The sequence below is a fragment of the Heterodontus francisci genome, unplaced genomic scaffold, assembly GCF_036365525.1.
Source record: "Heterodontus francisci isolate sHetFra1 unplaced genomic scaffold, sHetFra1.hap1 HAP1_SCAFFOLD_75, whole genome shotgun sequence".
NCBI classification, from domain to species: Eukaryota; Metazoa; Chordata; class Chondrichthyes; order Heterodontiformes; family Heterodontidae; genus Heterodontus; species Heterodontus francisci.
Window position 1 is genome coordinate 5,548,881 of NW_027141820.1, and position 72,089 is coordinate 5,620,969.

The window sequence follows — 72,089 nt, forward strand, 5'->3', positions numbered from 1 at the left end:
TATAAGTGAGGAGAGGGCTTTCCCCTGATGGTTTAATATACACGGGACAAGTCACCAGGTGAACAGTATAAGTGAGGAGATTGTGTTCCCCTGATGGTTTAATACTGACGGGACATTTCCCCAGGTGCACAGTATAAGTGAAGAGAGTGTGTTCCCCTGATTGTTTAATACACACGGGACATGTTGACAGGTGAAGAGTATAAGTGAAGAGAGTGTGTTCCCCTCATTGTTTAATATACACGGGACATGTTAGCAGGTGAACAGTATCAGTGAGGAGAATGTGTTCCCCTGATGGTTTCATATACACGGGACATGTAAACAGGTGAACAGTATAAGTGAGGAGAGTGCGTTCCCCTGATTGTTAAATATACACGGGACATGTTACCAGCTGAACAGTATAAGCGAGGAGAGTGTGTTCCCCTGATGGTTTAATATACACGGGACATGTTGCCAGGTGAACAGTATAAGTGAGGAGAGTGTTTTCCCCATATGGTTTAATATACACGGGACAAGTCACCAGGTGAACAGTATAAGTGAGGAGATTGTGTTCCCCTGATGGTTTAATACTGACGGGACATTTCCCCAGGTGAACAGTATAAGTGAGGAGAGTGAGTTCCCCTGATGGTTTAATACAAACAGGACATGTCAACATTTGAACAGTATAAGTGAGGAGAGGGCTTTCCCCCGATGGTTTAATCTACACGGGACATGTTACCAGGTGAACAGTATAAGTGAGGAGAGTGTGTTCCCCTGATTGTTTAATACACACAGGACATGTCACCAGGTGAACAGTATAAGTGAGGAGAGTGTGTTCCCCTGATGTTATAATATACACGGGACATGTTACCAGCTGAAAAGTCTAAGTGAGGAGAGGGCTTTCCCATGAAGGTTTAATATACACGGGACATGTTACCAGGTGAGCAGTATAAGTGAGGAGAGTGTGTTCCCCTGATGGTAAAATATACACGGGACATGTTACCAGGTGAACAGTATAAGTGAGGAGAGTGTGTTTCCCTGATTGTTTAATATACACGGGACATGTTCGCAGGTGAACAGCATAAGTGAAGAGAATGTATTCCCCTAATGGTTTAATATACACGGGACATGTTACCAGGTGAACAGTATAAGTGAGGAGAGTGTGTTCCCCTGATGGTTTAATATACACAGGACATGTTACCAGGTGAACAGTATAAGTGAGGGGAATGTGTTCCCCTGATGGTTTAATATACACGGGACATGTTACCAAGTGAAAAGTATAAGTGAGGAGAGTGTGTTCCCCTGATTGTTAAATACTCACGGGACATGTTACCAGGTGAGCAGTATAAGTGAGGAGAGTGTGTTCCCCTGATGGTTTAACACGCACGGGACGTGTCACCAGGTGAAGAGTAGAAGTGAGGAGGAGTGTGTTCCCCTGATGGTCTAATATACACGGGACATGTTACCAGGTGAACAGTATATGTGAATAGAGTGTGTTCCCCTGATGGTTTAATATACATGGGACATGTTACCAGGTGAACAGTATAAGTGAAGAGAGCCTGTTCCCCTGATTGCTTAATATACGTGGGACATGTTACAAGGTGACGAGTATAAGTGAGGAGAGTGTGTTCCCCTCATTGTTTAATATACACGGGACATGTTAGCAGGTGAACAGTATCAGTGAGGAGAATGTGTTCCCCTGATGGTTTAATATACACAGGACATGTTTCCAGTTGAACAGTATAAGTGAGGAGAGTGTGTTCCCCTGATTGTTAAATATACACGGGACAAGTTACCAGGTGAACAGTATAAGTGAGGAGAGTGTGTTCCCCTGATTGTTTAATATACACGGGACATGTTACCAGGTGAACAGTATAGGTGAGGAGAGTGTTTTCCCCTGATGGTTTAATATACACGGGCCATGTTACCAGGTGAACAGTATAAGTGAGGAGAGTGTGTTCCCCTGATTGTTTAATACTCACGGGAATTGTAACCAGGAGAGCAGTATAAGTGAGGAGAGTGTGTTCCACTGATTGTTTAATACACACGGGACATGTTACCAGGTGAACAGTATATGTGAAGAGAGTGTGTTCCCCTGATGGTTTAATATACATGGGACATGTTGCCAGGTGAACAGTATAATTGAAAAGAGCGTGCTCCCCTGATTGTTTAATATACGTGGGACATGTTCCCAGGTGACGAGTATAAGTGTGGAGTGTGTGTTCCCCTCATTGTTTAATATACACGGGACATGTTAGCAGGTGAACAGTATCAGTGAGGAGAATGTATTCCCCTGATGGTTTAATATACACGTGACATGCAAACAGGTGAACAGTAAAAGTGAGGTGAGTGTGTTCCCCTGATTGTTAAATATACACGGGACATGTTACCAGGTGAACAGTATAAGTGAGGAGAGTATGTTCCCCTGATGGTTTAATATGCACGGGACATGTTACCAGGTGAACAGTATAATTGAGGAGAGTGTGTTCCCCTGATTGTTTAATACACACAGGACATGTCACCAGGTGAACAGTATAAGTGAGGAGTGTGTGTTCCCCTGATGTTATAATATACACGGGACATGTTACCAGCTGAACAGTCTAAGTGAGGAGAGGGCTTTCCCCTGAAGGTTTAATATACACGGGACATGTTACCAGGTGAACAGTATAAGTGAGGAGAGTGTGTTCCCCTGATGGTATAATATACAATGGACATGTTACCAGGTGAACAGTATAAGTGAGGAGAGTGTGTTTCCCTGATGGTTTAATATACACAGGACATGTTACCAGGTGAACAGTATAAGTGAGGGGAATGTGTTCCCCTGATGGTTTAATATACACGGGACATGTTACCAGGTGAAAAGTATAAGTGAGGAGAGTGTGTTCCCCTGATTGTTTAATACTCACGGGACATGTTACCAGGTGAGCAGTATAAGTGAGGAGAGTGTGTTCCCCTGATGGTTTAACACGCACGGGACGTGTCACCAGGTGAAGAGTAGAAGTGAGGAGGAGTGTGTTCCCCTGATGGTCTAATATACACGGGACATGTTACCAGGTGAACAGTATATGTGAAGAGAGTGTGTTCCCCTGAGGGTTTAATATACATGGGACATGTTACCAGGTGAACAGTATAAGTGAAGAGAGCCTGTTCCCCTGATTGCTTAATATACGTGGGACATGTTACAAGGTGACGAGTATAAGTGAGGAGAGTGTGTTCCCCTCATTGTTTAATATACACGGGACATGTTAGCAGGTGAACAGTATCAGTGAGGAGAATGTGTTCCCCTGATGGTTTAATATACACGGGACATGTTTCCAGTTGAACAGTATAAGTGAGGAGAGTGTGTTCCCCTGATTGTTAAATATACACGGGACAAGTTACCAGGTGAACAGTATAAGTGAGGAGAGTGTGTTCCCCTGATTTTTAATATACACGGGACATGTTACCAGGTGAACAGTATAAGTGAGGAGAGTGTTTTCCCCTGATGGTTTAATATACACGGGCCATGTTACCAGGTGAACAGTATAAGTGAGGAGAGTGTGTTCCCCTGATTGTTTAATACTCACGGGAATTGTTACCAGGAGAGCAGTATAAGTGAGGAGAGTGTGTTCCACTGATTGTTTAATACACACGGGACATGTTACCAGGTGAACAGTATATGTGAAGAGAGTGTGTTCCCCTGATGGTTTAATATACATGGGACATGTTGCCAGGTGAACAGTATAATTGGAAAGAGCGTGTTCCCCTGATTGTTTAATATACGTGGGACATGTTCCCAGGTGACGAGTATAAGTGTGGAGTGTGTGTTCCCCTCATTGTTTAATATACACAGGACATGTTAGCAGGTGAACAGTATCAGTGAGGAGAATGTGTTCCCCTGATGGTTTAATATACACGGGACATGTAAACAGGTGAACAGTAAAAGTGAGGTGAGTGTGTTCCCCTGATTGTTAAATATACACGGGACATGTTACCAGGTGAACAGTATAAGTGAGGAGAGTATGTTCCCCTGATGGTTTAATATACACGGGACATGTTGCCAGGTGAACAGTATAAGTGAGGGGAGTGTGTTCCCCTGATTGTTTAATATACGTGGGACATGTTCCCAGGTGACGAGTATAAGTGTGGAGTGTGTGTTCCCCTCATTGTTTAATATACACGGGACATGTTAGCAGGTGAACAGTATCAGTGAGGAGAATGTGTTCCCCTGATGGTTTAATATACACGGGACATGTAAACAGGTGAACAGTAAAAGTGAGGTGAGTGTGTCCCCCTGATTGTTAAATATACACGGGACATGTTACCAGGTGAACAGTATAGGTGAGGAGAGTATGTTCCCCTGATGGTTTAATATACACGGGACATGTTGCCAGGTGAACAGTATAAGAGAGGGGAGTGTGTTCCCCTTATGGTTTAATATACACGGGACTTATTACTAGGTGAACAGTATAAGTGAGGAGAGGGCTTTCCCCTGATGGTTTAATATACACGAGACACGTTACCAGGTGAAAGATATAAGTGAGGACAGTGAGTTCCCCTGATGGTTTAATACACACAGGACATGTTACCAGGTGAACAGTGTAAGTGAGGAGAGTGAGTTCCCCTGATGGTTTAATACAAACAGGACATGTAACCAGGTGAACAGTATAAGTGAGGCAGTGTGTTCCCCTGATGGATTAAAACACACGACATGTCAACAGGTGAACAGTCTAAGTGAGGAGAGAGTGTTCCCCTAATGGTTTAACACGCATAGGACATTTTACCAGGTGAACAGTATAAGTGAGGAGAGTGTGTTCCCCTGATGGTTTAATATACACAGGTCATGATACCAGGTGAACAGTAAAAGTGAGGAGAGTGAGTTCCCCTGATGGTTTAATATACACGGGACGTGTCACCAGGTGAACAGTATAAGTGAGGAGAGTGAGTTCCCCTGATGGTTTAATATACACGGGACATGTTACCAGGTGAACAGTATAAGTGAGGAGAGTATGTTCCCCTGATGGTGTCATACACACGGGACATGTTGCCAGGTGAAGGGTATAAGTGAAGAGAGTGTGTTCCCCTGATGGTTTAATATACATGGGACATGTTACCAGGTGAACAGTGTAAGTGAGGAGAGTGAGTTCCCCTGATGGTTTAATACAAACAGGACATGTTACCAGGTGAACAGTGAAAGTGAGGAGAGTGAGTTCCCCTGATGGTTTAATACAAACAGGACATGTTACCAGGTGAACAGTATAAGTGAGGAGAGTGTGTCCCCCTGATTGTTAAATACGGACGGGACATGTCACCAGGTGAACAGTATAAGTGAGGAGAGAGTGTTCCCCTAATGGTTTAACACACACGGGACATGTTACCAGCTGAACAGTATAAGTGAGGAGAGTGTGTTCCCCTGATGGTTTATTTTACACAGGACATGATACCAGGTGAACAGTATAAGTGAGGAGAGTGTGTTCCCCTGATGGTTTAATATACACGGGACATGTTACCAGGTGAACAGTATAAGTGAGGAGAGTGTGTTCCCCTGATGGTATAATATACACGGGACATGTTCCCAGGTGAACAGTATAAGAGAGTAGAGGGCTTACCCATGATGGTTTAATATACGCGGGACATGTTACCAGGTGAACAGTATAAGTGAGGAGAGTGTGTTCCCCAGATAGTTTAATATACACGGGACATGTTACCAGGTGAACAGTATAAGTGAGGAGAGTCCTTTCCCCTGATGGTTTAATATACACGGGACATGTTACCAGGAGAACAGTATAAGTGAGGAGAGTGTGTTCCCCTGATGGTATAATATACACGGGACATGTTCCCAGGTGAACAGTATAAGAGAGTTGAGGGCTTACCCATGATGGTTTAATATACACGGGACATGTTACCAGGTGAACAGTATAAGTGAGGAGAGTGTGTTCCACTGATGTTTCAAAATACACGGGACATGTTCCCAGGTGAACAGTATAAGTGAGGAGATTGTGTTCCCCTGATTGTTTAATATACACGGGACATCTAACCAGGTGAACAGTATAAGTGAGGAGAGTGTGTTCCCCTGATGGTTTAACACGCACGGGACGTTTCACCAGGTGAAGAGTAGTAGTGAGGAGAGTGTGTTCCCCTAATTGTTTAATACGCACGGGACATGTTACCAGGTGACGAGTACAAGTGAGGAGAATGTGTTCCACTGATTGTTAAATATACACGGGACATGTTGCCAGGTGAACAGTAAAAGTGAGGAGAGTGATTTTTCTCTGATGGTTTAATATGCAAGGGACTTATTACCAGGTGAACAGTATTAGTGAGGAGAGGGCTTTCCCCTGATGGTTTAATATACAAGGGACATGTTACCAGGTGAACAGTACAAGAGAGGAGAGTGTGTTCCCCTCATGGTTTATTGCACACAGGACAGGTTACCAGGTGAACAGTATAAGTGAGGACAGTGAGTTCCCCTGATGGTTTAATACAAACAGGACATGTCAACAGGTGAACAGTATAAGTGAGGTGACAGTGTTCCCCTGATTGTTTAATACACACGGGACATGTTACCAGGTGAACAGAAAAGGGAGGAGAGTGTCTTCCCCTAATGGTTTAATACTGACGGGACATGTCACCAGGTGAACAGTATATGTGAGGAGAGTGTGTTCCCCTGATTGTTTAATACACACGGGACATGTCACCAGTTGAACAGTATAAGTGAGGAGATTGTGTTCCCCTGATGGTTTAACACGTACAGGACATGTAACCAGGTGAACAGTATAAGTGAGGAGAGTGACTTCCCCTGATGGTTTAATATACACGGGACATGTTACCAGGTGAACAGTATAAGTGAGGACAGTGTGTTTCCCTGATGGTGTAATATACACAGGACATGTTACCAGGTGAAAAGTATAAGTGAGGAGAGTGTGTTCCCCTGATAGTTTAATACACACGGGACAGAAAACCAGGTGAACAGTATAAGTGAAGAGAGTGTGTTCCTCTGATTGTTTAATACACACGGGACATGTTGCCAGGTGAAGAGTATAAGTGAAGAGAGTGTGTTCCCCTGTTGGTTTAATATACATGGGACATGTTACCAGGTGAACAGTGTAAGTGAGGAGAGTGAGTTCCCCTGATGGTTTAATACAAACAGGACATGTTACCAGGTGAACAGTGTAAGTGAGGAGAGTGAGTTCCCCTGATGGTTTAATACAAACAGGACATGTTACCAGGTGAACAGTATAAGTGAGGAGAGAGTGTTCCCCTAATGGTTTGACACACACGGGACATGTTACCAGGTGAACAGTATAAGTGAGGAGAGTGTGTTCCCCTGATTGTTTATTACACACTTGACATGATACCAGGTGAACAGTATAAGTGAGGAGAGTGTGTTCCCCTGATTGTTTAATATACCCGGGAAATGTTACCCGATGAACAGTATAAGTGAGGAGAGTGAGTTCCCCTGATTGTTTAATAGACCCGGGACATGTCATCAGGTGAACAGTATAAGTGAGAAGAGTGTGTTCCCCTGATGGTTTAATATGCACGGGACATGTTACCAGGGGAACAGTATAAGAGAAGAGAGTCCTTTCCCCTGATGGTTTAATATATACGGGACATGTTTCCAGGGGAACAGTTTAAGTGAGGAGAGGGCTTACCCATGATGGTTTAATATACACGGGACATGTTCCCAGGTGAACAGTATAAGTGAGGAGAGTGTGTTCCCCTTATATTTTAATATACACGGGACATGTTACCAGGTGAACAGTATAAGTGAGGAGAGTGTGTTCCCCTGATGGTTTAAGATACACGGGACTTATTACCAGGTGAACAGTATAAGTGAGGAGAGGGCTTTCCCCTGATGGTTCAATACACACGGGACATGTTACCAGGTGAACAGTATAAGTGAGGAGAGTGTGTTCCACTGATTGTTAAATATACACTGGACATGTCACCAGGTGAACAGTATAAGTGAGGAGAGTGTGTTCCCCAATTGGTTTAACATGCACGGGACATGTTACCAGGTCAACAGTATAAGTGAGGAGAGTGTGTTCCCATGATGGTTTAACAGGCAAGGGACATGTTACCAGGTGAACAGTATAAGTGAGGAGAGTGTGTTCCCCTGATGGTATAATATACACGGGACATGTTCCCAGGTGAACAGTATAAGAGAGTAGAGGGCTTACCCATGATGGTTTAATATACGCGGGACATGTTACCAGGTGAACAGTATAAGTGAGGAGAGTGTGTTCCCCAGATAGTTTAATATACACGGGACATGTTACCAGGTGAACAGTATAAGTGAGGAGAGTCCTTTCCCCTGATGGTTTAATATACACGGGACATGTTACCAGGAGAACAGTATAAGTGAGGAGAGTGTGTTCCCCTGATGGTATAATATACACGGGACATGTTCCCAGGTGAACAGTATAAGAGAGTTGAGGGCTTACCCATGATGGTTTAATATACACGGGACATGTTACCAGGTGAACAGTATAAGTGAGGAGAGTGTGTTCCACTGATGTTTCAAAATACACGGGACATGTTCCCAGGTGAACAGTATAAGTGAGGAGATTGTGTTCCCCTGTTTGTTTAATATACACGGGACATCTAACCAGGTGAACAGTATAAGTGAGGAGAGTGTGTTCCCCTGATGGTTTAACACGCACGGGACGTTTCACCAGGTGAAGAGTAGTAGTGAGGAGAGTGTGTTCCCCTAATTGTTTAATACGCACGGGACATGTTACCAGGTGACGAGTACAAGTGAGGAGAATGTGTTCCACTGATTGTTAAATATACACGGGACATGTTGCCAGGTGAACAGTAAAAGTGAGGAGAGTGATTTTTCTCTGATGGTTTAATATGCAAGGGACTTATTACCAGGTGAACAGTATTAGTGAGGAGAGGGCTTTCCCCTGATGGTTTAATATACAAGGGACATGTTACCAGGTGAACAGTACAAGAGAGGAGAGTGTGTTCCCCTCATGGTTTATTGCACACAGGACAGGTTACCAGGTGAACAGTATAAGTGAGGACAGTGAGTTCCCCTGATGGTTTAATACAAACAGGACATGTCAACAGGTGAACAGTATAAGTGAGGTGACAGTGTTCCCCTGATTGTTTAATACACACGGGACATGTTACCAGGTGAACAGAAAAGGGAGGAGAGTGTCTTCCCCTAATGGTTTAATACTGACGGGACATGTCACCAGGTGAACAGTATATGTGAGGAGAGTGTGTTCCCCTGATTGTTTAATACACACGGGACATGTCACCAGTTGAACAGTATAAGTGAGGAGATTGTGTTCCCCTGATGGTTTAACACGCACAGGACATGTAACCAGGTGAACAGTATAAGTGAGGAGAGTGACTTCCCCTGATGGTTTAATATACACGAGACATGTTACCAGGTGAACAGTATAAGTGAGGACAGTGTGTTTCCCTGATGGTGTAATATACACAGGACATGTTACCAGGTGAAAAGTATAAGTGAGGAGAGTGTGTTCCCCTGATAGTTTAATACACACGGGACAGAAAACCAGGTGAACAGTATAAGTGAAGAGAGTGTGTTCCTCTGATTGTTTAATACACACGGGACATGTTGCCAGGTGAAGAGTATAAGTGAAGAGAGTGTGTTCCCTTGTTGGTTTAATATACATGGGACATGTTACCAGGTGAACAGTGTAAGTGAGGAGAGTGAGTTCCCCTGATGGTTTAATACAAACAGGACATGTTACCAGGTGAACAGTGTAAGTGAGGAGAGTGAGTTCCCCTGATGGTTTAATACAAACAGGACATGTTACCAGGTGAACAGTATAAGTGAGGAGAGAGTGTTCCCCTAATGGTTTGACACACACGGGACATGTTACCAGGTGAACAGTATAAGTGAGGAGAGTGTGTTCCCCTGATTGTTTATTACACACTTGACATGATACCAGGTGAACAGTATAAGTGAGGAGAGTGTGTTCCCCTGATTGTTTAATATACCCGGGAAATGTTACCCGATGAACAGTATAAGTGAGGAGAGTGAGTTCCCCTGATTGTTTAATAGACCCGGGACATGTCATCAGGTGAACAGTATAAGTGAGAAGAGTGTGTTCCCCTGATGGTTTAATATGCACGGGACATGTTACCAGGGGAACAGTATAAGAGAAGAGAGTCCTTTCCCCTGATGGTTTAATATATACGGGACATGTTTCCAGGGGAACAGTTTAAGTGAGGAGAGGGCTTACCCATGATGGTTTAATATACACGGGACATGTTCCCAGGTGAACAGTATAAGTGAGGAGAGTGTGTTCCCCTTATATTTTAATATACACGGGACATGTTACCAGGTGAACAGTATAAGTGAGGAGAGTGTGTTCCCCTGATGGTTTAAGATACACGGGACTTATTACCAGGTGAACAGTATAAGTGAGGAGAGGGCTTTCCCCTGATGGTTCAATACACACGGGACATGTTACCAGGTGAACAGTATAAGTGAGGAGAGTGTGTTCCACTGATTGTTAAATATACACTGGACATGTCACCAGGTGAACAGTATAAGTGAGGAGAGTGTGTTCCCCAATTGGTTTAACATGCACGGGACATGTTACCAGGTCAACAGTATAAGTGAGGAGAGTGTGTTCCCATGATGGTTTAACAGGCAAGGGACATGTTACCAGGTGAACAGTATAAGTGAGGAGAGTGTGTTCCCCTGATGGTTTAATACGCACTGGACATGTTACCAGGTGAACAGTATAAGTGAGGAGAGTGTGTTCCCCTGATGGTTTAATATACATGGGACATGTTACCAGGTAAACAGTATAAGTGAGGAGAGTGTGTTCCCCTGATGATTTAATACACACGGGACATGTCACCAGGTGAACAGTATAAGTGACGAGACTGTATTCCCCTGATGGGTCAATGTACACGGGACATGTTAGCTGGTGAACAGTATAAGTGAGGAGAGTGTGTTCCCCTGATTGTTTAGTACACACGGGACATGTTACCAGGTGAACAGTATAAGTGAGGAAAGTGTGTTCCTCTGATGGTTTAATGTACCCGGGACATGTTACCAGGTGAACAGTATAAGTGAGGAGAGCGTGTTCCCCTGATTGTTTAATATGCACGGGACATGTTACCAGGTGAAGAGTATAAGTGAGCAGAGTGAGTTCCCCTGATGGTTTAATACACACAGGACATGTCAACAGGTGAACAGTATAAGTGAGGAGAGTGTGTTTCCCTGATGGTTTAATATACACGGGACATGTTAGCAGATGAACAGCATAAGTGAGGAGAATGTGTTCCCCTGATGGTTTAATATACACGGGACATGTTACCAGGTGAAAAGTATAAGTGAGGAGAGTGTGTTCCCCTGATTGTTTAATACTCACGGGACATGTTACCAGGTGACCAGTATAAGTGAGGAGAGTGTGTTTCCCTGATGGTTTAACACGCACGGGACGTGTCACCAGGTGAGGAGTAGAAGTGAGGAGGAGTGTGTTCCCCTGATGGTCTAATATACACGGGACATGTTACCAGGTGAACAGTATATGTGAAGAGAGTGTGTTCCCCTGATGGTTTAAAATACATGGGACATGTTACCTGGTGAACAGTATAAGTGAAGAGAGCCTGTTCCCCTGATTGCTTAATATACGTGGGACATGTTACAAGGTGACGAGTATAAGTGAGGAGAGTGTGTTCCCCTCATTGTTTAATATACACGGGACATGTTAGCAGGTGAACAGTATCAGTGAGGAGAATGTGTTCCCCTGATGGTTTAATATACACGGGACATGTTTCCAGTTGAACAGAAAAAGTGAGGAGAGTGTGTTCCCCTGATTGTTAAATATAAACGGGATAAGTTACCAGGTGAACAGTGTAAGTGAGGAGAGTGTGTTCCCCTGATTGTTTAATATACACGGGACATGTTACCAGGTGAACAGTATAAGTGAGGAGAGTGTTTTCCCCTGATGGTTTAATATACACGGGCCATGTTACCAGGTGAACAGTATAAGTGAGGAGAGTGTGTTCCCCTGATTGTTTAATACTCACGGGACATGTTACCAGGTGACCAGTATAAGTGAGGAGAGTGTGTTTCCCTGATGGTTTAACACGCACGGGACGTGTCACCAGGTGAGGAGTAGAAGTGAGGAGGAGTGTGTTCCCCTGATGGTCTAATATACACGGGACATGTTACCAGGTGAACAGTATATGTGAAGAGAGTGTGTTCCCCTGATGGTTTAAAATACATGGGACATGTTACCTGGTGAACAGTATAAGTGAAGAGAGCCTGTTCCCCTGATTGCTTAATATACGTGGGACATGTTAAAAGGTGACGAGTATAAGTGAGGAGAGTGTGTTCCCCTCATTGTTTAATATACACGGGACATGTTAGCAGGTGAACAGTATCAGTGAGGAGAATGTGTTCCCCTGATGGTTTAATATACACGGGACATGTTTCCAGTTGAACAGAAAAAGTGAGGAGAGTGTGTTCCCCTGATTGTTAAATATAAACGGGATAAGTTACCAGGTGAACAGTGTAAGTGAGGAGAGTGTGTTCCCCTGATTGTTTAATATACACGGGACATGTTACCAGGTGAACAGTATAAGTGAGGAGAGTGTTTTCCCCTGATGGTTTAATATACACGGGCCATGTTACCAGGTGAACAGTATAAGTGAGGAGAGTGTGTTCCCCTGATTGTTTAATACTCACGGGAGATGTTACCAGGAGAGCAGTATAAGTGAGGAGAGTGTGTTCCACTGATTGTTTAATACACACGGGACATGTTACCAGGTGAACAGTATATGTGAAGAGAGTGTGTTCCCCTGATGGTTTAATATACATGGGACATGTTGCCAGGTGAACAGTATAATTGAAAAGAGCGTGTTCCCCTGATTGTTTAATATACGTGGGACATGTTCCCAAGGTGACGAGTATAAGTGTGGAGTGTGTGTTCCCCTCATTGTTTAATATACACGGGACATGTTAGCAGGTGAACAGTATCAGTGAGGAGAATGTGTTCCCCTGATTGTTTAATATACACGGGACATGTAAACAGGTGAACAGTAAAAGTGAGGTGAGTGTCTTCCCCTGATTGTTAAATATACACGGGACATGTTACCAGGTGAACAGTATAAGTGAGGAGAGTATGTTCCCCTGATGGTTTAATATGCACGGGACATGTTGCCAGGTGAACAGTATAAGTGAGGGGAGTGTGTTCCCCTTATGGTTTAATATACACGGGACTTATTACCAGGTGAACAGTATAAGTGAGGAGAGGGCTTTCCCCTGATGGTTTAATATACACGAGACACGTTACCAGGTGAAAGATATAAGTGAGGACAGTGAGTTCCCCTGATGGTTTAATACACATAGGACATGTTACCAGGTGAACAGTAGAAGTGAGGAGAGTGTGTTCCCCTGATTGTTAAATACGGACGGGACATGTCACCAGGTGAACAGTATAAGTGAGGGGAGTGTGTTCCCCTGATGGATTAAAACACACGACATGTCAACAGGTGAACAGTATAAGTGAGGAGAGTGTGTTCCCCTGATGGTTTAATATACACAGGTCATGATACCAGGTGAACAGTAAAAGTGAGGAGAGTGAGTTCCCCTGATGGTTTAATATACACGGGACGTGTCACCAGGTGAACATTATAAGTGAGGAGAGTGAGTTCCCCTGATGGTATAATATACACGTGACATGTTACCAGGTGAACAGTATAAGTGAAGAGAGTGTTTTCCCCTGATTGTTTAATACACACGGGACATGTTACCAGGTGAAGGGTATAAGTGAAGAGAGTGTGTTCCCCTGATGGTTTAATATACATGGGACATGTTACCAGGTGAACAGTGTAAGTGAGGAGAGTGAGTTCCCCTGATGGTTTAATACAAACAGGACATGTTACCAGGTGAACAGTGTAAGTGAGGAGAGTGAGTTCCCCTGATGGTTTAATACAAACAGGACATGTTACCAGGTGAACAGTATAAGTGAGGAGAGTGTGTTCCCCTGATTGTTAAATACGGACTGGACATGTCACCAGGTGAACAGTATAAGTGAGGAGAGTGTGTTCCCCGGATGGTTTAATATACACGGGACATGTTACCAGGTGAACAGTAGAAGTGAGGAGAGTGTGTTCCCCTGATGGTTTAATATACACGGGACTTATTACCAGGTGAACAGTATAAGTGAGGAGAGGGCTTTCCCCTGATGGTTTAATACACACGGGACATGTTACCAGGTGAACAGTATAAGTGAGGAGAGTGTGTTCCACTGATTGTTAAATATACACTGGACATGTCACCAGGTGAACAGTATAAGTGAGGAGAGTGTGTTCCCCAATTGGTTTAACATGCACGGGACATGTTACCAGGTCAACAGTATAAGTGAGGAGAGTGTGTTCCCATGATGGTTTAACAGGCAAGGGACATGTTACCAGGTGAACAGTATAAGTGAGGAGAGTGTGTTCCCCTGATGGTTTAATACGCACTGGACATGTTACCAGGTGAACAGTATAAGTGAGGAGAGTGTGTTCCCCTGATGGTTTAATATACATGGGACATGTTACCAGGTAAACAGTATAAGTGAGGAGAGTGTGTTCCCCTGATGATTTAATACACACGGGACATGTCACCAGGTGAACAGTATAAGTGACGAGACTGTATTCCCCTGATGGTTCAATGTACACGGGACATGTTAGCAGGTGAACAGTATAAGTGAGGAGAGTGTGTTCCCCTGATTGTTTAGTACACACGGGACATGTTACCAGGTGAACAGTATAAGTGAGGAAAGTGTGTTCCTCTGATGGTTTAATATACCCGGGACATGTTACCAGGTGAACAGTATAAGTGAGGAGAGCGTGTTCCCCTGATTGTTTAATATGCACGGGACATGTTACCAGGTGAAGAGTATAGGTGAGCAGAGTGAGTTCCCCTGATGGTTTAATACACACAGGACATGTCAACAGGTGAACAGTATAAGTGAGGAGAATGTGTTTCCCTGATGGTTTAATATACACGGGACATGTTAGCAGATGAACAGCATAAGAAAGGAGAATGTGTTCCCCTGATGGTTTAATATACACGGGACATGTTACCAGGTGAAAAGTATAAGTGAGGAGAGTGTGTTCCCCTGATTGTTTAATACTCACGGGACATGTTACCAGGTGACCAGTATAAGTGAGGAGAGTGTGTTTCCCTGATGGTTTAACACGCACGGGACGTGTCACCAGGTGAGGAGTAGAAGTGAGGAGGAGTGTGTTCCCCTGATGGTCTAATATACACGGGACATGTTACCAGGTGAACATATATGTGAAGAGAGTGTGTTCCCCTGATGGTTTAAAATACATGGGACATGTTACCTGGTGAACAGTATAAGTGAAGAGAGCCTGTTCCCCTGATTGCTTAATATACGTGGGACATGTTACAAGGTGACAAGTATAAGTGAGGAGAGTGTGTTCCCCTCATTGTTTAATATACACGGGACATGTTAGCAGGTGAACAGTATCAGTGAGGAGAATGTGTTCCCCTGATGGTTTAATATACACGGGACATGTTTCCAGTTGAACAGAAAAAGTGAGGAGAGTGTGTTCCCCTGATTGTTAAATATACACGGGACAAGTTACCAGGTGAACAGTATAAGTGAGGAGAGTGTGTTCCCCTGATTGTTTAATATACACGGGACTTGTTACCAGGTGAACAGTATAAGTGAGGAGAGTGTTTTCCCCTGATGGTTTAATATACACGGGCCATGTTACCAGGTGAAAAGTATAAGTGAGGAGAGTGTGTTCCCCTGATTGTTTAATACTCACGGGAGATGTTACCAGGAGAGCAGTATAAGTGAGGAGAGTGTGTTCCACTGATTGTTTAATACACACGGGACATGTTACCAGGTGAACAGTATATGTGAAGAGAGTGTGTTCCCCTGATGGTTTAATATACATGGGACATGTCACCAGGTGAACAGTATAATTGAAAAGAGCGTGTTCCCCTGATTGTTTAATATACGTGGGACATGTTCCCAAGGTGACGAGTATAAGTGTGGAGTGTGTGTTCCCCTCATTGTTTAATATACACGGGACATGTTAGCAGGTGAACAGTATCAGTGAGGAGAATGAGTTCCCCTGATGGTTTAATATACACGGGACATGTTAACAGGTGAACAGTAAAAGTGAGGTGAGTGTCTTCCCCTGATTGTTAAATATACACGGGACATGTTACCAGGTGAACAGTATAAGTGAGGAGAGTATGTTCCCCTGATGGTTTAATATACACGGGACATGTTGCCAGGTGAACAGTATAAGTGAGGGGAGTGTGTTCCCCTTATGGTTTAATATACACGGGACTTATTACCAGGTGAACAGTATAAGTGAGGAGAGGGCTTTCCCCTGATGGTTTAATATACACGAGACACGTTACCAGGTGAAAGATATAAGAGAGGACAGTGAGTTCCCCTGATGGTTTAATACACATAGGACATGTTACCAGGTGAACAGTGTAAGTGAGGAGAGTGTTTTCCCCTGATGGTTTAATATACACGGGCCATGTTACCAGGTGAAAAGTATAAGTGAGGAGAGTGTGTTCCCCTGATTGTTTAATACTCACGGGAGATGTTACCAGGAGAGCAGTATAAGTGAGGAGAGGGCTTTCCCCTGATGGTTTAATATACACGAGACACGTTACCAGGTGAAAGATATAAGAGAGGACAGTGAGTTCCCCTGATGGTTTAATACGCATAGGACATGTTACCAGGTGAACAGTGTAAGTGAGGAGAGTGAGTTCCCCTGATGGTTTAATACAAACAGGACATGTTACCAGGTGAACAGTAGAAGTGAGGAGAGTGTGTTCCACTGATTGTTAAATACGGACGGGACATGTCACCAGGTGAACAGTATAAGTGAGGGGAGTGTGTTCCCCTGATGGATTAAAACACACGACATGTCAACAGGTGAACAGTATAAGTGAGGAGAGTGTGTTCCCCTGATGGTTTAATATACACAGGTCATGATACCAGGTGAACAGTAAAAGATAGGAGAGTGAGTTCCCCTGATGGTTTAATATACACGGGACGTGTCACCAGGTGAACATTATAAGTGAGGAGAGTGAGTTCCCCTGATGGTATAATATACACGTGACATGTTACTAGGTGAACAGTATAAGTGAGGAGAGTGAGTTCCCCTGATGGTTTAATACAAACAGGACATGTTACCAGGTGAACAGTGTAAGTGAGGAGAGTGTGTTCCACTGATTGTTAAATACGGACGGGACATGTCACCAGGTGAACAGTATAAGTGAGGGGAAAGTGTTCCCCTGATGGATTAAAACACACGGCATGTCAACAGGTGAACAGTATAAGTGAGGAGAGTGTGTTCCCCTGATGGTTTAATATACACAGGTCATGATACCAGGTGAACAGTAAAAGTGAGGAGAGTGAGTTCCCCTGATTGTTTAATACACACGGGACATGTTGCCAGGTGAAGGGTATAAGTGAAGAGAGTGTGTTCCCCTGATGGTTTAATATGCATGGGACATGTTACCAGGTGAACAGTGTAAGTGAGGAGAGTGAGTTCCCCTGATGGTTTAATACAAACAGGACATGTTACCAGGTGAACAGTGTAAGTGAGGAGAGTGAGTTCCCCTGATGGTTTAATACAAACAGGACATGTTACCAGGTGAACAGTATAAGTGAGGAGAGTGTGTTCCCCTGATTGTTAAGTACGGACTGGACATGTCACCAGGTGAACAGTATAAGTGAGGAGAGAGTGTTCCCCTAATGGTTTAACACACACGGGACATGTTACCAGGTGAACAGTATAAGTGAGGAGAGTGTGTTCCCCTGATGGTTTATTTTACACAGGACATGATACCAGGTGGACAGTATAAGTGAGGAGAGTGTGTTCCCCTGATGGTTTAATATACACGGGACATGTTACCAGGTGAACAGTATCAGTGAGGAGAGTGTGTTCCCCTGATGGTATAATATACACGGGACATGTTCCCAGGTGAACAGTATAAGAGAGTAGAGGGCTTACCCATGATGGTTTAATATACACGGGACATGTTACCAGGTGAACAGTATAAGTGAGGAGAGTGTGTTCCCCAGATGGTTTAATATACACGGGACATGTTACCAGGTGAACAGTATAAGTGAGGAGAGTCCTTTCCCCTGATGGTTTAATATACACGGGACATGTTACCAGGAGAACAGTATAAGTGAGGAGAGTGTGTTCCCCTGATGGTATAATATACACGGGACATGTTCCCAGGTGAACAGTATAAGAGAGTAGAGGGCTTACCCATGATGGTTTAATATACACGGGACATGTTACCAGGTGAACAGTATAAGTGAGGAGAGTGTGTTCCACTGATGGTTTAAAATACACGGGACATGTTCCCAGGTGAACAGTATAAGTGAGGAGACTGTATTCCCCTGATGGTTCAATATAAACGGGAAATGTTAGCAGGTGAACAGTATAAGTGAGGAGAATGTGTTCTCCTGATGCTTTAATATACACGGGACATCTAACCAGGTGAACAGTGTAAGTGAGGAGAGTGTGTTCCCCTTATGTTTTAATACACACGGGACATGTTACCAGGTGAACAGTATAAGTGAGGAGAGTGTGTTCCCCTGATTGTTTAATATACACGGGACATTTCACCAAGTGAACAGTATAAGTGAGGAGAGTGTGTTCCCCTGATGTTTTAATACACACGGGACATTTCACCAGGTGAACAGTATAAGCGAGGAGAGTGTGTTCCCCTTATGTTTTAATACACACGGGACATGATACCAGGTGAACAGTATAAGTGAGGAGAGTTTGTTCCCCTGATTGTTTTTTATGCATGGGACATTTCACCAGGTGAACAGTATAAGTGAGGAGAGTGTGTTCCCCTGATGTTTTAATACACACGGGACATGTTACCAAGTGAACAGTATAAGTGAGGAGAGTGGGTTCCCCTGATGTTTTAATACACACGGGACATTTTGCCAGGTGAACAGTATAAGTGAGGAGAGTGTGTTCCCCAGATTGTTTAATACACATGGGACATGTTACCAGGTGAACAGTATAAGTGAGGAGAGGGTGTTCCCCTGATGTTTTAATACACACGGGACATGTTACCAGATGAACAGTATAAGTGAGGAGAGTGTGTTCCCCTAATGTTTTAATAGACACGGGACAAGTTACCAGGTGAACAGTATAAGTGAGGAGAGTGTGTTCCCCTGATGGTTTAATACACACGGGACATGTTACCAGGTGAACAGTGTAAGTGAGGAGAGTGTGTTCCCCTTATGTTTTAATACACACGGGACATGATACCAGGTGAACAGTATAAGTGAGGAGAGTTTGTTCCCCTGATTGTTTTTTATGCATGGGACATTTCACCAGGTGAACAGTATAAGTGAGGAGAGTGTGTTCCCCTGATGTTTTAATACACACGGGACATGTTACCAGGTGAACAGTATAAGTGAGGAGAGTGGGTTCCCCTGATGTTTTAATACACACGGGACATTTTGCCAGGTGAACAGTATAAGTGAGGAGAGTGTGTTCCCCAGATTGTTTAATACACATGGGACATGTTACCAGGTGAACAGTATAAGTGAGGAGAGGGTGTTCCCCTGATGTTTTAATACACACGGGACATGTTACCAGATGAACAGTATAAGTGAGGAGAGTGTGTTCCCCTGATGGTTTAATACACACGGGACATGTTACCAGGTGAACAGTATAAGTTAGGAGATTGTGTTCCCCTGATTGTTTAATACACACGGGACTTGTTTCCAGGTGAACAGTGTAAGTGAGGAGAGTGTGTTCCCCTGATGGTTTAATATACACGAGACATGTTACCAGGTGAACAGTATAAGTGAGGAGAGTGTGTTCCATGGATTGTTTAATACACACGGGACATGTTACCAGGTGAACAGTTTAAGTGAGGTGAGCCTGTTCCCCAGATTGTTTAATATACACGGGACATGTTACCAGGTGAACCGTATAAGTGAGGAGAGTGTGTTCCCCAGATTGTTTAATACACACGGGACATGTTACCAGGTGAACAGTATAAGTGAGGGGAGTGTGTTCCCCTGATGGATTAAAACACACGACATGTCAACAGGTGAACAGTATAAGTGAGGAGAGTGTGTTCTCCTGATGGTTTAATATACACATGTCATGATACCAGGTGAACAGTAAAAGTGAGGAGAGTGAGTTCCGCTGATGGTTTAATATACACGGGACGTGTCACCAGGTGAACAGTATAAGTGAGGAGAGTGAGTTCCCCTGATGGTATAATATACACGTGACATGTTACCAGGTGAACAGTATAAGTGAAGAGAGTGTTTTCCCTTGATTGTTTAATACACACGGGACATGTTGCCAGGTGAAGGGTATAAGTGAAGAGAGTGTGTTCCCCTGATGGTTTAATATACATGGGACATGTTACCAGGTGAACAGTGTAAGTGAGGAGAGTGAGTTCCCCTGATGGTTTAATACAAACAGGACATGTTACCAGGTGAACAGTGTAAGTGAGGAGAGTGAGTTCCCCTGATGGTTTAATACAAACAGGACATGTTACCAGGTGAACAGTATAAGTGAGGAGAGTGTGTTCCCCTGATTGTTAAATACGGACTGGACATGTCACCAGGTGAACAGTATAAGTGAGGAGAGAGTGTTCCCCTAATGGTTTAACACACACGGGACATGTTACCAGGTGAACAGTATAAGTGAGGAGAGTGTGTTCCCCTGATGGTTTATTTTACACAGGACATGATACCAGGTGGACAGTATAAGTGAGGAGAGTGTGTTCCCCCGATGGTTTAATATACACGGGACATGTTACCAGGTGAACAGTATCAGTGAGGAGAGTGTGTTCCCCTGATGGTATAATATACACGGGACATGTTCCCAGGTGAACAGTATAAGAGAGTAGAGGGCTTACCCATGATGGTTTAATATACACGGGACATGTTACCAGGTGAACAGTATAAGTGAGGAGAGTGTGTTCCCCAGATGGTTTAATATACACGGGACATGTTACCAGGTGAACAGTATAAGTGAGGAGAGTCCTTTCCCCTGATGGTTTAATATACACGGGGCATGTTACCAGGAGAACAGTATAAGTGAGGAGAGTGTGTTCCCCTGATGGTATAATATACACGGGACATGTTCCCAGGTGATCAGTATAAGAGAGCAGAGGGCTTACCCATGATGGTTTAATATACACGGGACATGTTACCAGGTGAACAGTATAAGTGAGGAGAGTGTGTTCCACTGATGGTTTAAAATACACGGGACATGTTCCCAGGTGAACAGTATAAGTGAGGAGACTGTATTCCCCTGATGGTTCAATATACACGGGAAATGTTAGCAGGTGAACGGTATAAGTGAGGAGAATGTGTTCCCCTGATGGTTTAATATACACGGGACATCTAACCAGGTGAACAGTGTAAGTGAGGAGAGTGTGTTCCCCTTATGTTTTAATACACACGGGACATGTTACCAGGTGAACAGTATAAGTGAGGAGAGTGTGTTCCCCTGATTGTTTAATATACACGGGACATTTCACCAGGTGAACAGGAAAAGTGAGGAGAGTGTGTTCCCCTGATGTTTTAATACTCACGGGACATTTCACCAGGTGAACAGTATAAGTGAGGAGAGTGTGTTCCCCTGATGTTTTAATACACACGGCACATGTTACCAGGTGAACAGTTTAAGTGAGGAGAGTGGGTTCCCCTGATGTTTTAATACACACGGGACATTTTGCCAGGTGAACAGTATAAGTGAGGAGAGTGTGTTCCCCTGATTGTTTAATATACACGGGACATTTCACCAGGTGAACAGTATAAGTGAGGAGAGTGTGTTCCCCTGATGTTTTAATACACACGGGACATTTCACCATGTGAACAGTATAAGTGAGGAGAGTGTGTTCCCCTTATGTTTTAATACACACGGGACATGATACCAGGTGAACAGTATAAGTGAGGAGAGTTTGTTCCCCTGTTTTTTTTTTATGCATGGGACATTTCACCAGGTAAACAGTATAAGTGAGGAGAGTGTGTTCCCCTGATGTTTTAATACACACGGGACATGTTACCAGGTGAACAGTATAAGTGAGGAGAGTGGGTTCCCCTGATGTTTTAATACACACGGGACATTTTGCCAGGTGAACAGTATAAGTGAGGAGAGTGTGTTCCCCAGATTGTTTAATACACATGGGACATGTTACCAGGTGAACAGTATAAGTGAGGAGAGGGTGTTCCCCTGATGTTTTAATACACACGGGACATGTTACCAGATGAACAGTATAAGTGAGGAGAGTGTGTTCCCCTAATGTTTTAATAGACACGGGACAAGTTACCAGGTGAACAGTATAAGTGAGGAGAGTGTGTTCCCCTGATGGTTTAATACACACGGGACATGTTACCAGGTGAACAGTGTAAGTGAGGAGAGTGTGTTCCCCTGATGGTTTAATATACACGAGACATGTTACCAGGTGAACAGTGTAAGTGAGGAGAGTGTGTTCCCCTGATGGTTTAATACAAACGGGACATGTTACCAGGTGAACAGTGTAAGTGAGGAGAGTGTGTTCCCCTGATGGTTTAATATACACGAGAGATGTTACCAGGTGAACAGTATAAGTTAGGAGATTGTGTTCCCCTGATTGTTTAATACACACGGGACTTGTTTCCAGGTGAACAGTTTAAGTGAGGTGAGCGTGTGCCCCAGATTGTTTAATATACACGGGACATGTTACCAGGTGAACCGTATAAGTGAGGAGAGTGTGTTCCCCAGATTGTTTAATACACACGGGACATGTTACCAGGTGAACAGTATAAGTGAGGGGAGTGTGTTCCCTTGATGGATTAAAACACACGACATGTCAACAGGTGAACAGTATAAGTGAGGACAATGTGTTTCCCTGATGGTTTAATATACACATGTCATGATACCAGGTGAACAGTAAAAGTGAGGAGAGTGAGTTTCGCTGATGGTTTAATATACACGGGACGTGTCACCAGGTGAACAGTATAAGTGAGGAGAGTGAGTTCCCCTGATGGTATAATATACACGTGACATGTTACCAGGTGAACAGTATAAGTGAAGAGAGTGTTTTCCCCTGATTGTTTAATACACACAGGACATGTTGCCAGGTGAAGGGTATAAGTGAAGAGAGTGTGTTCCCCTGATGGTTTAATATACATGGGACATGTTACCAGGTGAACAGTGTAAGTGAGGAGAGTGAGTTCCCCTGATGGTTTAATACAAACAGGACATGTTACCAGGTGAACAGTGTAAGTGAGGAGAGTGAGTTCCCCTGATGGTTTAATACAAACAGGACATGTTACCAGGTGAACAGTATAAGTGAGGAGAGTGTGTTCCCCTGATTGTTAAATACGGACTGGACATGTCACCAGGTGAACAGTATAAGTGAGGAGAGAGTGTTCCCCTAATGGTTTAACACACACGGGACATGTTACCCGGTGAACAGTATAAGTGAGGAGAGTGTGTTCCCCTGATGGTTTATTTTACACAGGACATGATACCAGGTGGACAGTATAAGTGAGGAGAGTGTGTTCCCCTGATGGTTTAATATACACGGGACATGTTACCAGGTGAACAGTATCAGTGAGGAGAGTGTGTTCCTTTGATGGTATAATATACACGGGACATGTTCCCAGGTGAACAGTATAAGAGAGTAGAGGGCTTACCCATGATGGTTTAATATACACGGGACATGTTACCAGGTGAACAGTATAAGTGAGGAGAGTGTGTTCCCCAGATGGTTTAATATACACGGGACATGTTGCCAGGTGAACAGTATAAGTGAGGAGAGTCCTTTCCCCTGATGGTTTAATATACACGGGGCATGTTACCAGGAGAACAGTATAAGTGAGGAGAGTGTGTTCCCCTGATGGTATAATATACACGGGACATGTTCCCAGGTGAACAGTATAAGAGAGTAGAGGGCTTACCCATGATGGTTTAATATATACGGGACATGTTACCAGGTGAAGAGTATAAGTGAGGAGAGTGTGTTCCACTGATGGTTTAAAATACACGGGACATGTTCCCAGTTGAACAGTATAAGTGAGGAGACTGTATTCCCCTGATGGTTCAATATACACGGGAAATGTTAGCAGGTGAACAGTATAAGTGAGGAGAATGTGTTCCCCTGATGGTTTAATATACACGGGACATCTAACCAGGTGAACAGTGTAAGTGAGGAGAGTGTGTTCCCCTTATGTTTTAATACACACGGGACATGTTACCAGGTGAACAGTATAAGTGAGGAGAGTGTGTTCCCCTGATTGTTTAATATACACGGGACATTTCACCAGGTGAACAGTATAAGTCAGGAGAGTGTGTTCCCCTGATGTTTTAATACACACGGGACATTTCACCAGGTGAACAGTATAAGTGAGGAGAGTGTGTTCCCCTGATGTTTTAATACACACGGGACATGTTACCAGGTGAACAGTATAAGTGAGGAGAGTGGGTTCCCCTGATGTTTTAATACACACGGGACATTTTGCCAGGTGAACAGTATAAGTGAGGAGAGTGTGTTCCCCAGATTGTTTAATACACATGGGACATGTTACCAGGTGAACAGTATAAGTGAGGAGAGGGTGTTGACCTGATGTTTTAATACACACGGGACATGTTACCAGATAAACAGTATAAGTGAGGAGAGTGTGTTCCCCTAATGTTTTAATAGACACGGGACAAGTTACCAGGTGAACAGTATAAGTGAGGAGAGTGTGTTCCCCTGATGGTTTAATACACACGGGACATGTTACCAGGTGAACAGTGTAAGTGAGGAGAGTGTGTTCCCCTGATGGTTTAATATACACGAGACATGTTACAAGGTGAACAGTGTAAGTGAGGAGAGTGTGTTCCCCTGATGGTTTAATACACACGGGACATGTTACCAGGTGAACAGTGTAAGTGAGGAGAGTGTGTTCCCCTGATGGTTTAATATACACGAGAGATGTTACCAGGTGAACAGTATAAGTTAGGAGAGTGTGTTCCCCTGATTGTTTAATACACACGGGACTTGTTTCCAGGTGAACAGTGTAAGTGAGGAGAGTGTGTTCCCCTGATGGTTTAATATACACGAGACATGTTACCAGGTGAACAGTATAAGTGAGGAGAGTGTGTTCCCCTGATTGTTTAATACACACAGGACATGTTACCAGGTGAACAGTTTAAGTTAAGAGAGTGTGTTTTGCAGATTGTTTAAGACACACGGGACATGTTGCCAGGTGAACAGTATAAGTGAGGAGAGTGTGTTCCCCAGATTGTTTAATACACATGGGACATGTTACCAGGTGAACAGTATAAGTGAGGAGAGGGTGTTCCCCTGATGTTTTAATACACACGGGACATGTTACCAGATGAACAGTATAAGTGAGGAGAGTGTGTTCCCCTAATGTTTTAATAGACACGGGACAAGTTACCAGGTGAACAGTATAAGTGAGGAGAGTGTGTTCCCCTGATGGTTTAATACACACGGGACATGTTACCAGGTGAACAGTGTAAGTGAGGAGAGTGTGTTCCCCTGATGGTTTAATATACACGAGACATGTTACCAGGTGAACAGTGTAAGTGAGGAGAGTGTGTTCCCCTGATGGTTTAATACACACGGGACATGTTACCAGGTGAACAGTGTAAGTGAGGAGAGTGTGTTCCCCTGATGGTTTAATATACACGAGAGATGTTACCAGGTGAACAGTATAAGTTAGGAGATTGTGTTCCCCTGATTGTTTAATACACACGGGACTTGTTTCCAGGTGAACAGTGTAAGTGAGGAGAGTGTGTTCCCCTGATGGTTTAATATACACGAGACATGTTACCAGGTGAACAGTATAAGTGAGGAGAGTGTGTTCCCCTGATTGTTTAATACACACGGGAAATGTTACCAGGTGAACAGTTTAAGTGAGGTGAGCGGGTGCCCCAGATTGTTTAATATACACGGGACATGTTACCAGGTGAACCGTATAAGTGAGGAGAGTGTGTTCCCCAGATTGTTTAATACACACGGGACATGTTACCAGGTGAACAGTATAAGTGAGGGGAGTGTGTTCCCCTGATGGATTAAAACACACGACATGTCAACAGGTGAACAGTATAAGTGAGGACAGTGTGTTTCCCTGATGGTTTAATATACACAGGTCATGATACCAGGTGAACAGTAAAAGTGAGGAGAGTGAGTTCCGCTGATGGTTTAATATACGCGGGACGTGTCACCAGGTGAACAGTATAAGTGAGGAGAGTGAGTTCCCCTGATGGTATAATATACACGTGACATGTTACCAGGTGAACAGTATAAGTGAAGAGAGTGTTTTCCCCTGATTGTTTAATACACACGGGACATGTTGCCAGGTGAAGGGTATAAGTGAAGAGAGTGTGTTCCCCTGATGGTTTAATATCCATGGGACATGTTACCAGGTGAACAGTGTAAGTGAGGAGAGTGAGTTCCCCTGATGGTTTAATACAAACAGGACATGTTACCAGGTGAACAGTATAAGTGAGGAGAGTGTGTTCCCCTGATTGTTAAATACGGACTGGACATGTCACCAGGTGAACAGTATAAGTGAGGAGAGAGTGTTCCCCTAATGGTTTAACACACACGGGACATGTTACCCGGTGAACAGTATAAGTGAGGAGAGTGTGTTCCCCTGATGGTTTATTTTACACAGGACATGATACCAGGTGGACAGTATAAGTGAGGAGAGTGTGTTCCCCTGATGGTTTAATATACACGGGACATGTTACCAGGTGAACAGTATCAGTGAGGAGAGTGTGTTCCCCTGATGGTATAATATACACGGGACATGTTCCCAGGTGAACAGTATAAGAGAGTAGAGGGCTTACCCATGATGGTTTAATATACACGGGACATGTTACCAGGTGAACAGTATAAGTGAGGAGAGTGTGTTCCCCAGATGGTTTAATATACACGGGACATGTTACCAGGTGAACAGTATAAGTGAGGAGAGTCCTTTCCCCTGATGGTTTAATATACACGGGGCATGTTACCAGGAGAACAGTATAAGTGAGGAGAGTGTGTTCCCCTGATGGTTTATTTTACACAGGACATGATACCAGGTGGACAGTATAAGTGAGGAGAGTGTGTTCCCCTGATGGTTTAATATACACGGGACATGTTACCAGGTGAACAGTATCAGTGAGGAGAGTGTGTTCCCCTGATGGTATAATATACACGGGACATGTTCCCAGGTGAACAGTATAAGAGAGTAGAGGGCTTACCCATGATGGCTTAATATACACGGGACATGTTACCAGGTGAACAGTATAAGTGAGGAGAGTGTGTTCCACTGATGGTTTAAAATACACGGGACATGTTCCCAGTTGAACAGTATAAGTGAGGAGACTGTATTCCCCTGATGGTTCAATATACACGGGAAATGTTAGCAGGTGAACAGTATAAGTGAGGAGAATGTGTTCCCCTGATGGTTTAATATACACGGGACATCTAACCAGGTGAACAGTGTAAGTGAGGAGAGTGTGTTCCCCTTATGTTTTAATACACACGGGACATGTTACCAGGTGAACAGTATAAGTGACGAGAATGTGTTTCCCTGATTGTTTAATATACACGGGACATTTCACCAGGTGAACAGTATAAGTGAGGAGAGTGTGTTCCCCTGATGTTTTAATACACACGGGACATTTCACCAGGTGAACAGTATAAGTGAGGAGAGTGTGTTCCCCTGATGTTTTAATACACACGGGACATGTTACCAGGTGAACAGTATAAGTGAGGAGAGTGGGTTCCCCTGATGTTTTAATACACACGGGACATTTTGCCAGGTGAACAGTATAAGTGAGGAGAGTGTGTTCCCCAGATTGTTTAATACACATGGGACATGTTACCAGGTGAACAGTATAAGTGAGGAGAGGGTGTTGACCTGATGTTTTAATACACACGGGACATGTTACCAGATGAACAGTATAAGTGAGGAGAGTGTGTTCCCCTAATGTTTTAATAGACACGGGACAAGTTACCAGGTGAACAGTATAAGTGAGGAGAGTGTGTTCCCCTGATGGTTTAATACACACGGGACATGTTACCAGGTGAACAGTGTAAGTGAGGAGAGTGTGTTCCCCTGATGGTTTAATATACACGAGACATGTTACCAGGTGAACAGTGTAAGTGAGGAGAGTGTGTTCCCCTGATGGTTTAATACACACGGGACATGTTACCAGGTGAACAGTGGAAGTGAGGAGAGTGTGTTCCCCTGATGGTTTAATGTACACGAGAGATGTTACCAGGTGAACAGTATAAGTTAGGAGAGTGTGTTCCCCTGATTGTTTAATACACACGGGACTTGTTTCCAGGTGAACAGTGCAAGTGAGGAGAGTGTGTTCCCCTGATGGTTTAATATACACGAGACATGTTACCAGGTGAACAGTATAAGTGAGGAGAGTGTGTTCCCCTGATTGTTTAATACGCACAGGACATGTTACCAGGTGAACAGTTTACGTTAGGAGAGTGTGTTTTGCTGATTGTTTAAGACACACGGGACATGTTGCCAGGTGAGCAGTATAAGTGAGGTGAGCGTGTTCCCCAGATTGTTTAATATACACGGGACATGTTACCAGGTGAACCGTATAAGTGAGGAGAGTGTGTTCCCCAGATTGTTTAATACACACGGGACATGTTACCAGGTGAACAGTACAGGTGAGGTGACTGTGTTGCATTGATAGTTTAGTAGACACGGGACATGTTACCAGGTGAACAGTATAAGTGAGGAGAGTGTGTTCCCCTAATGTTTTAATAGACACGGGACTAGTTACCAGGTGAACAGTATAAGTGAGGAGAGTGCGTTCCCCTGATGGTTTAAAATACACGAGACATGTTGCCAGGTGAACATTATAAGTGAGGAGAGTGTGTTTCGCTGATGTTTTAATACACACGGGACATGTTACCAGGTGAACAGTATAAGTGAGGCGAGTGTGTTCCCCAGATTGTTTAATATACACCGGACATCTTACGAGGTGAACAGAATAAGTGAGGCGAGTGTGTTCCCCAGATTGTTTATTATACACGGGACATGTTACCAGGTGAACAGTATAAGTGAGGAGAGTGTGTTCCCCTGATGGTTTAATATACACTGGACATGTTACCAGATCAACAGTGTAAGTGAGGAGAGTGCGTTCCCCTGATGGCTTAATATACACGGGACATGTTACCAGATGAACAGTATAAGTGAGGAGAGCTTGTTCCCCTGATGGTTTAATATACACGGGACATGTTACCATGTGAACAGTATAAGCGAGGAGAGTGTGTTCCCCTGATGGTTTAGTACACATGGGACATGTTACCAGGTGAACAGTATAAGTGAGGAGAGTGTGTTCCCCTGATGTTTTAATACACACGGGACATGTTACCAGGTGAACAGTGTAAGTGAGGAGAGTGTGTTCCCCTGATGGTTTAATATACACGAGACATGTTACCAGGTGAACAGTATAAGTGAGGAGAGTGTGTTCCCCTGATTGTTTAATACACACGGGACATGTTACCAGGTGAACAGTTTAAGTTAGGAGAGTGTGTTTCGCTGATGTTTTAATACACACGGGACATGTTACCAGGAGAACAGTATAAGTGAGGCGAGTGTGTTCCCCAGATTGTTTAATATACACGGGACATGTTACCAGGTGAACAGTATAAGTGAGCAGAGTGTGTTCCCCTGATTGTGTAATACACACAGGACATGTTACCAGGTGAACAGTTTAAGTTAAGAGAGTGTGTTTTGCAGATTGTTTAAGACACACGGGACATGTTGCCAGGTGAACAGTATAAGTGAGGAGAGTGTGTTCCCCAGATTGTTTAATACACGTGGGACATGTTACCAGGTGAACAGTATAAGTGAGGAGAGGGTGTTCCCCTGATGTTTTAATACACACGGGACATGTTACCAGATGAACAGTATAAGTGAGGAGAGTGTGTTCCCCTAATGTTTTAATAGACACGGGACAAGTTACCAGGTGAACAGTATAAGTGAGGAGAGTGTGTTCCCCTGATGGTTTAATACACACGGGACATGTTACCAGGTGAACAGTGTAAGTGAGGAGAGTGTGTTCCCCTGATGGTTTAATATACACGAGACATGTTACCAGGTGAACAGTGTAAGTGAGGAGAGTGTGTTCCCCTGATGGTTTAATACACACGGGACATGTTACCAGGTGAACAGTGTAAGTGAGGAGAGTGTGTTCCCCTGATGGTTTAATATACACGAGAGATGTTACCAGGTGAACAGTATAAGTTAGGAGATTGTGTTCCCCTGATTGTTTAATACACACGGGACTTGTTTCCAGGTGAACAGTGTAAGTGAGGAGAGTGTGTTCCCCTGATGGTTTAATATACACGAGACATGTTACCAGGTGAACAGTATAAGTGAGGAGAGTGTGTTCCCCTGATTGTTTAATACACACGGGAAATGTTACCAGGTGAACAGTTTAAGTGAGGTGAGCGGGTGCCCCAGATTGTTTAATATACACGGGACATGTTACCAGGTGAACCGTATAAGTGAGGAGAGTGTGTTCCCCAGATTGTTTAATACACACGGGACATGTTACCAGGTGAACAGTATAAGTGAGGGGAGTGTGTTCCCCTGATGGATTAAAACACACGACATGTCAACAGGTGAACAGTATAAGTGAGGACAGTGTGTTTCCCTGATGGTTTAATATACACAGGTCATGATACCAGGTGAACAGTAAAAGTGAGGAGAGTGAGTTCCGCTGATGGTTTAATATACGCGGGACGTGTCACCAGGTGAACAGTATAAGTGAGGAGAGTGAGTTCCCCTGATGGTATAATATACACGTGACATGTTACCAGGTGAACAGTATAAGTGAAGAGAGTGTTTTCCCCTGATTGTTTAATACACACGGGACATGTTGCCAGGTGAAGGGTATAAGTGAAGAGAGTGTGTTCCCCTGATGGTTTAATATCCATGGGACATGTTACCAGGTGAACAGTGTAAGTGAGGAGAGTGAGTTCCCCTGATGGTTTAATACAAACAGGACATGTTACCAGGTGAACAGTATAAGTGAGGAGAGTGTGTTCCCCTGATTGTTAAATACGGACTGGACATGTCACCAGGTGAACAGTATAAGTGAGGAGAGAGTGTTCCCCTAATGGTTTAACACACACGGGACATGTTACCCGGTGAACAGTATAAGTGAGGAGAGTGTGTTCCCCTGATGGTTTATTTTACACAGGACATGATACCAGGTGGACAGTATAAGTGAGGAGAGTGTGTTCCCCCGATGGTTTAATATACACGGGACATGTTACCAGGTGAACAGTATCAGTGAGGAGAGTGTGTTCCCCTGATGGTATAATATACACGGGACATGTTCCCAGGTGAACAGTATAAGTGAGGAGAGTCCTTTCCCCTGATGGTTTAATATACACGGGGCATGTTACCAGGAGAACAGTATAAGTGAGGAGAGTGTGTTCCCCTGATGGTATAATATACACGGGACATGTTCCCAGGTGAACAGTATAAGAGAGTAGAGGGCTTACCCATGATGGCTTAATATACACGGGACATGTTACCAGGTGAACAGTATAAGTGAGGAGAGTGTGTTCCACTGATGGTTTAAAATACACGGGACATGTTCCCAGTTGAACAGTATAAGTGAGGAGACTGTATTCCCCTGATGGTTCAATATACACGGGAAATGTTAGCAGGTGAACAGTATAAGTGAGGAGAATGTGTTCCCCTGATGGTTTAATATACACGGGACATCTAACCAGGTGAACAGTGTAAGTGAGGAGAGTGTGTTCCCCTTATGTTTTAATACACACGGGACATGTTACCAGGTGAACAGTATAAGTGACGAGAATGTGTTTCCCTGATTGTTTAATATACACGGGACATTTCACCAGGTGAACAGTATAAGTGAGGAGAGTGTGTTCCCCTGATGTTTTAATACACACGGGACATGTTACCAGGTGAACAGTATAAGTGAGGAGAGTGGGTTCCCCTGATGTTTTAATACACACGGGACATTTTGCCAGGTGAACAGTATAAGTGAGGAGAGTGTGTTCCCCAGATTGTTTAATACACATGGGACATGTTACCAGGTGAACAGTATAAGTGAGGAGAGGGTGTTGACCTGATGTTTTAATACACACGGGACATGTTACCAGATGAACAGTATAAGTGAGGAGAGTGTGTTCCCCTAATGTTTTAATAGACACGGGACAAGTTACCAGGTGAACAGTATAAGTGAGGAGAGTGTGTTCCCCTGATGGTTTAATACACACGGGACATGTTACCAGGTGAACAGTGTAAGTGAGGAGAGTGTGTTCCCCTGATGGTTTAATATACACGAGACATGTTACCAGGTGAACAGTGTAAGTGAGGAGAGTGTGTTCCCCTGATGGTTTAATACACACGGGACATGTTACCAGGTGAACAGTGGAAGTGAGGAGAGTGTGTTCCCCTGATGGTTTAATATACACGAGAGATGTTACCAGGTGAACAGTATAAGTTAGGAGAGTGTGTTCCCCTGATTGTTTAATACACACGGGACTTGTTTCCAGGTGAACAGTGTAAGTGAGGAGAGTGTGTTCCCCTGATGGTTTAATATACACGAGACATGTTACCAGGTGAACAGTATAAGTGAGGAGAGTGTGTTCCCCTGATTGTTTAATACGCACAGGACATGTTACCAGGTGAACAGTTTAAGTTAGGAGAGTGTGTTTTGCTGATTGTTTAAGACACACGGGACATGTTGCCAGGTGAGCAGTATAAGTGAGGTGAGCGTGTTCCCCAGATTGTTTAATATACACGGGACATGTTACCAGGTGAACCGTATAAGTGAGGAGAGTGTGTTCCCCAGATTGTTTAATACACACGGGACATGTTACCAGGTGAACAGTATAGGTGAGGTGACTGTGTTGCATTGATAGTTTAATAGACACGGGACATGTTACCAGGTGAACAGTATAAGTGAGGAGAGTGTGTTCCCCTAATGTTTTAATAGACACGGGACTAGTTACCAGGTGAACAGTATAAGTGAGGAGAGTGCGTTCCCCTGATGGTTTAAAATACACGAGACATGTTGCCAGGTGAACATTATAAGTGAGGAGAGTGTGTTTCGCTGATGTTTTAATACACACGGGACATGTTACCAGGTGAACAGTATAAGTGAGGCGAGTGTGTTCCCCAGATTGTTTAATATACACAGGACATCTTACGAGGTGAACAGAATAAGTGAGGCGAGTGTGTTCCCCAGATTGTTTAATATACACGGGACATGTTACCAGGTGAACAGTATAAGTGAGGAGAGTGTGTTCCCCTGATGGTTTAATATACACTGGACATGTTACCAGATCAACAGTGTAAGTGAGGAGAGTGCGTTCCCCTGATGGCTTAATATACACGGGACATGTTACCAGATGAACAGTATAAGTGAGGAGAGCTTGTTCCCCTGATGGTTTAATATACACGGGACATGTTACCATGTGAACAGTATAAGTGAGGAGAGTGTGTTCCCCTGATGTTTTAATACACACGGGACATGTTACCAGGTGAACAGTGTAAGTGAGGAGAGTGTGTTCCCCTGATGGTTTAATATACACGAGACATGTTACCAGGTGAACAGTATAAGTGAGGAGAGTGTGTTCCCCTGATTGTTTAATACACACGGGACATGTTACCAGGTGAACAGTTTAAGTTAGGAGAGTGTGTTTCGCTGATGTTTTAATACACACGGGACATGTTACCAGGAGAACAGTATAAGTGAGGCGAGTGTGTTCCCCAGATTGTTTAATATACACGGGACATGTTACCAGGTGAACAGTATAAGTGAGCAGAGTGTGTTCCCCTGATTGTTTAAGACACACGGGACATGTTGCCAGGTGAGCAGTAAAAGTGAGCTGAGCGTGTTCCCCAGATTGTTTAATATACACGGGACATGTTACCAGGTGAACCGTATAAGTGAGGAGAGTGTGTTCCCCAGATTGTTTAATACACACGGGACATGTTACCAGGTGAACAGTATAGGTGAGGTGACTGTGTTGCATTGATAGTTTAATAGACACGGGACATGTTACCAGGTAAACAGTATAAGTGAGGAGAGTGTGTTCCCCTAATGTTTTAATAGACACGGGACAATTTACCCGGTGAACAGTATAAGTGAGGAGAGTGTGTTCCCCTGATGGTTTAATATACACGAGACATGTTACCAGGTGAACAGTATAAGTGAGGAGAGTGTGTTCCCCTGTTTGTTTAATACACACGGGACATGTTACCAGGTGAACAGTATAAGTGAGGAGAGTGTGTTCCCCTGATTGTTTAATACACACGGGACATGTTACCAGGTGAACAGTATAAGTGAGGAGAGTGTGTTCCCCTGTTTGTTTAATACACACGGGACATGTTACCAGGTGAACAGTATAAGTGAGGAGAGTGTGTTCCCCTCTTTGTTTAATACACACGGGACATGTTACCAGATGAACAGTATAAGTGAGGAGAGTGTGTACCCCTGATTGTTTAATATACACGGGACATGTTACCAGATGAACAGTATAAGTCAGGAGAGCGTGGTCCACTGATTTTCTTTACACATGGGACATTTCACCAGGTGAACATTATAAGTGAGGAGACTGTGTTCCCCTGATGTTTTAATGCACACGGGACATGTTACCAGGTGAACAGTATAGGTGAGGAGAGTGTGTTCCCCTGATTGTTTAATATACACAGGACATGTCACCAGGTGAACAGAAGAAGTGAAGAGAGTGTGTTCCCCTTATGTTTTAATACACACGGGACATGTTACCAGGTGAACAGTATAAGTGAAGAGTGTTTGTTCCCCTGATTGTTTTTTATACATGGGACATTTCACCAGGTGAACAGTATAAGTGAGGAGAGTGTGTTGCCCTGATGTTTTAATACACACGGGACATGTTACCAGGTGAACAGTATAAGTGAGGAGAGTGTGTTCCCCTGATGTTTTAATACACATGGGACATTTCACCATGTGAACAGTATAAGTGAGGAGAGTGTGTTCCCCTTATGTTTTAATACACACGGGACATGTTACCAGGTGAACATTATAAGTGAGGAGAGTGTGTTCCCCTGATGGTTTAATATAAACAGGACATGTTACCAGGTGAACAATATAAGTGAGGAGAGTGTGTTCCCCTGATGGTTTAATATACACGAGAAATGTTACCAGGTGAACAGTATAAGTGAGGCGAGTGTGTTCCCCAGATTGTTTAATATACACAGGACATCTTACCAGGTGAACAGTATAAGTGAGGCGAGTGTGTTCCCCAGATTGTTTAATATACACGGGACATGTTACCAGGTGAACAGTGTAAGTGAGGCGAGTGTGTTCCCCTGATTGTTTAATATGCACGGGACATGTTACCAGGTGAACAGTATAAGTGAGGAGAGTGTGTTCCCCTGATTGTTTAATACACACGGGACATGTTACCAGGTGAACAGTATAAGTGAGGAGATTGTGTTCCCCTGTTTGTTTAATACAAACGGGACATGTTAGCAGGTGAACAGTATAAGTGAGGAGAGTGTGTTCCCCTGATTGTTTAATACACACGGGACATGTTACCAGGTGAACAGTATAAGTGAGGCGAGTTTGTTCCCCTGTTTGTTTAATACACACGGGACATGTTACCAGGTGAACAGTATAAGTGAGGAGAGTGTGTTCCCCTGTTTGTTTAATACACACGGGACATGTTACCAGGTGAACAGTATAAGTGAGGAGAGTGTGTTCCCCTGATTGTTTAATATACACGGGACATGTTACCAGATGAACAGTATAAGTCAGGAGAGCGTGTTCCACTGATTTTCTTTACACATGGGACATTTCACCAGGTGAACATTATAAGTGAGGAGACTGTGTTCCCCTGATGTTTTAATGCACACGGGACATGTTACCAGGTGAACAGTATAGGTGAGGAGAGTGTGTTCCCCTGATTGTTTAATATACACAGGACATGTCACCAGGTGAACAGAAGAAGTGAAGAGAGTGTGTTCCCCTTATGTTTTAATACACACGGGACATGTTACCAGGTGAACAGTATAAGTGAAGAGTGTTTGTTCCCCTGATTGTTTTTTATACATGGGACATTTCACCAGGTGAACAGTATAAGTGAGGAGAGTGTGTTGCCCTGATGTTTTAATACACACGGGACATGTTACCAGGTGAACAGTATAAGTGAGGAGAGTGTGCTCCCGTGATGTTTTAATACACATGGGACATTTCACCATGTGAACAGTATAAGTGAGGAGAGTGTGTTCCCCTTATGTTTTAATACACACGGGACATGTTACCAGGTGAACAGTATAAGTGAGGAGAGAATGTTCCCCTGATTGTTTTTTATACATGGGACATTTCACCAGGTGAACATTATAAGTGAGGAGAGTGTGTTCCCCTGATGGTTTAATATACACAGGACATGTTACCAGGTGAACAGTTTAAGTTAGGAGAGAGTGTTTCGCTGATGTTTTAATACACACGGGACATGTTACCAGGTGAACAGTATAAGTGAGGAGAGTGTGTTCCCCTGATGGTTTAATATACACGAGACATGTTACCAGGTGAACAGTATAAGTGAGGCGAGTGTGTTCCCCAGATTGTTTAATATACACAGGACATCTTACCAGGTGAACAGTATAAGTGAGGCGACTGTGTTCCCCAGATTGTTTAATATACACGGGACATGTTACCAGGTGAACAGTGTAAGTGAGGCGAGTGTGTTCCCCAGATTGTTTAATATGCACGGGACATGTTACCAGGTGAACAGTATAAGTGAGGAGAGTTTGTTCCCCCGTTTGTTTAATACACACGGGACATGTTACCAGGTGAACAGTATAAGTGAGGAGATTGTGTTCCCCTGTTTGTTTAATACACACGGGACATGTTACCAGGTGAACAGTATAAGTGAGGAGAGTGTGTTCCCCTGATTGTTTAATACACACGGGACATGTTACCAGGTGGACAGTATAGGTGAGGCGAGTTTGTTCCCCTGTTTGTTTAATACACACGGGACATGTTACCAGGTGAACAGTATAAGTGAGGAGAGTGTGTTCCCCTGTTTGTTTAATATACACAGGACATGTCACCAGGTGAACAGAAGAAGTGAAGAGAGTGTGTTCCCCTTATGTTTTAATACACACGGGACATGTTACCAGGTGAACAGTATAAGTGAGGAGAGTGTGTTCCCCTGTTTGTTTAATACACACGGGACATGTTACCAGATGAACAGTATGAGTGAGGAGAGTGTGTTCCCCTGATTGTTTAATATACACGGGACATGTTACCAGATGAACAGTATAGGTCAGGAGAGCGTGTTCCACTGATTTTCTTTACACATGGGACATTTCACCAGGTGAACATTATAAGTGAGGAGACTGTGTTCCCCTGATGTTTTAATGCACACGGGACATGTTACCAGGTGAACAGTATAGGTGAGGAGAGTGTGTTCCCCTGATTGTTTAATATACACAGGACATGTCACCAGGTGAACAGAAGAAGTGAAGAGAGTGTGTTCCCCTTATGTTTTAATACACACGGGACATGTTACCAGGTGAACAGTATAAGTGAAGAGTGTTTGTTCCCCTGATTGTTTTTTATACATGGGACATTTCACCAGGTGAACAGTATAAGTGAGGAGAGTGTGTTGCCCAGATGTTTTAATACACACGGGACATGTTACCAGGTGAACAGTATAAGTGAGGAGAGTGTGTTCCCCTGATGTTTTAATACACATGGGACATTTCACAATGTGAACAGTATAAGTGAGGAGAGTGTGTTCCCCTTATGTTTTAATACACACGGGACATGTTACCAGGTGAACAGTATAAGTGAGGAGAGTTTGTTCCCCTGATTGTTTTTTATACATGGGACATTTCACCAGGTGAACAGTATAAGTGAGGAGAGTGTGTTCCCCTGATGTTTTAATACACACGGGACATGTTACCAGGTGAACAGTATAAGTGAGGAGAGTGGGTTCCCCTGATGTTTTAATACACACGGGACATTTTGCCAGGTGAACAGTATAAGTGAGGAGAGTGTGTTCCCCTGATCGTTTAATATACACGAGACATGTTACCAGGTGAACAGTGTAAGTGAGGAGAGTGTGTTCCCCTGATGGTTTAATACACACGGGACATGCTACCAGGTGAACAGTGTAAGTGAGGAGAGTGTGTTCCCCTGATGGTTTAATATACACGAGACATGTTACCAGGTGAACAGTGTAAGTGAGGAGAGTGTGTTCCCCTGATTGTTTAATACACACGGGACATGTTACCAGGTGAACAGTTTAAGTTAGGAGAGTGTGTTTCGCTGATGTTTTAATACACACGGGACATGTTACCAGGTGAACAGTGTAAGTGAGGCGAGTGTGTTCCCCAGATTGTTTAATATGCACGGGACATGTTACCAGGTGAACAGTATAAGTGAGGAGAGTGTGTTCCCCCGTTTGTTTAATACACACGGGACATGTTACCAGGTGAACAGTATAAGTCAGGAGATTGTGTTCCCCTGTTTGTTTAATACACACGGGACATGTTACCAGGTGAACAGTATAAGAGAGGAGAGTGTGTTCCCCTGATTGTTTAATACACACGGGACATGTTACCAGGTGGACAGTATAAGTGAGGCGAGTTTGTTCCCCTGTTTGTTTAATACACACGGGACATGTTACCAGGTGAACAGTATAAGTGAGGAGAGTGTGTTCCCCTGTTTGTTTAATATACACAGGACATGTCACCAGGTGAACAGAAGAAGTGAAGAGAGTGTGTTCCCCTTATGTTTTAATACACACGGGACATGTTACCAGGTGAACAGTATAAGTGAGGAGAGTGTGTTCCCCTGTTTGTTTAATACACACGGGACATGTTACCAGATGAACAGTATGAGTGAGGAGAGTGTGTTCCCCTGATTGTTTAATATACACGGGACATGTTACCAGATGAACAGTATAGGTCAGGAGAGCGTGTTCCACTGATTTTCTTTACACATGGGACATTTCACCAGGTGAAAATTATAAGTGAGGAGACTGTGTTCCCCTGATGTTTTAATGCACACGGGACATGTTACCAGGTGAACAGTATAGGTGAGGAGAGTGTGTTCCCCTGATTGTTTAATATACACAGGACATGTCACCAGGTGAACAGAAGAAGTGAAGAGAGTGTGTTCCCCTTATGTTTTAATACACACGGGACATGTTACCAGGTGAACAGTATAAGTGAAGAGTGTTTGTTCCCCTGATTGTTTTTTATACATGGGACATTTCACCAGGTGAACAGTATAAGTGAGGAGAGTGGGTTGCCCAGATGTTTTAATACACACGGGACATGTTACCAGGTGAACAGTATAAGTGAGGAGAGTGTGTTCCCCTGATGTTTTAATACACATGGGACATTTCACAATGTGAACAGTATAAGTGAGGAGAGTGTGTTCCCCTTATGTTTTAATACACACGGGACATGTTACCAGGTGAACAGTATAAGTGAGGAGAGTTTGTTCCCCTGATTGTTTTTTATACATGGGACATTTCACCTGGTGAACAGTATAAGTGAGGAGAGTGTGTTCCCCTGATGTTTTAATACACACGGGACATGTTACCAGGTGAACAGTATAAGTGAGGAGAGTGGGTTCCCCTGATGTTTTAATACACACGGGACATTTTGCCAGGTGAACAGTATAAGTGAGGAGAGTGTGTTCCCCTGATCGTTTAATATACACGAGACATGTTACCAGGTGAACAGTGTAAGTGAGGAGAGTGTGTTCCCCTGATGGTTTAATACACACGGGACATGCTACCAGGTGAACAGTGTAAGTGAGGAGAGTGTGTTCCCCTGATGGTTTAATATACACGAGACATGTTACCAGGTGAACAGTGTAAGTGAGGAGAGTGTGTTCCCCTGATTGTTTAATACACACGGGACATGTTACCAGGTGAACAGTTTAAGTTAGGAGAGTGTGTTTCGCTGATGTTTTAATACACACGGGACATGTTACCAGGAGAACAGTATAAGTGAGGCGAGTGTGTTCCCCAGATTGTTTAATATACACGGGACATGTTACCAGGTGAACAGTATAAGTGAGCAGAGTGTGTTCCCCTGATTGTTTAAGACACACGGGACATGTTGCCAGGTGAGAAGTATAAGTGAGGTGAGAGTGTTCCCCAGATTGTTTAATGTACACGGGACATGTTACCAGGTGAACCGTATAAGTGAGGAGAGGGTGTTCCCCTGTTTGTTTAATACACACGAGACATGTTACCAGGTGAACAGTATAAGTGAGCAGAGTGTGTTCCCCTGATGGTTTAATATACACGGGACATGTTACCAGGTGAACAGTATAAGTGAGGATCATGTGTTCCCCTGATTGTTTAATACGCACGGGACATGTTACCAGGTGAACAGTATAAGTGAGGTGAGCGTGTTCCCCAGATTGTTTAATATACACGGGACATGTTAGCAGGTGAATCGTATAAGTGAGGAGAGTGTGTTCCCCTGATGGTTTAATATACACCAGACATGTTACCAGGTGAACAGTATAAGTGAGGAGAGTGTGTTCCACAGATTGTTTAATACACACGGGACATGTTACCAGGTGAACAGTATAAGTGAGCAGAGTGTGTTCCCCTGATGTTTTAATACACACGGGACATGTGGCCAGGTGAACAGTATAAGTGAGCAGAGTGTGTTCCCCAGTTTGTTTAATGCAGACGGGACATGTTGCCATGTGAACAGTATAGGTGAGGAGACTGTGTTCCACTGATGTTTTAATAAACCCAGGACATGTCACCAGGTGAACAGTATAAGTGAGGAGAGTGTGTTCTCCTGATTGTTTAATACACACACAGGGCATGTTACCAGGTGAACAGTATAAGTGAGGAGAGTGTTTACCCCTAATGTTTTAAGACACACGGGACATGTTAACAGGTCAACAGCATAAGTGAGGAGAGAGTGTTCCCCTGATGGTTTAATATAGACGGGACATGCTGACAGGTGAACAGTATAAGAGAGGAGAGTGTGTTCCCCTGATAGTTTAATATACATGGGACATTTCACCAGGTGAACAGTTTCAGTGAGGAGAGTGTGTTCCCCTGATGTTTTAATGCACACGGGACATGTTACCAGGTGAACAGTATAAGTTAGGAGAGTGTGTTCCCATGATGTTTTAATACACACGGGACATTTTGCCAGGTGAACAGTAGAAGTGAGGAGAGGGTGTTCCCCTGATGTTTTAATACACACGGGACATGTTACCAGATGAACAGTATAAGTGAGGAGAGTCTGTTCCCCTAATGTTTTAATAGACACGGGACACGTTACCAGGTGAACAGTGTAAGTGAGGAGAGTGTGTTCCCCTGATTGTTTAATACACACGGGACATGTTACCAGGTGAACAGTTTAAGTTAGGAGAGCGTGTTTCGCTGATTGTTTAAGACACACGGGACATGTTGCCAGGTGAGCAGTATAAGTGAGGTGAGCGTGTTCCCCAGATTGTTTAATACACACGGGACATGTTACCAGGTGAACAGTATAGGTGAGGTGACTGTGTTGCATTGATAGTTTAATAGACACGGGACATGTTACCAGGTGAACAGTATAAGTGAGGAGAGTGTGTTCCCCTAATGTTTTAATAGACACGGGACAAGTTACCACGTGAACAGTATAAGTGAGGAGAGTGCGTTCCCCTGATGGTTTAAAATACACGAGACATGTTGCCAGGTGAACATTATAAGTGAGGAGAGTGTGTTCCCCTGATGGTTTAATATACACAGGACATGTTAGCAGGTGAACAGTTTAAGTTAGGAGAGTGTGTTTCGCTGATGTTTTAATACACACGGGACATGTTACCAGGTGAACAGTATAAGTGAGGCGAGTGTGTTCCCCAGATTGTTTAATATACACAGGACATCTTACGAGGTGAACAGAATAAGTGAGGCGAGTGTGTTCCCCAGATTGTTTAATATACACGGGACATGTTACCAGGTGAACAGTATAAGTGAGGCGAGTGTGTTCCCCTGATGGTTTAATATACACTGGACATGTTACCAGATCAACAGTGTAAGTGAGGAGAGTGTGTTCCCCTGATGGCTTAATATACACGGGACATGTTACCAGATGAACAGTATAAGTGAGGAGAGCGTGTTCCCCTGATGGTTTAATATACACGGGACATGTTACCAGGTGAACAGTATAAGTGAGGAGAGTGTGTTCTCCTGATGGTTTAATACACACGGGACATGTTACCAGGTGAACAGTATAAGTGAGGAGAGTGTGTTCCCCTGATGGTTTAATATACACGAGACATGTTACCAGGTGAACAGTATAAGTGAGGAGAGTGTGTTCACCTGATGGTTTAATATACACGGGACATGTTACCAGGTGAACAGTATAAGTGAGGAGAGTGTGTTCCCCTGATGGTTTAATATACACGGGACATGTTACCAGATGAACAGTATAAGTGAGGAGAGCGTGTTCCACTGATTGTTTTTTACACATGGGACATTTCACCAGGTGAACAGTATAAGTGAGGAGACTGTGTTCCCCTGATGTTTTAATGCACACGGGACATGTTACCAGGTGAACGGTATTAGTCCGGAGAGTGTGTTCCCCTGATTGTTTAATATACACGGGACATGTCACCAGGTGAACAGAAGAAGTGAGGAGAGTGTGTTCCCCTTATGTTTTTATACACACGGGACATGTTACCAGGTGAACAGTATAAGTGAGGAGAGTGTGTTCCCCTTATGTTTTAATATACACGGGACATTTCACCAGGTGAACAGTATAAGTGAGGAGAGGGTGTTCCCCTGATGTTTTAATACACACGGGACATGTTACCAGGTGAACAGTATAAGTGAGGAGAGTGTGTTCCCCTGATGTTTTAATACACACGGGACATGTTACCAGGTGAACAGTGTAAGTGAGGAGAGTGTGTTCCCCTGATGGTTTAATATACACGAGACATGTTACCAGGTGAACAGTATAAGTGAGGAGAGTGTGTTCCCCTGATTGTTTAATGCACACGGGACATGTTACCAGGTGAACAGTTTAAGTTAGGAGAGTGTGTATCGCTGATGTTTTAATACACACGGGACATCTTACCAGGAGAACAGTATAAGTGAGGCGAGTGTGTTCCCCAGATTGTTTAATATACACGGGACATGTTACCAGGTGAACAGTATAAGTGAGCAGAGTGTGTTCCCCTGATTGTTTAAGACACACGGGACATGTTGCCAGGTGAGCAGTATAAGTGAGCTGAGCGTTTTCCCCAGATTGTTTAATATACACGGGACATGTTAGCAGGTGAACAGTGTAGGTGAGGTGACTGTGTTGCATTGATAGTTTAATAGACACGGGACATGTTACCAGGTAAACAGTATAAGTGAGGAGAGTGTGTTCCCCTAATGTTTTAATAGACACGGGACAAGTTACCCGGTGAACAGTATAAGTGAGGAGAGTGTGTTCCCCTGATGGTTTAAAATACACGAGACATGTTGCCAGGTGAACATTATAAGTGAGGAGAGTGTGTTCCCCTGATGGTTTAATATACACAGGACATGTTACCAGGTGAACAGTTTAAGTTAGGAGAGAGTGTTTCGCTGATGTTCTAATACACACGGGACATGTTACCTGGTGAACAGAATAAGTGAGGAGAGTGTGTTCCCCTGAAGGTTTAATATACACGAGACATGTTACCAGGTGAACAGTATAAGTGAGGCGAGTGTGTTCCCCAGATTGTTTAATATACACAGGACATCTTACCAGGTGAACAGTATAAGTGAGGCGTGTGTGCTCCCCAGATTGTTTAATATACACGGGACATGTTACCAGGTGAACAGTGTAAGTGAGGCGAGTGTGTTCCCCAGATTGTTTAATATGCACGGGACATGTTACCAGGTGAACAGTATAAGTGAGGAGAGTGTGTTCCCCTGTTTGTTTAATACACACGGGACATGTTACCAGGTGAACAGTATAAGTGAGGAGATTGTGTTCCCCTGTTTGTTTAATACACACGGGACATGTTACCAGGTGAAAAGTATAAGTGAGGAGAGTGTGTTCCCCTGATTGTTTAATACACACGGGACATGTTACCAGGTGAACAGTATAAGTGAGGAGAGTGTGTTCCCCTGTTTGTTTAATACACACGGGACATGTTACCAGGTGAACAGTCTTAGTGGGGAGAGTGTGTTCCCCTGTTTGTTTAATACACACGGGACATGTTACCAGATGAACAGTATAAGTGAGGAGAGTGTGTTCCCCTGATTGTTTAATATACACGGGACATGTTACCAGATGAACAGTATAAGTCAGGAGAGCGTGTTCCACTGATTTTATTTACACAATGGACATTTCACCAGGTGAACATTATAAGTAAGGAGACTGTGTTCCCCTGATGTTTTAATGCACACGGGACATGTTACCAGGTGAACAGTATAGGTGAGGAGACTGTGTTCCCCTGTTTGTTTAATACACACGGGACATGTTACCAGGTGAACAGTCTTAGTGAGGAGAGTGTGTTCCCCTGTTTGTTTAATACACACGGGACATGTTACCAGATGAACAGTATAAGTGAGGAGAGTGTGTTACCCTGATTGTTTAATATACACGGGACATGTTACCAGATGAACAGTATAAGTCAGGAGAGCGTGTTCCACTGATTTTCTTTACACATGGGACATTTCACCAGGTGAACATTATAAGTGAGGAGACTGTGTTCCCCTGATGTTTTAATGCACACGGGACATGTTACCAGGTGAACAGTGTAAGTGAGGCGAGTGTGTTCCCCAGATTGTTTAGTATGCACGGGACATGTTACCAGGTGAACAGTATAAGTGAGGAGAGTGTGTTCCCCTGTTTGTTTAATACACACGGGACATGTTACCAGGTGAACAGTATAAGTGAGGAGATTGTGTTCCCCTGTTTGTTTAATACACACGGGACATGTTACCAGGTGAACAGTATAAGTGAGGAGAGTGTGTTCCCCTGATTGTTTAATACACACGGGACATGTTACCAGGTGAACAGTATAAGTGAGGAGAGTGTGTTCCCCTGTTTGTTTAATACACACGGGACATGTTACCAGGTGAACAGTCTTAGTGAGGAGAGTGTGTTCCCCTGTTTGTTTAATACACACGGGACATGTTACCAGATGAACAGTATAAGTGAGGAGAGGGTGTTCCCCTGATTGTTTAATATACACGGGACATGTTACCAGATGAACAGTATAAGTCAGGAGAGCGTGTTCCACTGATTTTATTTACACAATGGACATTTAACCAGGTGAACATTATAAGTGAGGAGACTGTGTTCCCCTGATGTTTTAATGCACACGGGACATGTTACCAGGTGAACAGTATAGGTGAGGAGAGTGTGTTCCCCTGTTTGTTTAATACACACGGGACATGTTACCAGGTGAACAGTCTTAGTGAGGAGAGTGTGTTCCCCTGTTTGTTTAATACACACGGGACATGTTACCAGATGAACAGTATAAGTGAGGAGAGTGTGTTACCCTGATTGTTTAATATACACGGGACATGTTACCAGATGAACAGTATAAGTCAGGAGAGCGTGTTCCACTGATTTTCTTTACACATGGGACATTTCACCAGGTGAACATTATAAGTGAGGAGACTGTGTTCCCCTGATGTTTTAATGCACACGGGACATGTTACCAGGTGAACAGTGTAAGTGAGGCGAGTGTGTTCCCCAGATTGTTTAATATGCACGGGACATGTTACCAGGTGAACAGTATAAGTGAGGAGAGTGTGTTCCCCTGTTTGTTTAATACACACGGGACATGTTACCAGGTGAACAGTATAAGTGAGGAGATTGTGTTCCCCTGTTTGTTTAATACACACGGGACATGTTACCAGGTGAACAGTATAAGTGAGGAGAGTGTGTTCCCCTGATTGTTTAATACACACGGGACATGTTACCAGGTGAACAGTATAAGTGAGGAGAGTGTGTTCCCCTGTTTGTTTAATACACACGGGACATGTTACGAGGTGAACAGTCTTAGTGAGGAGAGTGTGTTCCCCTGTTTGTTTAATACACACGGGACATGTTACCAGATGAACAGTATAAGTGAGGAGAGGGTGTTCCCCTGATTGTTTAATATACACGGGACATGTTACCAGATGAACAGTATAAGTCAGGAGAGCGTGTTCCACTGATTTTATTTACACAATGGACATTTCACCAGGTGAACATTATAAGTGAGGAGACTGTGTTCCCCTGATGTTTTAATGCACACGGGACATCTTACCAGGTGAACAGTATAGGTGAGGAGACTGTGTTCCCCTGTTTGTTTAATACACACGGGACATGTTACCAGGTGAACAGTCTTAGTGAGGAGAGTGTGTTCCCCTGTTTGTTTAATACACACGGGACATGTTACCAGATGAACAGTATAAGTGAGGAGAGTGTGTTACCCTGATTGTTTAATATACACGGGACATGTTACCAGATGAACAGTATAAGTCAGGAGAGCGTGTTCCACTGATTTTCTTTACACATGGGACATTTCACCAGGTGAACATTATAAGTGAGGAGACTGTGTTCCCCTGATGTTTTAATGCACACGGGACATGTTACCAGGTGAACAGTGTAAGTGAGGCGAGTGTGTTCCCCAGATTGTTTAATATGCACGGGACATGTTACCAGGTGAACAGTATAAGTGAGGAGAGTGTGTTCCCCTGTTTGTTTAATACACACGGGACATGTTACCAGGTGAACAGTATAAGTGAGGAGATTGTGTTCCCCTGTTTGTTTAATACACACGGGACATGTTACCAGGTGAACAGTATAAGTGAGGAGAGTGTGTTCCCCTGATTGTTTAATACACACGGGACATGTTACCAGGTGAACAGTATAAGTGAGGAGAGTGTGTTCCCCTGTTTGTTTAATACACACGGGACATGTTACCAGGTGAACAGTCTTAGTGAGGAGAGTGTGTTCCCCTGTTTGTTTAATACACACGGGACATGTTACCAGATGAACAGTATAAGTGAGGAGAGGGTGTTCCCCTGATTGTTTAATATACACGGGACATGTTACCAGATGAACAGTATAAGTCAGGAGAGCGTGTTCCACTGATTTTATTTACACAATGGACATTTCACCAGGTGAACATTATAAGTGAGGAGACTGTGTTCCCCTGATGTTTTAATGCACACGGGACATGTTACCAGGTGAACAGTATAGGTGAGGAGAGTGTGTTCCCCTGTTTGTTTAATACACACGGGACATGTTACCAGGTGAACAGTCTTAGTGAGGAGAGTGTGTTCCCCTGTTTGTTTAATACACACGGGACATGTTACCAGATGAACAGTATAAGTGAGGAGAGTGTGTTACCCTGATTGTTTAATATACACGGGACATGTTACCAGATGAACAGTATAAGTCAGGAGAGCGTGTTCCACTGATTTTCTTTACACATGGGACATTTCACCAGGTGAACATTATAAGTGAGGAGACTGTGTTCCCCTGATGTTTTAATGCACACGGGACATGTTACCAGGTGAACAGTGTAAGTGAGGCGAGTGTGTTCCCCAGATTGTTTAATATGCACGGGACATGTTACCAGGTGAACAGTATAAGTGAGGAGAGTGTGTTCCCCTGTTTGTTTAATACACACGGGACATGTTACCAGGTGAACAGTATAAGTGAGGAGATTGTGTTCCCCTGTTTGTTTAATACACACGGGACATGTTACCAGGTGAACAGTATAAGTGAGGAGAGTGTGTTCCCCTGATTGTTTAATACACACATTACATGTTACCAGGTGAACAGTATAAGTGAGGAGAGTGTGTTCCCCTGTTTGTTTAATACACACGGGACATGTTACCAGGTGAACAGTCTTAGTGAGGAGAGTGTGTTCCCCTGTTTGTTTAATACACACGGGACATGTTAACAGATGAACAGTATAAGTGAGGAGAGTGTGTTCCCCTGATTGTTTAATATACACGGGACATGTTACCAGATGAACAGTATAAGTCAGGAGAGCGTGTTCCACTGATTTTCTTTACACATGGGACATTTCACCAGGTGAACATTATAAGTGAGGAGACTGTGTTCCCCTGATGTTTTAACGCACACGGGACATGTTACCAGGTGAACAGTATAGGTGAGGAGAGTGTGTTCCCCTGATTGTTTAATATACACAGGATATGTCACCAGGTGAACAGAAGAAGTGAAGAGAGTGTGTTCCCCTTATGTTTTAATACACACGGGACATGTTACCAGGTGAACAGTATAAGTGAAGAGTGTTTTTTCCCCTGATTGTTTTTTATACATGGGACATTTCACCAGGTGAACAGTATAAGTGAGGAGAGTGTGTTGCCCTGATGTTTTAATACACACGGGACATGTTACCAGGTGAACAGTATAAGTGAGCAGAGTGTGTTCCCCTGATGTTTTAATACACACGGGACATGTTACCAGGTGAACAGTGTAAGTGAGGAGAGTGTGTTCCCCTGATGGTTTAATATACACGAGACATGTTACCAGGTGAACAGTATAAGTGAGGAGAGTGTGTTCCCCTGATTGTTTAATACACACGGGACATGTTACCAGGTGAACAGTTTAAGTTAGGAGAGTGTGTATCGCTGATGTTTTAATACACACGGGACATGTTACCAGGAGAACAGTATAAGTGAGGCGAGTGTGTTCCCCAGATTGTTTAATATACACGGGACATGTTACCAGGTGAACAGTATAAGTGAGCAGAGAGTGTTCCCCTGATTGTTTAAGACACACGGGACATGTTGCCAGGTGAGCAGTATAAGTGAGCTGAGCGTTTTCCCCAGATTGTTTAATATACACGTGACATGTTACCAGGTGAACCGTATAAGTGAGGAGAGTGTGTTCCCCAGATTGTTTAATACACACGGGACATGTTACCAGGTGAACAGTATAGGTGAGGTGACTGTGTTGCATTGATAGTTTAATAGACACGGGACATGTTACCAGGTAAACAGTATAAATGAGGAGAGTGTGTTCCCCTAATGTTTTAATAGACACGGGACAAGTTACCCGGTGAACAGTATAAGTGAGGAGAGTGTGTTCCCCTGATGGTTTAAAATACACGAGACATGTTGCCAGGTGAACATTATAAGTGAGGAGAGTGTGTTCCCCTGATGGTTTAATATACACAGGACATGTTACCAGGTGAACAGTTTAAGTTAGGAGAGAGTGTTTCGCTGATGTTCTAATACACACGGGACATGTTACCTGGTGAACAGTATAAGTGAGGAGAGTGTGTTCCCCTGATGGTTTAATATACACGAGACATGTTACCAGGTGAACAGTATAAGTGAGGCGAGTGTGTTCCCCAGATTGTTTAATATACACAGGACATCTTACCAGGTGAACAGTATAAGTGAGGCGAGTGTGTTCCCCAGATTGTTTAATATACACGGGACATGTTACCAGGTGAACAGTGTAAGTGAGGCGAGTGTGTTCCCCAGATTGTTTAATATGCACGGGACATGTTACCAGGTGAACAGTATAAGTGAGGAGAGTGTGTTCCCCTGTTTGTTTAATACACACGGGACATGTTACCAGGTGAACAGTATAAGTGAGGAGATTGTGTTCCCCTGTTTGTTTAATACACACGGGACATGTTACCAGGTGAACAGTATAAGTGAGGAGAGTGTGTTCCCCTGATTGTTTAATACACACGGGACATGTTACCAGGTGAACAGTATAAGTGAGGAGAGTGTGTTCCCCTGTTTGTTTAATACACACGGGACATGTTACCAGGTGAACAGTCTTAGTGAGGAGAGTGTGTTCCCCTGTTTGTTTAATACACACGGGACATGTTACCAGATGAAAAGTATAAGTGAGGAGAGTGTGTTCCCCTGATTGTTTAATATACACGGGACATGTTACCAGATGAACAGTATAAGTCAGGAGAGCGTGTACCACTGATTTTATTTACACAATGGACATTTCACCAGGTGAACATTATAAGTGAGGAGACTGTGTTCCCCTGATGTTTTAATGCACACGGGACATCTTACCAGGTGAACAGTATAGGTGAGGAGAGTGTGTTCCCCTGTTTGTTTAATACACACGGGACATGTTACCAGGTGAACAGTCTTAGTGAGGAGAGTGTGTTCCCCTGTTTGTTTAATACACACGGGACATGTTACCAGATGAACAGTATAAGTGAGGAGAGTGTGTTCCCCTGATTGTTTAATATACACGGGACATGTTACCAGATGAACAGTATAAGTCAGGAGAGCGTGTTCCACTGATTTTCTTTACACATGGGACATTTCACCAGGTGAACATTATAAGTGAGGAGACTGTGTTCCCCTGATGTTTTAATGCACACGGGACATGTTACCAGGTGAACAGTGTAAGTGAGGCGAGTGTGTTCCCCAGATTGTTTAATGTGCACGGGACATGTTACCAGGTGAACAGTATAAGTGAGGAGAGTGTGTTCCCCTGTTTGTTTAATACACACGGGACATGTTACCAGGTGAACAGTATAAGTGAGGAGATTGTGTTCCCTTGTTTGTTTAATACACACGGGACATGTTACCAGGTGAACAGTATAAGTGAGGAGAGTGTGTTCCCCTGATTGTTTAATACACACGGGACATGTTACCAGGTGAACAGTATAAGTGAGGAGAGTGTGTTCCCCTGTTTGTTTAATACACACGGGACATGTTACCAGGTGAACAGTCTTAGTGAGGAGAGTGTGTTCCCCTGTTTGTTTAATACACACGGGACATGTTACCAGATGAACAGTATAAGTGAGGAGAGTGTGTTCCCCTGATTGTTTAATATACACGGGACATGTTACCAGATGAACAGTATAAGTCAGGAGAGCGTGTTCCACTGATTTTCTTTACACATGGGACATTTCACCAGGTGAACATTATAAGTGAGGAGACTGTGTTCCCCTGATGATTTAATGCACACGGGACATGTTACCAGGTGAACAGTATAGGTGAGGAGAGTGTGTTCCCCTGATTGTTTAATATACACAGGACATGTCACCAGGTGAACAGAAGAAGTGAAGAGAGTGTGTGCCCCTTATGTTTTAATACACACGGGACATGTTACCAGGTGAACAGTATAAGTGAAGAGTGTTTTTTCCCCTGATTGTTTTTTATACATAGGACATTTCACCAGGTGAACAGTATAAGTGAGGAGAGTGTGTTGCCCTGATGTTTTAATACACACGGGACATGTTACCAGGTGAACAGTATAAGTGAGGAGAGTGTGTTCCCCTGATGTTTTAATACACATGGGACATTTCACCAGGTGAACAGTATAAGTGAGGAGAGTGTGTTCCCCTTATGTTTTATATACACACGGGACATGTTACCAGGTGAACAGTATAAGTGAGGAGAGTTTGTTCCCCTGATTGTTTTTTATACATGGGACATTTCACCAGGTGAACAGTATAAGTGAGGAGAGTGTGTTCCCCTGATGTTTTAATACACACGGGACATGTTACCAGGTGAACAGTATAAGTGAGGAGAGTGGGTTCCCCTGATGTTTTAATACACACGGGACATTTTGCCAGGTGAACAGTATAAGTGAGGAGAGTGTGTTCCCCTGATGGTTTAATATACACGAGACATGTTACCAGGTGAACAGTGTAAGTGAGGAGAGTGTGTTCCCCTGATGGTTTAATACACACGGGACATGCTACCAGGTGAACAGTGTAAGTGAGGAGAGTGTGTTCCCCTGATGATTTAATATACACGAGACATGTTACCAGGTGAACAGTGTAAGTGAGGAGAGTGTGTTCCCCTGATTGTTTGATACACACGGGACATGTTACCAGGTGAACAGTTTAAGTTAGGAGAGAGTGTTTCGCTGATGTTCTAATACACACGGGACATGTTACCTGGTGAACAGTATAAGTGAGGAGAGTGTGTTCCCCTGATGGTTTAATATACACGAGACATGTTACCAGGTGAACAGTATAAGTGAGGCGAGTGTGTTCCCCAGATTGTTTAATATACACAGGACATCTTACCAGGTGAACAGTATAAGTGAGGCGAGTGTGTTCCCCAGATTGTTTAATATACACGGGACATGTTACCAGGTGAACAGTGTAAGTGAGGCGAGTGTGTTCCCCAGATTGTTTAATATGCACGGGACATGTTACCAGGTGAACAGTATAAGTGAGGAGAGTGTGTTCCCCTGTTTGTTTAATACACACGGGACATGTTACCAGGTGAACAGTATAAGTGAGGAGATTGTGTTCCCCTGTTTGTTTAATACACACGGGACATGTTACCAGGTGAACAGTATAAGTGAGGAGAGTGTGTTCCCCTAATTGTTTAATACACACGGGACATGTTACCAGGTGAACAGTATAAGTGAGGAGAGTGTGTTCCCCTGTTTGTTTAATACACACGGGACATGTTACCAGGTGAACAGTCTTAGTGAGGAGAGTGTGTTCCCCTGTTTGTTTAATACACACGGGACATGTTACCAGATGAACAGTATAAGTGAGGAGAGTGTGTTCCCCTGATGGTTTAATACACACGGGACATGTTACCAGATGAACAGTATAAGTCAGGAGAGCGTGTTCCACTGATTTTATTTACACAATGGAAATTTCACCAGGTGAACATTATAAGTGAGGAGACTGTGTTCCCCTGATGTTTTAATGCACACGGGACATGTTACCAGGTGAACAGTATAGGTGAGGAGAGTGTGTTCCCCTGTTTGTTTAATACACACGGGACATGTTACCAGGTGAACAGTCTTAGTGAGGAGAGTGTGTTCCCCTGTTTGTTTAATACACACGGGACATGTTACCAGATGAACAGTATAAGTGAGGAGAGTGTGTTCCCCTGATTGTTTAATATACACGGGACATGTTACCAGATGAACAGTATAAGTCAGGAGAGCGTGTTCCACTGATTTTCTTTACACATGGGACATTTCACCAGGTGAACATTATAAGTGAGGAGACTGTGTTCCCCTGATGTTTTAATGCACACGGGACATGTTACCAGGTGAACAGTGTAAGTGAGGCGAGTGTGTTCCCCAGATTGTTTAATATGCACGGGACATGTTACCAGGTGAACAGTATAAGTGAGGAGAGTGTGTTCCCCTGTTTGTTTAATACACACGGGACATGTTACCAGGTGAACAGTATAAGTGAGGAGATTGTGTTCCCTTGTTTGTTTAATACACACGGGACATGTTACCAGGTGAACAGTATAAGTGAGGAGAGTGTGTTCCCCTGATTGTTTAATACACACGGGACATGTTACCAGGTGAACAGTATAAGTGAGGAGAGTGTGTTCCCCTGTTTGTTCAATACACACGGGACATGTTACCAGGTGAACAGTCTTAGTGAGGAGAGTGTGTTCCCCTGTTTGTTTAATACACACGGGACATGTTACCAGATGAACAGTATAAGTGAGGAGAGTGTGTTCCCCTGATTGTTTAATATACACGGGACATGTTACCAGATGAACAGTATAAGTCAGGAGAGCGTGTTCCACTGATTTTCTTTACACATGGGACATTTCACCAGGTGAACATTATAAGTGAGGAGACTGTGTTCCCCTGATGATTTAATGCACACGGGACATGTTACCAGGTGAACAGTATTGGTGAGGAGAGTGTGTTCCCCTGATTGTTTAATATACACAGGACATGTCACCAGGTGAACAGAAGAAGTGAAGAGAGTGTGTTCCCCTTATGTTTTAATACACATGGGACATGTTACCAGGTGAACAGTATAAGTGAAGAGTGTTTTTTCCCCTGATTGTTTTTTATACATGGGACATTTCACCAGGTGAACAGTATAAGTGAGGAGAGTGTGTTGCCCTGATGTTTTAATACACACGGGACATGTTACCAGGTGAACAGTATAAGTGAGGAGAGTGTGTTCCCCTGATGTTTTAATACACATGGGACATTTCACCAGGTGAACAGTATAAGTGAGGAGAGTGTGTTCCCCTTATGTTTTATATACACACGGGACATGTTACCAGGTGAACAGTATAAGTGAGGAGAGTTTGTTCCCCTGATTGTTTTTTATACATGGGACATTTCACCAGGTGAACAGTATAAGTGAGGAGAGTGTGTTCCCCTGATGTTTTAATACACACGGGACATGTTACCAGGTGAACAGTATAAGTGAGGAGAGTGGGTTCCCCTGATGTTTTAATACACACGGGACATTTTGCCAGGTGAACAGTATAAGTGAGGAGAGTGTGTTCCCCTGATGGTTTAATATACACGAGACATGTTACCAGGTGAACAGTGTAAGTGAGGAGAGTGTGTTCCCCTGATGGTTTAATACACACGGGACATGCTACCAGGTGAACAGTGTAAGTGAGCAGAGTGTGTTCCCCTGATGATTTAATATACACGAGACATGTTACCAGGTGAACAGTGTAAGTGAGGAGAGTGTGTTCCCCTAATTGTTTGATGCACACGGGACATGTTACCAGGTGAACAGTTTAAGTTAGGAGAGTGTGTTTCGCTGATGTTTTAATACACACGGGACATGTTACCAGGAGAACAGTATAAGTGAGGCGAGTGTGTTCCCCAGATTGTTTAATATACACGGGACATGTTACCAGATGAACAGTATAAGTGAGCAGAGTGTGTTCCCCTGATTGTTTAAGACACACGGGCCATGTTGCCAGGTGAGCAGTATAAGTGAGGTGAGCGTGTTCCCCAGATTGTTTAATATACACGGGACATGTTACCAGGTGAACCGTATAAGTGAGGAGAGTGTGTTCCCCTGTTTGTTTAATACACACGAGACATGTTACCAGGTGAACAGTATAAGTGAGCAGAGTGTGTTCCACAGATTGTTTAATACACACGGGACATGTTACCAGGTGAACAGTATAAGTGAGCAGAGTGTGTTCCCCTGATGTTTTAATACACACGGGACATGTTGCGAGGTGAACAGTATAAGTGAGGAGAGTGTGTTTCCCTGATTGTTTAATGCAGACGATACATGTTGCCATGTGAACAGTATAGGTGAGGAGACTGTGTTCCACTGATGTTTTAATAAACTCAGGACATGTCACCAGGTGAACAGTACAAGTGAGGAGAGTGTGTTCTCCTGATTGTTTAATACACACACAGGGCATGTTACCAGGTGAACAGTATAAGTGAGGAGAGTGTTTACCCCTAATGTTTTAAGACACACGGGACATGTTAACAGGTGAACAGCATAAGTGAGGAGAGAGTGTTCCCCTGATGGTTTAATATAGACGGGACATGTTGACAGGTGAACAGTACAAGAGAGGAGAGTGTGTTCCCCTGATAGTTTAATATACATGGGACATTTCACCAGGTGAACAGTTTCAGTGAGGAGAGTGTGTTCCCCTGATGTTTTAATGCACACGGGACATGTTACCAGGTGAACAGTATAAGTTAGGAGAGTGTGTTCCCATGATGTTTTAATACACACGGGACATTTTGCCAGGTGAACAGTAGAAGTGAGGAGAGGGTGTTCCCCTGATGTTTTAATACACACGGGACATGTTACCAGGTGAACAGTGTAAGTGAGGAGAGTGTGTTCCCCTGATGGTTTAATATACACGAGACATGTTACCAGATGAACAGCATAAGTGAGGAGAGTGTGTTCCCCTGATTGTTTAAAACACCCGGGACATGTTACCAGGTGAACAGTGTAAGTGAGGAGAGTGTGTTCCCCTGAGGTTTTAATATACAAGAGAGATGGTACCAGGTGAACAGTATAAGTGAGGAGAGTGTGTTCCCCTGATTGTTTAATACACACGGGACATGTTACCAGGTGAACAGTTTAAGTTAGGAGAGTGTGTTTCGCTGATGTTTTAATATACACGAGACATGTTACCAGGTGAACAGTATAAGTGATGAGAGTGTGTTCCCCTGATTCTTTAATACACATGGGACATGTTACCAGGTGAACATTTTACGTTAGGAGAGATTGTTTCGCTGATGTTTTAATATGCACGAGACATGTTACCAGGTGAACAGTATAAGTGAGGAGAGTGTGTTCCCCTGATGGTTTAATACACACGGGACATGTTACCAGGTGAACAGTATAAGTGAGGCGAGTGTGTTCCCCAGATTGTTTAATATACACAGGACATGTTACCAGGTGAACAGTTTAAGAGAGGAGAGTGTGTTTCGCTGATGTTTTAATACACACGGGACATGTTACCAGGTGAACAGTTTAAGTGAGGAGAGTGTGTTTCGCTGATGCTTTAATATACACAGGACATGTTACCAGGTGAACAGTTTAAGTGAGGAGAGTGTGTTTCACTGATGTTTTAATACACACGGGACATGTTACCAGGTGAACAGTATAGGTGAGGAGAATGTGTTTCGCTGATGGTTTAATATACACGAGACATGTTACCAGATGAACAGCATAAGTGAGGAGAGTGTGTTCCCCTGATTGTTTAATACACCCGGGACATGTTACCAGGTGAACAGTGTAAGTGAGGAGAGTGTGTTCCCCTGAGGGTTTAATATACAAGAGAGATGGCACCAGGTGAACAGTATAAGTGAGGAGAGTGTGTTCCCCTGATTGTTTAATACACACGGGACATGTTACCAGGTGAACAGTTTAAGTTAGGAGAGTGTGTTTCGCTGATGTTTTAATATACACGAGACATGTTACCAGGTGAACAGTATAAGTGATGAGAGTGTGTTCCCCTGATTCTTTAATACACATGGGACATGTTACCAGGTGAACATTTTACGTTAGGAGAGATTGTTTCGCTGATGTTTTAATATGCACGAGACATGTTACCAGGTGAACAGTATAAGTGAGGAGAGTGTGTTCCCCTGATGGTATAATACACACGGGACATGTTACCAGGTGAACAGTATAAGTGAGGCGTGTGTGTTCCCCAGATTGTTTAATATACACAGGACATGTTACCAGGTGAACAGTTTAAGAGAGGAGAGTGTGTTTCGCTGATGTTTTAATACACACGGGACATGTTACCAGGTGAACAGTTTAAGTGAGGAGAGTGTGTTTCGCTGATGCTTTAATATACACAGGACATGTTACCAGGTGAACAGTTTAAGTGAGGAGAGTGTGTTTCACTGATGTTTTAATACACACGGGACATGTTACCAGGTGAACAGTATAAGTGAGGAGAATGTGTTTCGCTGATGTTTTAATACACACGGGACATGTCACCAGGTGAACAGTATAAGTGAGGCGAGTGTGTTCCCCAGATTGTTTCATATACACGGGACCTGTTACCAGGTGAGCAGTACAAGTGAGGAGAGTGTGTTCCCCTGATTGTTCAATACGCACGGGACATGTTACCAGGTGAACAGCAGAAGTGAGGCGAGCGTGTTCCCCAGATTGTTTAATACACACGGGACATGTTACCAGGTGAACAGTGCAAGTGAGCAGAGTGTGTTCCCCTGATGGTTTAATATACACGACACATGTTACTAGGTGAACAGGATAAGTGAGGAGAGTGTGTTCACCGATTGTTTAATACACACGGGACATGTCACCAGCTGAACAGTATTAGTGAGCAGAGTGTGTTCCCCTGATATTTTAATACACACGGGACATGTTGACAGGTGAACAGTATAAGTGAGGAGAGTGTGTTCCCCAGATTGTTTAATACACACGGGACATGTTACCAGGTGAACAGTATAGGTGAGGAGACTGTGTTCCACTGATAGTTTAATAGACACGGGACATGTTACCAGGTGAACAGTATAAGTGAGGAGAGGGTGTTCCCCTGATGTTTTAATACACACGGGACATGTTACCAGATGAACAGTATAAGCGAGGAGAGTGTGTTCTCCTAATGTTTTAATAGACACGGGACAAGTTAACAGGTGAACAGTATAAGTGAGGAGAGTGTGTTTCCCTGATGTTTTAATACACACGGGCCATGTTCCCATTTGAACAGTATAAGTGAGGAGAGTGTGTTCCCCTGTTTGTTTAATATACACGGGACATGTCACCAGGTGAACAGTATAAGTGAGGAGAGTGTTTACCCCTGATGTTTTAAGACACACGGGACATGTTAACAGGTGAACAGCATAAGTGAGGAGAGAGTGTTCCCCTGATGGTTTAATATACACGGGAAATGTTACCAGGTGAACAGTATAGGTGAGGAGAGTGTGTTCCCCTGATTGTTTAATCCACACAGGACATGTTACCAGGTGAACAGTATAAGTGAGGAGAGTGTGTTCCCCTGATGGTTTAATATACACGGGACATGTTACCAGGTGAACAGTTTAAGTGAGGAGAGTGTGTTTCGCTGATGTTTTTAGACACACGGGACATGTTACCAGGTGTACATTTTAAGTGAGGAGGGTGTGTTTCGCTGATGTTTTTATACACACGGGACATGTTACCAGGTGAACAGTATAAGTGAGGAGAGTGTGTTCCCCTGATGGTTTAATATACACGAGACATGTTACCAGGTGAACAGTATAAGTGAGGAGAGTGTGTTCCCCTGATGGTTTAATACACACGGGACATGTTACCAGGTGAACAGTATAAGTGAGCAGAGTGTGTTCCCCTGATGTTTTAATACACACGGGACATGTTGCCAGGTGAACAGTATAAGTGAGGAGAGTGTGTTCCCCAGATTGTTTAATGCAGACGGGACATGTTGCCATGTGAACAGTATAGGTGAGGAGACTGTGTTCCACTGATGTTTTAATAAACTCAGGACATGTCACCAGGTGAACAGTATAAGTGAGGAGAGTGTTTTCTCCTGAATGTTTTAAGACACACGGGACATGTTAACAGGTGAACAGCATAAGTGAGGAGAGAGTGTTCCCCTGATGGTTTAATATAGACGGGACATGTTGACAGGTGAACAGTATAAGAGAGGAGAGTGTGTTCCCCTGATAGTTTAATATACATGGGACATTTCACCAGGTGAACAGTTTCAGTGAGGAGAGTGTGTTCCCCTGATGTTTTAATGCACACGGGACATGTTACCACGTGAACAGTATAAGTTAGGAGAGTGTGTTCCCATGATGTTTTAATACACACGGGACATTTTGCCAGGTGAACAGTAGAAGTGAGGAGAGGGTGTTCCCCTGATGTTTTAATACACACGGGACATGTTACCAGATGAACAGTATAAGTGAGGAGAGTCTGTTCCCCTAATGTTTTAATAGACACGGGACACGTTACCAGGTGAACAGTGTAAGTGAGGAGAGTGTGTTCCCCAGATGGTTTAATATACACGAGACATGTTACCAGGTGAACAGTGTAAGTGAGGAGATTGTGTTCCCCTGATGGTTTAATACACACGGGACATGTTACCAGGTGAACTGTGTAAGTGAGGAGAGTGTGTTCCCCTGATGGTTTAATATACACGAGACATGTTACCAGATGAACAGCATAAGTGAGGAGAGTGTGTTCCCCTGATTGTTTAATACACCCGGGACATGTTACCAGGTGAACAGTGTAAGTGAGGAGAGTGTGTTCCCCTGATGGTTTAATATACACGAGAGATGTTACCAGGTGAACAGTATAAGTGAGGAGAGTGTGTTCCCCTGATTGTTCAATACACACGGGACATGTTACCAGGTGAACAGTTTAAGTTAGGAGAGTGTGTTTCGCTGATGTTTTAATATACACGAGACATGTTTCCAGGTGAACAGTATAAGTGAGGAGAGTGTGTTCCCCTGATTGTTTAATACACATGGGACATGTTACCAGGTGAACAGTTAAAGTTAGGAGAGTGTGTTTCGCTGATGTTTTAATATGCACGAGACATGTTACCAGGTGAACAGTATAAGTGAGGAGAGTGTGTTCCCCTGATGGTTTAATACACACGGGACATGTTACCAGGTGAACAGTATAAGTGAGGCGAGTGTGTTCCCCAGATTGTTTAATATACACAGGACATGTTACCAGGTGAACAGTTTAAGAGAGGAGAATGTGTTTCGCTGATGTTTTAATACACACGGGACATGTTACCAGGTGAACAGTTTAAGTGAGGAGAGTGTGTTTCGCTGATGCTTTAATATACACAGGACATGTTACCAGGTGAACAGTATAAGTGAGGAGAGTGTGTTTCACTGATGTTTTAATACACACGGGACATGTTACCAGGTGAACAGTATAAGTGAGGAGAATGTGTTTCGCTGATGTTTTAATACACACGGGACATGTCACCAGGTGAACAGTATAAGTGAGGCGAGTGTGTTCCCCAGATTGTTTCATATACACGGGACTGTTACCAGGTGAGCAGTACAAGTGAGGAGAGTGTGTTCCCCTGATTGTTCAATACGCACGGGACATGTTACCAGGTGAACAGCAGAAGTGAGGCGAGCGTGTTCCCCAGATTGTTTAATACACACGGGACATGTTACCAGGTGAACAGTGCAAGTGAGCAGAGTGTGTTCCCCTGATTGTTTAATACACACGGGACATGTTACCAGGTGAACAGTATAGGTGACGAGACTGTGTTGCATTGATGGTTTAATAGACAAGGGACATGTTACCAGGTGAACAGTATAAGTGAGGAGAGTGTGTTCCCCTTATGTTTTAATAGACACGGGACAAGTTACCAGGTGAACAGTATAAGTGAGGAGAGTGTGTTCCCCTGATTGATTAATATACACAGGACATGTTACCAGGTGAACAGTTTAAGTTAGGAGAGTGTGTTTCGCTGATGTTTTAATACACACGGGACATGTTACCAGGTGAACAGTATAAGTGAGGAGAGTGTGTTCCCCTGATGGTTTAATATACACGAGACATGTTGCCAGGTGAACATTAAAAGTGAGGAGAGTGTGTTCCCCTGATGTTTTAATATACACAGGACATGTTACCAGGTGAACAGTTTAAGTTAGGAGAGTGTGTTTCGCTGACGTTTTAATACACACGGGACATGTTACCAGGTGAAGAGTATAAGTGAGGAGAGTGTGTTCCCCTGATGGTTTAATATACACGAGACATGTTACCAGGTGAACAGTATAAGTGAGGCGAGTGTGTTCCCCAGATTGTTTAATATGCACAGGACATCTTACCAGGTGAACAGTATAAGTGAGGCGAGTGTGTTCCCCAGATTGTTTAATATACACAGGACATCTTACCAGGTGAACAGCATAAGTGAGGAGAGTGTGTTCCCCAGATTGTTTAATATACACTGGACATTTCACCAGGTGAACAGTATAAGTGAGGAGAGTGTGTTCCCCTGTTTGTTTAATACACACGGGACATGTTACCAGGTGAACAGTATAAGTGAGGCGAGTGTGTTCCCCAGATTGTTTAATTTACACGGGACATGTTACCAGGTGAACAGTATAAGTGAGGAGAGTGTGTTCCCCTGATGGTTTAATACACACGGGACATGTTACCAGGTGAACAGTATAAGTGAGGAGAGTGTGTTCCCCTGATGGTTTAATACACACGGGACATGTTACCAGGTGAACAGTATAAGTGAGGAGACTGTGTTCCCCAGATGGTTTAATGCACACGGGACATGTTACCAGGTGAACAGTATAAGTGAGGCGAGTGTGTTCCGAAGATTGTTTAATATACACAGGACATGTTACCAGGTGAACAGTTTAAGAGAGGAGAGTGTGTTTCGCTGATGTTTTAATATACGCAGGACATGTTACCAGGTGATCAGTTTAAGTGAGGAGAGTGTGTTTCGCTGATGTTTTAATACACACGGGACATGTTACCAGGTGAACAGTATTAGTGAGGAGAATGTGTTTCGCTGATGTTTTAATACACACGGGACATGTCACCAGGTGAACAGTATAAGTGAGGCGAGTGTGTTCCCCAGATTGTTTCATCTACACGGGACATGTTACCAGGTGAACAGTATAAGTGAGCAGAGTGTGTTCCCCTGATTGTTTAATACACACGGGACATGTTGCCAGGTGAGCATTGCAAGTGAGGAGAGTGTGTTCCCCTGATTGTTCAATACGCACGGGACATGTTACCAGGTGAACAGTATAAGTGAGGAGAGTGTGTTCCCCTGATGGTTTAATGCACACGGGACATGTTACCAGGTGAACAGTATAAGTGAGGCGAGTGTGTTCCGAAGATTGTTTAATATACACAGGACATGTTACCAGGTGAACAGTTTAAGAGAGGAGAGTGTGTTTCGCTGATGTTTTAATATACACAGGACCTGTTACCAGGTGATCAGTTTAAGTGAGGAGAGTGTGGTTCGCTGATGTTTTAATACACACGGGACATGTTACCAGGTGAACAGTATTAGTGAGGAGAATGTGTTTCGCTGATGTTTTAATACACACGGGACATGTCACCAGGTGAACAGTATAAGTGAGGCGAGTGTGTTCCCCACATTGTTTCATCTACACGGGACATGTTACCAGGTGAACAGTATAAGTGAGCAGAGTGTGTTCCCCTGATTGTTTAATACACACGGGACATGTTGCCAGGTGAGCAGTACAAGTGAGGAGAGTGTGTTCCCCTGATTGTTCAATACGCACGGGACATGTTACCAGGTGAACAGTATAAGTGAGGCGAGCGTGTTCCCCAGATTGTTTAATATACACGGGACATGTCACCAGGTGAACAGTATAAGTGAGGAGAGTGTGTTCCCCTGATGGTTTAATATACACGGGACATGTTACCAGGTGAACAGTTTAAGTGAGGAGAGTGTGTTTCGCTGATGTTTTTAGACACACGGGACATGTTACCAGGTGTACATTTTAAGTGAGGAGGGTGTGTTTCGCTGATGTTTTTATACACACGGGACATGTTACCAGGTGAACAGTATAAGTGAGGAGAGTGTGTTCCCCTGATGGTTTAATATACACGAGACATGTTACCAGGTGAACAGTATAAGTGAGGAGAGTGTGTTCCCCTGATGGTTTAATACACACGGGACATGTTACCAGGTGAACAGTATAAGTGAGCAGAGTGTGTTCCCCTGATGTTTTAATACACACGGGACATGTTGCCAGGTGAACAGTATAAGTGAGGAGAGTGTGTTCCCCAGATTGTTTAATGCAGACGGGACATGTTGCCATGTGAACAGTATAGGTGAGGAGACTGTGTTCCACTGATGTTTTAATAAACTCAGGACATGTCACCAGGTGAACAGTATAAGTGAGGAGAGTGTTTTCTCCTGAATGTTTTAAGACACACGGGACATGTTAACAGGTGAACAGCATAAGTGAGGAGAGAGTGTTCCCCTGATGGTTTAATATAGACGGGACATGTTGACAGGTGAACAGTATAAGAGAGGAGAGTGTGTTCCCCTGATAGTTTAATATACATGGGACATTTCACCAGGTGAACAGTTTCAGTGAGGAGAGTGTGTTCCCCTGATGTTTTAATGCACACGGGACATGTTACCACGTGAACAGTATAAGTTAGGAGAGTGTGTTCCCATGATGTTTTAATACACACGGGACATTTTGCCAGGTGAACAGTAGAAGTGAGGAGAGGGTGTTCCCCTGATGTTTTAATACACACGGGACATGTTACCAGATGAACAGTATAAGTGAGGAGAGTCTGTTCCCCTAATGTTTTAATAGACACGGGACACGTTACCAGGTGAACAGTGTAAGTGAGGAGAGTGTGTTCCCCAGATGGTTTAATATACACGAGACATGTTACCAGGTGAACAGTGTAAGTGAGGAGATTGTGTTCCCCTGATGGTTTAATACACACGGGACATGTTACCAGGTGAACTGTGTAAGTGAGGAGAGTGTGTTCCCCTGATGGTTTAATATACACGAGACATGTTACCAGATGAACAGCATAAGTGAGGAGAGTGTGTTCCCCTGATTGTTTAATACACCCGGGACATGTTACCAGGTGAACAGTGTAAGTGAGGAGAGTGTGTTCCCCTGATGGTTTAATATACACGAGAGATGTTACCAGGTGAACAGTATAAGTGAGGAGAGTGTGTTCCCCTGATTGTTCAATACACACGGGACATGTTACCAGGTGAACAGTTTAAGTTAGGAGAGTGTGTTTCGCTGATGTTTTAATATACACGAGACATGTTTCCAGGTGAACAGTATAAGTGAGGAGAGTGTGTTCCCCTGATTGTTTAATACACATGGGACATGTTACCAGGTGAACAGTTAAAGTTAGGAGAGTGTGTTTCGCTGATGTTTTAATATGCACGAGACATGTTACCAGGTGAACAGTATAAGTGAGGAGAGTGTGTTCCCCTGATGGTTTAATACACACGGGACATGTTACCAGGTGAACAGTATAAGTGAGGCGAGTGTGTTCCCCAGATTGTTTAATATACACAGGACATGTTACCAGGTGAACAGTTTAAGAGAGGAGAATGTGTTTCGCTGATGTTTTAATACACACGGGACATGTTACCAGGTGAACAGTTTAAGTGAGGAGAGTGTGTTTCGCTGATGCTTTAATATACACAGGACATGTTACCAGGTGAACAGTATAAGTGAGGAGAGTGTGTTTCACTGATGTTTTAATACACACGGGACATGTTACCAGGTGAACAGTATAAGTGAGGAGAATGTGTTTCGCTGATGTTTTAATACACACGGGACATGTCACCAGGTGAACAGTATAAGTGAGGCGAGTGTGTTCCCCAGATTGTTTCATATACACGGGACTGTTACCAGGTGAGCAGTACAAGTGAGGAGAGTGTGTTCCCCTGATTGTTCAATACGCACGGGACATGTTACCAGGTGAACAGCAGAAGTGAGGCGAGCGTGTTCCCCAGATTGTTTAATACACACGGGACATGTTACCAGGTGAACAGTGCAAGTGAGCAGAGTGTGTTCCCCTGATTGTTTAATACACACGGGACATGTTACCAGGTGAACAGTATAGGTGACGAGACTGTGTTGCATTGATGGTTTAATAGACAAGGGACATGTTACCAGGTGAACAGTATAAGTGAGGAGAGTGTGTTCCCCTTATGTTTTAATAGACACGGGACAAGTTACCAGGTGAACAGTATAAGTGAGGAGAGTGTGTTCCCCTGATTGATTAATATACACAGGACATGTTACCAGGTGAACAGTTTAAGTTAGGAGAGTGTGTTTCGCTGATGTTTTAATACACACGGGACATGTTACCAGGTGAACAGTATAAGTGAGGAGAGTGTGTTCCCCTGATGGTTTAATATACACGAGACATGTTGCCAGGTGAACATTAAAAGTGAGGAGAGTGTGTTCCCCTGATGTTTTAATATACACAGGACATGTTACCAGGTGAACAGTTTAAGTTAGGAGAGTGTGTTTCGCTGACGTTTTAATACACACGGGACATGTTACCAGGTGAAGAGTATAAGTGAGGAGAGTGTGTTCCCCTGATGGTTTAATATACACGAGACATGTTACCAGGTGAACAGTATAAGTGAGGCGAGTGTGTTCCCCAGATTGTTTAATATGCACAGGACATCTTACCAGGTGAACAGTATAAGTGAGGCGAGTGTGTTCCCCAGATTGTTTAATATACACAGGACATCTTACCAGGTGAACAGCATAAGTGAGGAGAGTGTGTTCCCCAGATTGTTTAATATACACTGGACATTTCACCAGGTGAACAGTATAAGTGAGGAGAGTGTGTTCCCCTGTTTGTTTAATACACACGGGACATGTTACCAGGTGAACAGTATAAGTGAGGCGAGTGTGTTCCCCAGATTGTTTAATTTACACGGGACATGTTACCAGGTGAACAGTATAAGTGAGGAGAGTGTGTTCCCCTGATGGTTTAATACACACGGGACATGTTACCAGGTGAACAGTATAAGTGAGGAGAGTGTGTTCCCCTGATGGTTTAATACACACGGGACATGTTACCAGGTGAACAGTATAAGTGAGGAGACTGTGTTCCCCAGATGGTTTAATGCACACGGGACATGTTACCAGGTGAACAGTATAAGTGAGGCGAGTGTGTTCCGAAGATTGTTTAATATACACAGGACATGTTACCAGGTGAACAGTTTAAGAGAGGAGAGTGTGTTTCGCTGATGTTTTAATATACGCAGGACATGTTACCAGGTGATCAGTTTAAGTGAGGAGAGTGTGTTTCGCTGATGTTTTAATACACACGGGACATGTTACCAGGTGAACAGTATTAGTGAGGAGAATGTGTTTCGCTGATGTTTTAATACACACGGGACATGTCACCAGGTGAACAGTATAAGTGAGGCGAGTGTGTTCCCCAGATTGTTTCATCTACACGGGACATGTTACCAGGTGAACAGTATAAGTGAGCAGAGTGTGTTCCCCTGATTGTTTAATACACACGGGACATGTTGCCAGGTGAGCATTGCAAGTGAGGAGAGTGTGTTCCCCTGATTGTTCAATACGCACGGGACATGTTACCAGGTGAACAGTATAAGTGAGGAGAGTGTGTTCCCCTGATGGTTTAATGCACACGGGACATGTTACCAGGTGAACAGTATAAGTGAGGCGAGTGTGTTCCGAAGATTGTTTAATATACACAGGACATGTTACCAGGTGAACAGTTTAAGAGAGGAGAGTGTGTTTCGCTGATGTTTTAATATACACAGGACCTGTTACCAGGTGATCAGTTTAAGTGAGGAGAGTGTGGTTCGCTGATGTTTTAATACACACGGGACATGTTACCAGGTGAACAGTATTAGTGAGGAGAATGTGTTTCGCTGATGTTTTAATACACACGGGACATGTCACCAGGTGAACAGTATAAGTGAGGCGAGTGTGTTCCCCACATTGTTTCATCTACACGGGACATGTTACCAGGTGAACAGTATAAGTGAGCAGAGTGTGTTCCCCTGATTGTTTAATACACACGGGACATGTTGCCAGGTGAGCAGTACAAGTGAGGAGAGTGTGTTCCCCTGATTGTTCAATACGCACGGGACATGTTACCAGGTGAACAGTATAAGTGAGGCGAGCGTGTTCCCCAGATTGTTTAATATACACGGGACATGTTACCAGGTGAACCGTAAAAGTGAGGAGAGTGTGTTCCCCTGTTTGTTTAATACACACGGGACATGTTACCAGGTGAACAGTGTAAGTGAGCAGAGTGTGTTCCCCTGATGGTTTAATATACACGACACATGTTACCAGGTGAACAGGATAAGTGAGGAGAGTGTGTTCACCGATTGTTTAATACACACGGGACATGTCACCAGCTGAAATGTATAAGTGAGCAGATTGTGTTCCCCTGATATTATAATACACACGGGACATGTTGCCAGGTGAAGAGTGTAAGTGAGGAGAGTGTGTTCCCCAGATTGTTTAATACACACGGGACATGTTACCAGGTGAACAGTATAGGTGAGGAGACAGTGTTCCACTGATAGTTTAATAGACACGGGACATGTTACCAGGTGAACAGTAGAAGTGAGGAGAGTGTGTTTGCCTGATGTTTTAATACACACGGGACATGTTACCAGATGAACAGTATAAGTGAGGAGAGTGTGTTCTCCTAATGTTTTAATAGACACGGGGCAAGTTAACAGGTGAACAGTATAAGTGTGGAGAGTGTGTTCCCCTGATGGTTTAATATACACGAGACATGTTACCAGGTGAACAGTCTAAGTGAGGAGAGTGTGTTTCCCTGATGTTTTAATACACACGGGACATGTTCCCATTTGAACAGTATATGTGAGGAGAGTGTGTTCCCCTGTTTGTTCAATATACACGGGACATGTCACCAGGTGAACAGTATAAGTGAGGAGAGTGTGTTCTCCTGATTGTTTATAACACACACAGGACATGTTACCAGGTGAACAGTATAAGTGAGGAGAGTGTTTACCCCTGATGTTTTAAGACATACGGGACATGTTACCAGGTGAACAGCATAAGTGAGGAGAGAGTGTTCCCCTGATGGTTTAATATACACGGCAAATGATACCAGGTGAACAGTATAAGTGAGGAGAGTGTGTTCCCCTGATGTTTTAATACACACGGGACATTTTGCCAGGTTAACAGTATAAGTGAGGAGAGTGTGTTCCCCAGATTGTTTAATACACACGGGAAATGTTACAAGGTGAACAGTATAGGTGAGGAGAGGGTGTTCCCCTGATGTTTTAACACTCACGGAACATGTTACCAGATGAACAGTATCAGTGAGGAGAGTGTGTTCCCCTAATGTTTTAATAGACACTGGACAAGTTACCAGGTGAACAGCATAAGTGAGGAGAGTGTGTTCCCCAGATGGTTTAATATACACAGTACATGTCAGCAGGTGAACAGTATAAGTGAGGAGAGTGTGTTCCCCTGATTGTTTAATATACACAGGACATGTTACCAGGTGAACAGTATAAGTGAGGAGAGAGTGTTCCCCTGATTGTTTAATCCACACAGGACATGTTACCAGGTGAACAGTATAAGTGAGGAGAGTGTGTTCCCCTGATGGTTTAATATACACAGGACATGTTACCAGGTGAACAGTTTAAGTGAGGAGAGTGTGTTCCCCTGATGGTTTAATATACACGGGACATGTTACCAGATGAACAGTATAAGTGAGGAGAGTGTGTTCCCCTAATGTTTTAATAGACACGGGACAAGTTACCAGGTGAACAGTAAAAGTGAGGCGAGTGTGTTCCCCAGATTGTTTAATATACACAGGACATGTTACCAGGTGAACAGTATAAGTGAGGAGAGTGTGTTCCCCTGATTGTTTAATGCACACAGGACATGTTACCAGGTGAACAGTATAAGTGAGGAGAGTGTGTTCCCCTGATGTTTTAATATACACGGGACATGTTACCAGGTGAACAGTTTAAGTGAGGAGAGTGTGTTTCGCTGATGTTTTTATACACACGGGACATGTTACCAGGTGTACAGTTTAAGTGAGGAGGGTTTGTTTCGCTGATGTTTTTATACACACGGGACATGTTACCACGTGAACAGTATAAGTGATAAGAGTGTGTTCCCCAGATTGTTTAATACACACGGGACATGTTACCAGGTGAACAGTATAGGTGAGGAGAATGTGTTGCATTGATGGTTTAATAGACACGGGACATGTTACCAGGTGAACAGTAGAAGTGAGGAGAGTGTGTTCCCCTAATGTTTTAATAGACACGGGACAAGTTACCAGTTGAACAGTATAAGTGAGGAGAGTGTGTGCCCCTGATGGTTTAATATACACGAGACATTTTGCCAGGTGAACATTAAAAGTGAGGAGAGTGTGTTTCCCTGATGGTTTAATATACACAGGACATGTTACCAGGTGAACAGTTAAGTTAGGAGAGTGTGTTTCGCTGATGTTTTAATACACACGGGACATGTTACCAGGTGAACAGTATAAGTGAGGAGAGTGTGTTCCCCTGATGTTTTAATATACATGAGACATGTCACCAGGTGAACAGTATAAGTGAGGCGAGTGTGTTCCCCAGATTGTTTAATATACACAGGACATCTTACCAGGTGAACAGCATAAGTGAGGCGAGTGTGTTCCCCTGATTGTTTAATACACACGGGACATGTTACCAGGTGAACAGTATAAGTGAGGAGATTGTGTTCCCCTGATGGTTTAATATACACGGGACATGTTACCAGGTGAACAGTTTAAGTGAGGAGGGTTTGTTTCGCTGATGTTTTTATACACACGGGACATGTTACCAGGTGAACAGTATAAGTGCTAAGAGTGTGTTCCCCAGATTGTTTAATACACACGAGACATGTTACCAGGTGAACAGTATAGGTGAGGAGACTGTGTTGCATTGATGGTTTAATAGACACGGGACATGTTACCAGGTGAACAGTATAAGTGAGGAGAGTGTGTTCCCCTAATGTTTTAATAGACACGGGACAAGTTACCAGTTGAACAGTATAAGTGAGGAGAGTGTGTGCCCCTGATGGTTTAATATACACGAGACATGTTGCCAGGTGAACATTAAATGTGAGGAGAGTGTGTTTCCCTTATGGTTTAATATACACAGGACATGTTACCAGGTGAACAGTTTAAGTTAGGAGAGTGTGTTTCGCTGATGTTTTAATACACACGAGACATGTTACCAGATGAACAGCATAAGTGAGGAGAGTGTGTTCCCCTGATTGTTTAATACACCCGGGACATGTTACCAGGTGAACAGTGTAAGTGAGGAGAGTGTGTTCCCCTGATGGTTTAATATACACGAGAGATGTTACCAGGTGAACAGTATAAGTGAGGATAGTGTGTTCCCCTGATTGTTTAATACACACGGGACATGTTTTAGCAGGTGAACAGTTTAAGTTAGGAGAGTGTGTTTCGCTGATGTTTTAATATACACGAGACATGTTACCAGGTGAACAGTATAAGTGATGAGAGTGTGTTCCCCTGATTGTTTAATACACATGGGACATGTTACCAGGTGAACAGTTTAAGTTAGGAGAGTGTTTTTCGCTGATGTTTTAATATGCACGAGACATGTTACCAGGTGAACAGTATAAGTGAGGAGAGTGTGTTCCACTGATGGTTTAATACACACGGGACATGTTACCAGGTGAACAGTATAAGTGAGGCGAGTGTGTTTCGCTGATGTTTTAATATGCACGAGACATGTTACCAGGTGAACAATATAAGTGAGGAGAGTGTGTTTCGCTGATGCTTTAATATACACAGGACATGTTACCAGGTGAACAGTTTAAGTGAGGAGAGTGTGTTTCACTGATGTTTTAATACACACGGGACATGTTACCAGGTGAACAGTGTAAGTGAGGAGAATGTGTTCGCTGATGTTTTAATACACACGGGACATGTCACCAGGTGAACAGTATAAGTGAGGCGAGTGTGTTCCCCAGATTGTTTCATATACACGGGACCTGTTACCAGGTGAGCAGTACAAGTGAGGAGAGTGTGTTCCCCTGATTGTTCAATACGCACGGGACATGTTACCAGGTGAACAGCAGAAGTGAGGCGAGCGTGTTCCCCAGATTGTTTAATACACACGGGACATGTTACCAGGTGAACAGTGCAAGTGAGCAGAGTGTGTTCCCCTGATGGTTTAATATACACGACACATGTTACCAGGTGAACAGGATAAGTGAGGAGAGTGTGTTCACCGATTGTTTAATACACACGGGACATGTCACCAGCTGAACAGTATAAGTGAGCAGAGCGTGTTCCCCTGATATTTTAATACACACGGGACATGTTGACAGGAGAACAGTATCAGTGAGGAGAGTGTGTTCCCCAGATTGTTTAATACACACGGGACATGTTACCAGGTGAACAGTATAAGTGAGGAGAATGTGTTCCCCCGTTTGTTTAATATACACGGGACATGTCACCAGGTGAACAGTATAAGTGAGGAGAGTGTTTACCCCTGATGTTTTAAGACACACGGGACATGTTAACAGGTGAACAGCATAAGTGAGGAGAGAGTGTTCCCCTGATGGTTTAATATACACGGGAAATGTTACCAGGTGAACAGTATAGGTGAGGAGAGTGTGTTCCCCTGATTGTTTAATCCACACAGGACATGTTACCAGGTGAACAGTATAAGTGAGGAGAGTGTGTTCCCCTGATGGTTTAATATACACGGGACATGTTACCAGGTGAACAGTTTAAGTGAGGAGAGTGTGTTTAGCTGATGTTTTTATACACACGGGACATGTTACCAGGTGTACAGTTTAAGTGAGTAGGGTGTGTTTCGCTGATGTTTTTATACACACGGGACATGTTACCAGTTGAACAGTATAAGTGAGGAGAGTGTGTTCCCCTGATGGTTTAATATACACGAGACATGTTACCAGGTGAACAGTATAATTGAGGAGAGTGTGTTCCACAGATTGTTTAATACACACGGGACATGTTACCAGGTGAACAGTCTAAGTGAGCAGAGTGTGTTCCCCTGATGTTTTAATACACACGGGACATGTTGCCAGGTGAACGGTATAAGTGAGGAGAGTGTGTTCCCCAGATTGTTTAATGCAGACGGGACATGTTGCCATGTGAACTGTATAGGTGAGGAGACTGTGTTCCACTGATGTTTTAATAAACTCAGGACATGTCACCAGGTGAACAGTATAAGTGAGGAGAGTGTGTTCACCGATTGTTTAATACACACGGGACATGTTACCAGGTGAACAGTGTAAGTGAGCAGAATGTGTTCCCCTGATGGTTTAATATACACGACACATGTTACCAGGTGAACAGGATAAGTGAGGAGAGTGTGTTCACCGATTGTTTAATACACACGGGACATGTCACCAGCTGAACAGTATAAGTGAGCAGATTGTGTTCCCCTGATATTATAATACACACGG